General features: G+C 37.9%; 8 protein-coding genes and 1 long non-coding RNA gene across 29 annotated transcripts; 4 read left to right on the top strand and 5 right to left on the bottom strand.

Moving 5' to 3' along the window:
• The first annotated feature begins 10,656 nt into the window (after positions 1-10,656).
• Positions 10,657-14,346, top strand: LOC103436310 (pyruvate kinase isozyme A, chloroplastic-like). The gene is made up of 8 exons (XM_017332510.3): positions 10,657-11,491; positions 11,579-11,666; positions 11,759-11,949; positions 12,077-12,195; positions 12,451-12,694; positions 12,803-13,037; positions 13,389-13,699; positions 13,982-14,346. Exons 1-8 carry the CDS (start codon positions 10,967-10,969, stop codon positions 14,201-14,203), a joined length of 1,935 nt encoding a protein of 644 aa, XP_017187999.3. The 5' UTR covers positions 10,657-10,966; the 3' UTR covers positions 14,204-14,346.
• A 455-nt stretch (positions 14,347-14,801) lies between these two features.
• Positions 14,802-33,939, bottom strand: LOC103436311 (uncharacterized). Of its 11 annotated transcripts, XR_011581350.1 has the most exons (10): positions 33,569-33,924; positions 33,032-33,125; positions 32,641-32,760; positions 32,472-32,535; positions 32,244-32,276; positions 32,063-32,132; positions 31,139-31,213; positions 24,364-30,164; positions 24,183-24,280; positions 23,603-24,007 (listed from the first exon to the last, which is right to left on the bottom strand). XR_011581350.1 is itself a non-coding variant. In XM_070822382.1 (6 exons), the coding sequence occupies exons 1-5, from the start codon at positions 33,397-33,399 to the stop codon at positions 31,179-31,181; spliced, it is 489 nt and encodes a 162-aa protein (XP_070678483.1). In that variant the 5' UTR covers positions 33,400-33,927; the 3' UTR covers positions 14,802-15,037; positions 31,139-31,178. The 11 variants fall into 11 exon arrangements, 3 of the variants coding, with proteins under 3 accessions (XP_070678483.1, XP_070678482.1, XP_070678484.1); XR_011581345.1 differs by lacking the exon at positions 32,244-32,276 and having other exon boundaries at positions 33,032-33,936; XR_011581346.1 differs by lacking the exon at positions 32,472-32,535 and having other exon boundaries at positions 33,032-33,936.
• A 2,082-nt stretch (positions 33,940-36,021) lies between these two features.
• LOC103436319 (sterol 3-beta-glucosyltransferase UGT80A2-like) lies at positions 36,022-38,514 on the bottom strand. Of its 8 annotated transcripts, none has more exons than XR_003773208.2 (6): positions 38,076-38,452; positions 37,541-37,652; positions 36,877-37,198; positions 36,691-36,778; positions 36,458-36,514; positions 36,022-36,367 (listed from the first exon to the last, which is right to left on the bottom strand). XR_003773208.2 is itself a non-coding variant. In XM_029102170.2 (5 exons), the coding sequence occupies exons 1-4, from the start codon at positions 38,136-38,138 to the stop codon at positions 36,765-36,767; spliced, it is 393 nt and encodes a 130-aa protein (XP_028958003.1). In that variant the 5' UTR covers positions 38,139-38,452; the 3' UTR covers positions 36,022-36,367; positions 36,722-36,764. The 8 variants fall into 8 exon arrangements, 1 of the variants encoding a protein (XP_028958003.1); XR_003773209.2 differs by having other exon boundaries at positions 36,722-36,778; XR_003773205.2 differs by having other exon boundaries at positions 36,995-37,198.
• Positions 38,515-39,467: 953 nt separating this feature from the next.
• Positions 39,468-41,885, top strand: LOC103436318 (uncharacterized). The gene is made up of 4 exons (XM_008374741.4): positions 39,468-39,951; positions 40,449-40,672; positions 40,952-41,059; positions 41,641-41,885. Exons 1-4 carry the CDS (start codon positions 39,738-39,740, stop codon positions 41,761-41,763), a joined length of 669 nt encoding a protein of 222 aa, XP_008372963.1. The 5' UTR covers positions 39,468-39,737; the 3' UTR covers positions 41,764-41,885.
• Positions 41,886-41,979: 94 nt separating this feature from the next.
• LOC139195701 (uncharacterized) lies at positions 41,980-42,826 on the top strand. Its single transcript, XR_011580529.1, has 2 exons — positions 41,980-42,157; positions 42,213-42,826. It is a non-coding gene; the product is annotated as an uncharacterized lncRNA (long non-coding RNA).
• On the bottom strand, positions 42,314-44,878 carry LOC103436316 (tubulin alpha chain). 2 transcript variants are annotated; one of them, XM_070820969.1, is made up of 4 exons: positions 44,483-44,742; positions 43,227-43,832; positions 42,664-43,124; positions 42,314-42,581 (listed from the first exon to the last, which is right to left on the bottom strand). In XM_070820969.1, the coding sequence occupies exons 1-4, from the start codon at positions 44,573-44,575 to the stop codon at positions 42,425-42,427; spliced, it is 1,317 nt and encodes a 438-aa protein (XP_070677070.1). In that variant the 5' UTR covers positions 44,576-44,742; the 3' UTR covers positions 42,314-42,424. The 2 variants fall into 2 exon arrangements, with proteins under 2 accessions (XP_070677070.1, XP_008372961.1); XM_008374739.3 differs by having other exon boundaries at positions 42,314-43,124; positions 44,483-44,878.
• A 2,225-nt stretch (positions 44,879-47,103) lies between these two features.
• On the bottom strand, positions 47,104-55,064 carry LOC103436315 (protein SHORT HYPOCOTYL IN WHITE LIGHT 1). Of its 3 annotated transcripts, none has more exons than XR_011580528.1 (4): positions 48,535-55,064; positions 48,202-48,447; positions 48,017-48,082; positions 47,104-47,465 (listed from the first exon to the last, which is right to left on the bottom strand). XR_011580528.1 is itself a non-coding variant. In XM_008374737.4 (4 exons), exons 1-4 carry the CDS (start codon positions 48,706-48,708, stop codon positions 47,310-47,312), a joined length of 642 nt encoding a protein of 213 aa, XP_008372959.3. In that variant the 5' UTR covers positions 48,709-48,895; the 3' UTR covers positions 47,104-47,309. The 3 variants fall into 3 exon arrangements, 2 of the variants coding, with proteins under 2 accessions (XP_008372959.3, XP_008372960.3); XM_008374737.4 differs by having other exon boundaries at positions 48,535-48,895; XM_008374738.4 differs by lacking the exon at positions 48,017-48,082 and having other exon boundaries at positions 48,535-48,897.
• Positions 51,622-52,719, top strand: LOC139196137 (uncharacterized). The gene is made up of 3 exons (XM_070821798.1): positions 51,622-52,006; positions 52,100-52,320; positions 52,483-52,719. Exons 1-3 carry the CDS (start codon positions 51,622-51,624, stop codon positions 52,717-52,719), a joined length of 843 nt encoding a protein of 280 aa, XP_070677899.1.
• Positions 55,065-64,009: 8,945 nt separating the features above from the next.
• On the bottom strand, positions 64,010-65,467 carry LOC114825098 (F-box protein SKIP22-like). The gene has a single exon (XM_029103442.2). The coding sequence runs from the start codon at positions 65,465-65,467 to the stop codon at positions 64,010-64,012; it is 1,458 nt and encodes a 485-aa protein (XP_028959275.2).
• Positions 65,468-69,397: the final 3,930 nt, after the last annotated feature.

The raw sequence follows: 69,397 nt of genomic DNA, 5'->3' as shown, positions 1-69,397 counted from the left end.
AATTGTATTCTAAAATAAAATTAACAATTGCAAACTTCCAGTTATAAACAATTGCCTTAATTGACTCAGGTGCAGACTTGAATTGTATCCAAGAAGATTTAATTCCCACTAAGTATTTTCATAAATCAACATAAATTCTTAGTGCTGCAAATCAGTCACCGATGCAATTAAAATATGAAATCCCAAAAGCCCATGTTTGTCAAAACAATGTTTGCTTTAAAACTCCATTTGTTTTGACCCAATCATTCTAGGTCTACCCTTCATAGCAATCCTATATCCTTTTAAGGTACACCATAATCGTATAACCACCAGAATGTTAGAACAAAAAATCACATTTGAGTTCTGCACGGAAACACATCTCAAAAAATTAATACAATTACAAAAAGATAGCATTTCAAAAACCATCAATTTAGTTACCAAAAAATCACAAGAAATTAATTTCTTAAAAGAAGAAATTAATTACAAAAGAATTGAAGAACAATTAACAAACAAATCTTTGTTACAAAACATTGACAATTTTCAAAAGAAATTTGTTAATGAAATTTGTTCGGATATTCCCAACGCCTTTTGGCACAAAAAACAACACATTGTTAAACTTCCTTACAATAAGGAATTTAATGAAAAGAAAATACCAACAAAACCCAGACCAATCCAAATGAGTCAAGAAGTTATGGAATTCTGCAAAAAAGAAATCCAAGAACTTCTCAATAAAGGAATCATTAGAAAAAGCAAATCACCATGGTCTTTTCCTGCTTTTTATGTCCAGAAAAATGCTAAATTAGAAAGAGGAACTCTCAGGTTAGTCATTAATTACAAACCTCTTAATGAAGTCTTGGAATGGATATGGTATCCAATTCCCAACAAAAGAGATTTAATTAAGAGACTTAGTCAAGCTGTAATTTTCTCAAAATTTGACATGAAGTCTGGATTTTGGCAAATTCAAATTCACGAGGATGATAAATACAAAACAGCATTTGTCACTCCTTTTGGTCATTATGAATGGAATGTAATATCATTCGGTGTTAAGAATGCACCAAGTGAGTTTCAGAATATCATGAACGAAATATTTAATTAATACAGTCATTTTTCAATTGTTTATATTGATGATGTTATCATTTATTCCAAATCGATAGATGAGCATTGGAAACACTTAAACATGTTTGCTAGGATAATTAAGTCAAATGGATTAGTTGTCTCAGCAACCAAAATTAAGTTATTCCAAACCAAAATTAGGTTTTTAGGATACAATATCCACCAGTTAACCATTCAACCATTCAACCAATAGATAGAGTAATTCAATTTGCAGATAAGTTTCCAGATGAAATCACTGACAAAACCCAATTACAGAGATTTCTAGGATCTTTAAATTATGTTGCAGAATTTTGTCCACATCCTAGACAACAATGCAAACCCTTGTTTAATCGTCTAAAAGAAAATCCCTCATCATGGTCCAATACTCATACTTCCATAGTCAAACAAATCAAATCATATGTTAAGACTTTGCCCTGTCTTGGCATTCCAACTCCCAATTCATTCAAAATTGTTGAAATTGATGCCTCTGAAATTGGTTATGGAGGTATTCTCAAACAGTCAATTTCTTCCGGATCTCTTGAACAAATTGTTCGTTTCCATTCAGGAGTATGGAATCCAGCATAAAGTAATTATAGTACTATTAAGAAAGAAATATTATCTATAGTATTATACATTAGCAAATTTCAAGATGATTTATTAAATCAAAAGTTTTTAGTCAGAGTCGATTGCAAATCTGCATAACATGTTTTACAAAAAGATGTTCAAAAAATTGCATCAAAACAGATTTTTGCACGATGGCAAGCTAAACAGTCTTTCCACCCAATTTCCATTATTATCCTACAGAACCACATAAAATACTGAAATACCATCAAGCTATCCTTAGCGAAAATGAATACATGTCAATCAAACCTCTCTATAGCAAAACCCATAAAAACAAAATCATCTACCATTCTCTTTACATTGGAAGGTTTTTAACCAAATCAGATTGGGGAATCCGCCATTACAAAACCAAACCTCTTCATACCCAATATATCCATATTCCCAACAACCATTACAATTATTTTGATTACATTGATGCATGGACTAACATCCTTCTCCATCAAACAGAAGATTTTAGTCATTCATGATTCATTAATTTTGACAAGAGTTTCATATTGAATTTTCATGCATGGTTCCCAAAATGGTGGTCAACTCACGGCCCAACAGCCAGTCTCCTACTAAAAGAACTTATGCAGGTTCTCTCTGCTAGTTTCCAACAAAAATTTGACATAAGAAAATTCAACTACAGAATTAATGGCCAAGTACGAAGTCCCATGGATCTTGAAGTGGAATTATGAAGTCGAAACAAGTGAAATTTACAGAGCCAGATCAGTCAAGTGGTGGGATAAATTCAACCATTAGAAAACCATTAGTCAGGTCCTCATTGAATTTCCCATTACTCTACTCCCAGTCATTCCGACACAACCAGCACAGCCATCATTACCAGTTATCCCGGAACAATCATTATCAGACATTAGTCCATCTTCGTCCCTCAAATGAATTATCAAGTCTACCAAATCGTCAGGCTCAAAGAAAAATAAAGCCACTAAGCTTGAAGATTTAGCACAACAATTACTTGCAGAAGCAGAGATACTCCATACTGAAGACGAAGAAGCCTCAGACTCCGAATCTTCAGACACATCCTCACAACAACCATCCAACTCAGCAAGCCAAAAAAAACACAGTCATTTTCCATGTGAAGCATTTAGAAATTATTCTCACATTTTGACGAAGTTTGGAGTCATTCATTCATTCATCCATCCCGTGCTTTCACAATAATGGCAATAAATATTCTTCCACAACAAAAGCAACAATTATTCCAACAAATTTCACTATTCATCAATAGTGAAAGCAAGTCTTCCAAGACCTTTTTCAAGTCTTTAAGAAGTGAACTACGGATGAAAATGTTTCAAGTTTGGAATTTTCACAATTTCTCAATCAAAAGTTTCTTTGAGTTCACACTGTGCCCAAAGAAATAAAAAATTGTAAACACTTTTAATTTTAGAATGTCAAGGATGTCTGCGTGCACCAATATCTTTTTCATTAGTCATTTTCTTATTTACTGACTCAATCGTCAGTAAATCAATTGTAAGTTTCAGTGTAAATTTTGCAATAAAACTTATTTTCAAATTATATTTGCATCATTATTTTGAATTCATTATTTTCATTATGAAGAATATTTTCATAACAACTGATTTTGAATGGCATAAAATTCTTATTCACAGACAATTCATTGAGTACCTCAAGTTCAAGGTAAACACCAACCAATCATTTGTTCAATTCTTTCTTTTTGTTTATAACAGTTGGTTTCATGGCATTTTTAATCCTGGTTATCCTCCACATCAAGTTCGACATAATTCAATTAACAATTCATTTAATAGTTCTTTGAATCCTAATCATCATTGCCCTTGGTATAATTGTCCTCATTGTCATTATTATCACTAGTTCATATATATATTGCGGATCCAAAATTTTAAACTCGGGGAGTCCCAATAATAAAGGTGAAAAAATTTATAGATAAAAATAAGAAGTGTTACTTTGGGCATCTCGCTCCCCCAGTTCGTTGTAGAAAGTTTCTCTTCCCAACCACTATGTAAGAGAGGCTTGAGTGAAAAGAAAAACAAAGGTTTTCATTGTTCATATTCATTTAGTTAGGTCTAGGGTAATCACCTCAAGCCTAGGTCTTGGGAGGCACAAATCAAAGGGGCAACTCGATCTACCGTAGCCAACCTGGTGACCTCTGAGGTTCTAGACGCACAAGAAGGCTCTACGCCTTGGTTCGTGATCGTAGGAGCATGTCGAGATCCAAACTTCAACACGAGAGGTATAAACATCCCTCTACTTGATTTGTAGTCTTCCAACAATGGTATCAGAGTCACTCACACATTTCTCGAGCTCACATGATTACATAATGTATTTATGAGTATACCATGTTAGAAACGTAGAAAAACCATAGTTGCTTGCTTTTGAAAAAATTGTTTTTGGCATGCTTGTTTTTTCAGGGTGTTGATGCTTAGGTTATGTTCTTTACATTCATATGAGACTATGTTTAAATTTTGATAAATAAAAATCAAGTGGTTTAAGAGATAAGTGAAACCCTACATTCGTATTTGCATGAAAACATTTTTATACAAGGTTTTTACGAGCCTTTTTCTTGCGTTTATAGTTGTTTTTGGGATTCGCCCAAGAAGATTCAATTGTAGATGATAACTTAAGCTTTCTATCGACATGATACGCATCAAACCGATGCATATTAACAGACATATGGCATCTGCACTAGGCCTCGCCAGAATGCAAAATCTAGAAATTTCAGTTTTCTTGGAGGAAGAAGATGAACAGTTGTTTATCCTCTTCCACACTCAACTTGGGCAAGTACAGATGTACCATTAGGGTTCGAAAATGTTAGCCACACCGTTGGATTCATCTCTAGGAGTTGAATCTAACGAAGGTCACTATGATGGCAAAAGACCGCCACAAGGCGACGCATGGGTCAGGACAATTTAAATAAAAATGTTGTCACCGCTTTGGAAGGCGTGTGGGACGTGTTTTTTGGGCATGGCTGAAGCATGAATCTCAGTGGTTAACTGACCTAAGTTTGTATATATTTAGTTTTAGAAATTTGGACATTTTTAATTTATTGGAATTAAAGAAACATGTTTGCTAATTTAGATTATTCTTATCTATTTGTTTTTAAAAATTAAATATTTATCCACTATCTGCCGGGCTTTTAGGAAGGTCAATAGATTATGTCAATTTGCTCATGTCGATCTAGCATTTTAAATTAGAAAGAAATATTCTCTAGTAGAATGTTTAAATATGATTACTCTATTATTTTATTATAAATGAATGAATATTGTTATTGGGCTTGTTATGAGCATGTCCTTTAGAAAAATGATCCATGTTAAGGAGTTCATTTTTCCACATGATCTAGTTGGACCCAAAGTTAAATATTGGACTTCGGTTTACTAAGTGGTCACCTCTTAGTTGATGTGAGGTGTCAATGACAGATCTCTAAGGAGAAACCTTGGGTTTCTAAGACAGTCTGCTTTTAAAGACTTAACACCGCCGGTCCTCCCGAATATCGATCTGGCCACACTTACAAAGGTCCACTTAACCAACCCATTGTCTAAAACCCTAATTTAAATCCCAACGAAAAATCCATTACATGCATGGATGTTATATGATTGTTTGGGCCTTTACGCAATTTTTTTTGGACTTTGTTGAAAGATGCATGAAAGAAGAAGTTTAAAACGTGAGTGAGTTTTAAATAAGTTTATTTTGAAAATAATTAGAAAGTATGATCTTGACTCTTAGAGTGTCTTAATAGAATTTTTTTTATCTCAATTTATGAGAAAAAGTGAAATGTTTTCCAACGGACTTTCAAAATAAATCAATGTAAGATGTGTAAATAATAATGTCAAAAATTACTTCATCCTTGTAGAAAGAAATGGCTGCCAAAAATGTTGCTGCTGATTTGGCCAAAGGTGAAAAGTTTGTTGAAACCAACTATGATATTTGGGATAGGAAGATTCAATATCTCTTCAATGAATAAGAGCTCATGGAGCCTCTAGAGGTTTCGATGAATGAATCTGATATTAAGAGAGATGGAACCACTGCGACTCAACATATGACTAAAGTAATCTTGGTTCAAGAAAGATCAGAATGCTCGATTTACTATGTTAAGCAACATGCATGATGATTTGATTGGTGAGTATGAAGCACACTTAACTACCAAAGAGATATGGGACCAATTGAAATTTTCTTTCATGGCACCTCAACCACTAAGTTGCGAAGTCTAGTGTTGAAGTTTGAGGTGTATAAGGTGGACCCAAGCACTCTATATCTAAACATCTGAGAAAGATGTCCAGCATGATACGAAATTTGAATGTTGTTGAAGTGTCTGCACCGATGAGCAGCAAGTTCAAGTTGTGATTAGGTCCTTCCTAGACTCATGGGGTGCCCTCAAAGAGATCATGACACATACTAATCAAATTAAGAACTTCCATGACATCGCGTCATGTTGAACTAGAAGGTGAGCCCCGAGAGGTGACCCAAGTTACTGCCATTTCGACTCACATTTGAGCCACGAAATATGCTTTTTCGCCTATAGTTTTGTCGCGCAACTTGGTTTTTTACTAGTGTTGAAGTTTGAAGTGTATAAGGTGGATCCCAAGCACTCTATATCTGAACATTTGAGAACAATGTCTAGCATGATGCTGTAGTGTCTGCACCAATGAGTAGCAAGTTTAAGCTATGATTATGTCCCTCCTAAACTCATGAGGTGCCCTCAAAGAGATCATGACACATACTAATCAAATTAAGAACTTCCATGACATCGTGTCATGTTGAACTGGAAGGTGAGCCTCGAGAAGTGACCTAAGTTACTGCCATTTTGACTCACACTTGAGCGACAAATATGCTTTTTCGCCTATAATTTTGTCGCACAAGTTATTTATTTTTACTAGTGTTATGTTGAAAGAGGGAGATATATATATATATATATATATATATATATATATATATTGTGATATTTATGTTTTTCTTTAGTTGTGGATGTGTTTGGAGAGGAGAGGAGGGTGATATAATAGGGAGGTTGACAATTCATTTCATTTTCGGCCCTCTACTTTGGTGGGCTCTGGATCCGTGGCAACAAGGAAATGGATTTAGATTTCCAAAACCAAAATCCAAGAAGCCAGCTGGTAAAGTCACCTTGCTATCAAAATCCAACCCGCGTCACATGCTAAATACCCATTCGTAAGTTGGTAAACAAATTTAATCCGTTACAAGCATCTACTAAACCAGTAACGCTATTAAAATTAGGAGTTTTTAATATGGGTCTAATTTTATACGCCTCTTTTAAATGGAATCCATTAGTGTTACATCTTTATAGGTGGGACTTAGTAAGTAGACGTCAGCAACTAAAGTGTTCATGATTTTAAAAAAGATTACGTCAATTGCCATTGTAGGTTTTAACACAACTCATCCAAAAATTAAAGTGAATTAGATTTGGGAAAATTAATTTATTATTATATACCATCGTTGGGGAGAAAGGGTCTGGCGAATATGTATGTTAATCTGCTGTGGTCATCCATTTTTATTTCTTCTTTGTATTTGTGCCTTGCGGGAGGAAATGGGGTTTATAATACCTCTTGGTCAGAAGCTCCCATCATTATAACTACTGTAATTTTAGCCCTTAAAACTTAATTTTAAAACCTGACATAGGTTTTTTACTTGAATAAAACTGATTGACTAGATTCCACATCAACAAATTCATTAATTATGTTTGACTTCACACATTTAAAAATTTCGAATGCCTAAAATACCCCTATTTGAATTTTTTTTTATGGATAAACCCTATTTGGATGTTTGATATACATAATTAATGTCATGCAGATTGTAAGGAAGAATTAATGATTTTACACACAAAAAAAAAAACACTAACGTTATAAATTCATTGCCTAATATATAATAACATAAAACATGTCTAGTATATGTTATTATACATGCTTAATTAAGTCAATAAAATTATATTTTACATATTAATGTAGATAAATTATTTCACATACACATATATACATATATATATATATATATATGTGTGTGTGTGTGTGTGTGTGTGTGTATAAATGCCTGATATATGTAAAATTCATGTAAAATAATTGACGTACAAAAAATAAAAACATTTGATTCAAATAGTGCACCTACTATTAAAATTTTAAAATGTTAGATTGCTGCAAAAAACAAAATTAACCCAAGATATGTAAAATACATGAAAAATAATTTACCTACATAATAACAAACCCAATATATGCAAAATACAACCAAAATAATTTACCTACATAATAAAATGTGTCAAATATATATATATATATATATATATATGATATTGATACATACAAAATAAAATACCTACATAACAAAAGAATGCTATTTGATTCAAAATTAATTTACTTACAAAATAAAGCAAGGTTATTTGATTCAAGGTTAATTTACCTATTATTTGTACATATCTTATAATAATAAAATGTGTCAAATATATGTAATAATATATGAACAATAAGTTACCTACAAAATAAAAGAATGTTATTTGATTCATTATTAATTTACCTTCAAAATATATATTATTTGCTAATCATAAATTTACATATAAAGGTAAGACATATAGTAGTACGTATTGGTAAATTTTATATATATATTGAACTTATGGTAATACTATATACTTTTGACGTATGTGTGTCTATATATATATATATATATATATATATATATATATGTTAGGGGTAATAGTATGTGCAATAATTATTTGTTCATTATAATTAAGGTGAGTAATAACATTTATTAATTTGATTTGAATATTGTGGCACAAGTTGTAATATTTTGTAATAATAGGTCAATTACTTTTTTACTTGGTAATCTTTTTCAAATTTGGGTTTTATTTGAATGTTTAGAATTATGTGGGTTTTTATCTAGAGAACAAGATTGCAAGGGTCTATATCTAAAAAAACCTTATAGCTATTATGCTAATTAAACTTATCTTCCTGAATTGGTGGAAATTCTAGTCTAAAATTTGCTTGAATTTTACCGTTCTTTCCGTAGAAATTATTATTGATTGAGTATCTATTATTCAGGTACTTCAAATAATGAACTTGTGCGTAAAGAAGAGGAGGAAAGCGATGAGGATTGAAGAAAGAGGAAGAAGATCAACGTGCATATGGTTTAATAAAATGAAATTCAAAAGAATAATCATTTACTTTTTCATGAAATTAAAGGATTATCATAAACTTATCAGTTATAACTAATGATAAGATTAAGTGTAGCTTCGGAATGACAAAAAATGATGCAAAAAATAAAAATAAAAATAAAAAAGGAATGACAATACAGAGGTGGAATTACAATCATTGGATCTAAATAAAAAATAACTAAAAACCTGACTAATCCTAATACTAGGGTATAAAATTGGACATATTAATTTCCCCACCTCTATATTAAGAGGAGGAAGTTAGGCTTAGCCTCACAATGAACTAATAATAATATGGTTTAAATTCGCTTTTGACAAGAATCGAGCCTAATATCTCTCACTTATAAGTGAAGAAGAATACTACTAAGTGACAAATTTCCTCTTAAATATACATTATTTTTTCTCAAAAAAGATTAATATGTTCAGTAACTAAGGACTGGTTTGGTATTGATGTGCTTTGAAAAAAAAACTGTTTATGATGTACTGTGAGAATAAGCTCATTTTTACTGCTTTATGTTTTCAGTTTTTTTTTCACAAAAAACTGTGAAAATAAGTTATTTTTAAGTATTTACAAAACACATTTTTAAGCAAAATTATTTTTTTATATCCATTTTTTTATAAAAGTACATTAGTACCAAATCAGTACTAACTATTTTAAGAGCATACAATATTTTTTTCTCTACTGACTGTGAGATTCCTACTCTCTACGCCCCAGTTTGGGGTTGAGGTGATTTTAAAAAAAGCTGCTGTGAAAAATAGCTGGGAGTGTTTTTGGTGTTTGGTAAACTAAAAAAAAAGGGCTTATTTTGGAAGCTGCTATGAGAATAAGCTGAAATCAAAGGAAAAAGCTGAAGCTGCCATTTGTAGCTTTGGAAAACTGGCTTTTTTTCAAAGCACACAGAACTACGGTGCTCCTTTAATGAAAAGACCCACTATCAGACTTCTTTTTTTTCCAAAAGCACTTTTACAAAAAAGTTTACCAAACACTCTGCTGATTTATTTCACAGCCGCTTATTCTCACAGCACAGCCGCTTATTCTCACAGCAGCTTTTTTTCAAAGCACAGCAATACCAAACCAGCCCTACATCTCTCGTGCTTTAGGACCACCATGATCTAAACACAGCTGTTCTCTAATGTCTGCAAAATATGTACACATTCAAAAATTCAAAACTCACGTGTCCCCGGTTCCCCTACCCCGTCCGGAAGGGGTAGTTGACCGTTAAAATTCGGACCTACCTCCTTTCCATTCGGTCCCCACTGTTCAAACATTCAATGCCTCAAAATTCAAAACCTAAAATGAGAGAAATAAATTTAAATTGTGGACAAAAGAGATAGATTCGCATGCATTAAATATAGTGTTAGGTTTTTTTTTTTTTTTTCTTTTCTTTCTGTTTTTGTCAGAGGTGTTTGGTTTTTCTTTGACCTGAGCAAAAGCACTAGTAAGTTAGAAGTTAATTGTTAAAGGAAAAGAAAGTTGGTGAGATCGAACATGTACCAAAATGCAAAGATTTAAATGTTTTCCGTTATTATAGTAAAGCGTCATATGCAAATATAATGTTAGGTTTTGAATTTAAGGTTATTTATTTTTTGTCCAAATTTTAATTACATTATTACATTTACGTATGAGACAGTATTTTTGGTACATTAAATTTTTTTTTCACCACCACATACCGTGATGGCGACGGCTGCGGCGGTAGTAACGAGGCCACAACTACTAGCACATTTTCTTCCGACTATAGCTACCACTGCCACCACTACTGGCACATTTTCTGACGACTGTCAGTTAACAAATTTTCTTATTCTTTTAATTTTTTATTATTAGCCTATTGTGAGACTAAACTTACCTCATCGTTTGTTCCAAAAAAAACAAAAAAACACTCTATGTTTTTTTTCGTTCTCCTCTTTGTTGACGAATATTCTTACACACTGTGAAGCATTGAAGTCTAACTCCTCTGCCTCCTATTCTTCTTGTAATATCCGAACAAAGTCCAATCCTCGACGGAGTTTTCGATCCAAGAAACCCCAATATTCATCTACAAAACTTAGTTCTTTGAATACCCTTTATTCCATTACTCACAAAAATTCAGTCTTTCTTCTTATCTTGTTCTTTCTTTCTGGTATTTGATCAAGAAAGTTCACTTCAAATTCGTCGAATCCATGGCGGTCGCGGACCATTCGATCCATACGTGTTTTGGTGTCAAAGCCAATAACCCAAGTGCCAATTTACAGAAAACTGTTTTTGGTGTGCCCGTTTTGCACCATGGGGTGTCCTGTATTGGGAAGGAATTGAAAAGGAAAATTGGTGGTGGTGGAGTGCAGGCGGTGCAAGTGGGTTTGGCGGCGGCAGAGAGTTTGAAAAGTTTGAAGAGTTTGGATCTTGATGTGGTGTCGGAGAGGGAGTTGAGGGAGAAGGGGTTTTTGGGGTTGAGGAAGACCAAACTTGTGTGCACAATTGGGCCGGCGTGTTCTTCTGTGGAGGATTTGGAGAAGTTGGTTTTGGGAGGGATGAATGTGGCAAGGCTGAATATGTGTCACAACACGCGGGAGTGGCACCGCGACGTCATTAGGAAGATCAAGAGGTTGAATGAGGAGAAGGGGTTTTCTGTTTCTGTTATGATCGATACCGAAGGTACTCAGATTCATGTTGTTGATCATGGAGCTCCATCGTCTCTTAAAGTTCAGGTTAGGAGAGTTGCCCATTCATAAATTTTATCCGAAGGGAAAAAAAAAGGTTAATTTGATTGAATTGTATTTTTGTTGGATTATCAGGAGGATTCAATCTGGCTATTTACCACTGAAAAATTTGAGGGTTCGCTTCCATTCACAGTACAAGCAAATTATGAAGGTTTTTCTGATGGTAAGTGACGAAACTGCAATGTATTATTGGCAGTTTTATTGGAGTGGAAGGTGCATTTTGCATTGATGATTTCCATGTAATTTTTTTGGCAGGTATCAAAGAGGGTGATGAGCTTGTTATTGATGGAGGAATGGCATGCTTTGAAGTCATTGAAAAATTAGGAAGCGACCTGCGTTGTAAGTGCACAGACCCCGGTCTATTCCTGCCTCGAGCCAAATTCAGCTTTTGGAGAGATGGGAAGCTTGTGGAGAGGAACTATGACCTCCCAACTCTGTCTACTAAGGTCAATATCTGTACAATCTTCTTACATTTTCTTTTTTGAATTGTCTGGCTTTTCTTAGTGAAAGTAAATTTTGCTTTTAAGTTCGTCTATAATACATTTTGATGCTCATGTTCATTTTGTTTCGCAGGATTGGTCTGACATTGAATTCGGAATCTCTGAAGGCGTCAATTTTATTGCCATGTCATTTGTAAATGACGCTGAATCTGTGAAGCATTTGAAGAATTACCTCATCACCAAATCAGCCAAGTAAGGCAGTAGACAGTTATGGTTCAACATTTTATATTTCGTCGGAAATTTTATTCCTTGCATAATGTGATGGATTCTTTTAACAATATGATATTTGGCATCAGATTCTCAAGCATTTACGATTTGAGTCAAGCAGTCTTTCAATCAGATATAAATCCTTACCATGCTTTTTAGAAGCCACTAATTATATCATTACCTCTTGCTATTATCCTTTGGAACTCCAAATATGAAAACTACTGAGGTCTCCCTTTGCAGATCCACAAGAGTTTTGGCAAAGATTGAGAGTTTGGAAGCCCTTCAGAATTTGGAAGAAATTATAAAGGCTTCTGATGGAATCATGATTGCGCGAGTTGACCTTGGAGTTGAGATCCCACTTGAACAGATTCCAACAGTCCAAGAGGAAATAACCAATGTCTCCAGGCAGTTAAACAAGCCGGTAATTGTAGCTTCTCAGTTTCTTGAGTCAATGATTGAATACCCAACTCCAACGCGTGCTGAGGTACGATTAGCATCTCCTAGAACTATTGTAATTATGATGATTATTGCTGTTGCATGGGGAGCAGCAAGAGAGAAAATTAATCACATTATGATGGCTACTTCTCAAAAGGTTGCAGATGTTTCTGAAGCTGTTCGACAATATGCAGATGCATTGATGTTGGCCGGGGAATCAGCAATTGGATTATTTGGAGAGAAGGCTCTTTCTGTTCTTCAAACGACCAGTAGTAGAATGGAAACATGGAGTCGTGTGGAAAACCAGCAAGGTTCTCTCCTTCAGCGCCAACTAGGAGTCTCGTTGCCTGACCGCATTGCTGAGCAGATATGCAATTCAGCTGTTGAAATGGGTACTTTCACTTTTACCACATCCTCTTTTTTTTTCGATTTAAGTCTCTTTTGAAAATCGGCTAATGTGCGACTTAAGTTTATAATAAATTAACAGTCCTGCTGAAGAACATTGGAAGATTTTATGCTATGCTGGTTTACCTTAATAAAAACTTCATACAAACTTGTCAGAATTGTATCTGTAATTGAGTGTTGAAGCAAAGAAATAATAAGGGCAGGATCCCGGAAAAAAATACAAATGATGTTCGCTTGAATCTATGAAATTAGAAACCAATCAAAGAAATTTTCAGAGTCTAAATAGTATGTATTGTTCCCGTAAGTTACAATTAATCAACTTTTTTCTGCATGTGCAGCTAACAGCCTTGCTGTGGATGCAATCTTTATTTACACCAAGCATGGGCACATGGCATCGCTCTTGTCACGAAACAGACCAAACCCTCCCATATTTGCTTTCACAAACGATGAAAGCACCCGTATGGCTCTGAATTTGCAGTGGGGAGTGATCCCTCTTCTTGTTGATCTATCGGATGATATGGAGTCTAACATATCAAGCACCATCCATCTCATAAAATCAAAGGGATTGGTGAAACAAGGAGATTGGGTCTTGGTGGTCTCGGATGTCACTCCTTCCCGCGCTACTCCGATGGCATTCCAATCAATCCAGGTGAAGACCATTGTTTAGGAGGAAAACTGTTTCTTTGTTTAAGGTAATGTATAATCACAAACAATGTCCATAAGTACTGAACAAAACATAGGATCGGAATCTTAGGGTCCATGGAAGTACTATAAGGGAACTTTTGATGCATGGACTCCATGTTAATGAACTCCATGTTTGGTTCATACTGAGGTTGGTGTTAAATAGCCCAATCGAGTCCTAGTTTATCCATGTTAATCCTCTCTGTATCGTTCTGTGTATTTCATTTTCCTTTTATTACATCGATCTCAGGTTACCAACATGAACCAACTTGGCCAGATTACATATAAAAACACCCCGTTTCGTGACTGCCAAGCCTCCCGCCTTGCTGCTAAGTGTGTCGAGCTCTTCAAGAAGATCATTTACGTACTGCCTGGTGGGAAGAAGCTTGAGAAGGAGCTGAAATACTTGGGGAATGGCGGTTTAAGCGAATTTATTTTGATGGGTTTTACGTATATTTGTGTTCACTTTTGAATGTTATCCTAGCCCGGGGTTAGCATTTGGTTCCAAGGATGGTGACGGAACTGCGCAGACAAAAGTCATCTGAAAGTTTATAGTAAGCTTATCATTTTGCAGATTTCCCACATGGTGATAATAAATGATCTGTTGCTGTCCAACTGTCTGATAATATAAGATATTTATGTTAATGAGATACTAACGAAACCGTCGGAATGAAGAAAAACTTGCCTACACCAAGGTAGAGAGATTAGAAGAATGGGGTATACATCACGTTTAATGGAAGTCGCTCTTTTCGGAATGATTACAACGTAAGTTAGCTTACTTTAGCTACAAGAAAGAAGTGGCACCATTATTTTTGTAAGAGACTCCTAACGTATACGCGAGGACTTATGTTTCCTCCGACTGCCAATATAACATACTTGTTTCTAACCGCAGACAGCTTTCGAAGGTCATGTGCTATAAAATAAGCATATCGACTGATGGAGAAATACTTACACTCGTTTTATAAAAAAGGTCTTTCGCGTAAACTTAGGTTCTATAATAATTTTGAGGCTCGTTTAGTATGGGGATTGGATTGAAAATGATCTCTCTCTAATTTCAAGGTCTCTTGAGGTGTGAGAAATGAAAATTTATGACTAACTAGATGGTAGAAGATGGATTACACTCGAAGAAAACTCCCCCATTCCAATCCTCTCCTAAAAGTAAAAGTTTTCTTTCATGTTTAATCCTCTTCCAATCCCCCTCAAATGAAAAGTCATTCACTTTTATATTCAATATACCTTAAAAATATGGAGTTATCCATCTCAACCCAATTCTGCATATCAAACAAGAATGCGTGCGGTCATATACCTGTGAATTTGATTACCGGAGCTGAGATTAAAATATTAAATCACATCTATTTACTCTTCAATCATAATATCCAATTCAAAGTAAATGTGAAAGATTCGTGTCATGAAACGGGAAAGAAAGGATACTCTCTGTATGACAAGCAGCCCAATATGAAAGATGGGTAAATCGCCAAAATGGTTCCTGAGATTTGCATAACTCATCACTTTGGTCTATGAGATTCCAAATCAATAAAAGTGGTCTCTTGAGATTGTCCACCATCCATCCGTTAAAAACTCCGTTAAATGTTCTGGAGCTCTTGGCCGGAAGCTTGGACAATTTTCAAAGCTTCGTAACTCAATCGTTTTTATCCAGTTTTCGGCGAGTTTTCAAGTTTTCATTCGGAACAGTCAACTTTGAGGCTATTTTCCAGCCATCTCTAGCAACCATTGGGCTTTGAAATATGTATAATCTTATTTTACACTTTCCTATCTTTATTTTGATATATTATGGGTCGAATTTGATTAAGAAACGATTGAGTTACGAACCTTTGAAAATTATCCAAACTTCCTGTCAAAAGCTCCAGGACACTTAAAGGAATTTTTAACGGAATAACCAAAATGATGGAGGGTGGACAACCTCAGGGATCACTTTTATTGATTTGGAATCTCAATGATCAAAGTGATGAGTTATGCAAATCTCAATGACCATTTTAATGATTTACCCATGAAAGATTTGAAGCACCAATTTACAATTGTGACATTGACAAATGACAATACATTAGGGTTATATATATATATATATATATATATATATATATATATATATATTATGGATTTCTAATTTTTCTTCATTAGTATATTTACTTCTGAAGATATTTCGTCGAGGGACATTTTCTAAGGCTTCTATGTCTCTACAGAGTTTTTTACGATCATATTTAAAAGGTTCTTGTCTAGTTAAACTCAATAGTTGATGATGGACTGGTTCTGCCTCAAAGTCAGAAGCAGTTGGGGATGTTTGTTCTTCCTTAGTGGGAATGGATGGGGTGTGATAGGTAGGCTGGACAACTTGAGCGTTTGTCTCAAGTGATTGAAGTTTGAAATGTAAAAGGTCATTTATTAATTCTTGTTGGGTGACTGATGAGCCTGTATCTACTGATTTTAATTTCCTATTAGCTAGGGAATTGATTAATTCTTGGTCTCGACCTTGCCTATCGTTTGGCATAGATCCAGAGAAAGAATTCCTATTGGAAGTAAAGGATTTAAGAGATCGATTAGAATCACAGGATTTTCTAGCAGGACGGTCAAAATTAATTTTTACCGTACCGTCAAAGTATTGTTCTACATTGTCTAAATTAACTAGACTATTTTGGATGGCTACTGGCCGACTCTCGTTTATTAGACACCAATCTGAAGGGAGATTGATTTCTGACCACCTAATGGTTCGAGGTATCTTAATATTGGCATTCTCTTGATCGGTCTGGATCAAGAGAGTATGATCCTTCGGACTTTTGGTTAAAGCCTGAAAGTTCATATTTGTGCCAGTGACTTTATAATAAATTCTGTAAATTAAGGCCAAAGGTTGGGTTCCTTCAAGGACTTTGTATCCTGAAGTTTTGATATTTAATGTAAGTGCTTTTAACATATGTGGGTCAGATAGACTTATGGTAAGATCTGGAAAGCAGTCAAAGTGGATAGGTCCATTACAGAGGTTGGATTCAACCATTCCAAGTATGCTATCACTGAAGTCAGTGAATCTAGCATCTCGGAGACATAAGAGGATAGAGGTATTAAGGCCTCTACGTGTTAATGGTTTGGCAGCAATTTGCACTAAACCTATATGGATATAATTATGACCATCTTTCCTATGGGAATTAATTTGTTCTGGGGTGAATAGTTGACAAGTTTCATGATCTTTACTAAGAGCATAAGCTTGTTCAACCGTTTTGACATGGTGTTCTGTTTTAAAAGAGGCGAATGCCCATTTCTTTTTATAAATATTTTTGGAAGATATTTTTGGAATATTCCATTCAGCAAAATCTAGACTACTGTCTGTTTGAAATTCAAATTTTTGTTCTTCATTGACAATGTCAGGTATTGTTCCTATATTTGATCTAGAGCTAGTGCTGGCCATAGAATTAGATCTAAACAATCTACTCATACTAATAAATTCAGACAATCAAAATACAGAAACCTTAACAGAAAATCTTACTAGTGACTCTAAACACCAAGCTCTCTGGGTCATGCGCGCCGCTCAGGCCCTATCCTCCGGGACTTACTGTTTGGGTGACGCCTTACTGCTCAGACCTTATGGAGATCAGAAGACACTAAGAAGGTTAAACTGAAAAGATTAACTATAAAAAGACTGAATAAATCTAAAGGTATAAACAGAGTATTCAGATACTAATGGTATAACCAACCACTTGGCTCTGATACCAAATGGGGGCGGAAGCAGATATCCCAAATGAGACAGAGAGACTCTATATACATGATGATATAATATCTGGGATGAGGACGGAAAATAAATCCGATAGGAACAGAAAGTATAATGAATATGCATAACACGTTATGAAACATTCTTGAATTATACATAATGAAAATAATGAATTAAAATTAATGATGCTGATATTCGATTGAAAATATATTTACTGAAAATAGAAGGACTTATAAACAAACGTTTTGTCTACTGACAATTTAGGAGAGGAACATGGAGCTCGCAGGCATCCTTAGTTGATAATTAAAATTTTAAAATACAAGTGTTTGAAGTATTACAAATATGAGGACTCTGTTCAAAATGAATACGCAGAGTTTTCCTCTCTGAAAAATCCTGCCTTTCCCATGAAGCCTAAGCGTCCTTATAAGGATGAGGGAGGTGAACCTGAATCATTGAAGAATGGAAGCGGGATCCCCGCTATGCATGTGCTCCTGCTGTAAAGAGGTCGAAAGCAGAAGATGCTGTCAGGGACAGTGACTTTCACGAGGGTGAATAATGTGGAGGCAATGATGGATGAATAGTGTTTGTACCATACTTGACCAATCCCGAAACTACCGAGCACCGGCCAACGCTATACTGTCAAGGACCCAGAAGAGTTCCCCTCCGACCAGGAGGCCAATCACTACTCGACACGTGTCAAGATTAGAAGCCAATCAGAGCGCAGCACGTGTCGACATCAAGAACCAATCATAACATGACACATGTCAATGTGACAAAGCTACAAGTTTTTCTATAAATAGGGGTCATTCCCCCACAATATTGCCTAATGCCATTTTGTGTTAAATCATTCACAAGAACTCACTAAATTGAGAGCTTGATCCTTTGTACTTGTGTAAGCCCTTCACTACTAATAAGAACTCCTCTACTCCGTGGACGTAGCCAATCTGGGTGAACCACGTACATCCTGTGTTTGCTTCTCTGTCTCTATTCATTTACGTACTTATCCTCACTAGTGACTGAAGCAACCAAGCAACCAAGCGAAGGACACAAAACCTGACACTTTCTGTTGTACCAAAGTCTTCGCTGATTTTGTGCATCAACATTTGGCGCCGTCTGTGGGAAACGACACTTATTCCTACTCTCTTCAGCTGTGTCAAGCTGGTTTCTATCATTCGTACACTTTCTTTTGACCAGGCATCCCTCTCCAACATGGGAAGCGAAGGAAGCCACAGCACACAGAATGACACCCCCCTTGCACATAGTGCGAAACAACGAAAGAAGGAAGGAAAACGAGTTCTTCTTCAAGCTAAAGTCGATGAGTTGGAAGCTCAGAACAACAAGATAGCAATGAGGAATGAGGTCCTCCAGGAGCAATATGAGAAGCTCTTCGAGACACTCCACGAAGCTAGGCAAGCTCAGACACGCGAGCTTGTTGCCCCCGTGGAAGTCAACCATCAACTAGGTGCCCTCCAACATGGAGGGTCACATGCATTCGACATAGATATCCCTGATAGGGAACAGATTACCCCTCGACTTGATAATCAACATGAGGCTTCTCTTAACCCAGTTGCTTCGACCCGAACCATGAGAAGTGGAGGGAGACACCTCTTTGCTGAAGGGGAGGGAAGTATCAAAAGCCTAACTGGGATCCGATATGTTTCTACCCTGAGGAAGAAAGAGGCATCATCTACCCTCATAACGACCCATTGATCGTGGAGGCTCACATAGCCAACTTTGATGTTCGACGAATCCTCGTAGACACAGGGGCTTCGGTCAATATCATGTTTGCCGAAGCTTTCAAGGCACTCAGTGTAGCTGAACACTTGCTCGATCGCTCGATTTCTCCTCTGATAAGCTTCTCCGGTGATATCGTGCAACCCTTAGGGAGCATACATTTACCCTTTACTATTGGTACAGGCCCTTACACGGCTACCATTACCACTAACTTCCTAGTGGTTGACTGCCCAACGGCATACAATGTCATCTTTGGGCGCACAGGCATCAATGATCTCAAGGCTATGGTATCCACGCATATGCTGTTGATGAAATTTCCAACCCCCCATGGCAACGGCTACATCAGAGGAGATCAGCTTAGTGCACGATCATGTTACAACACTTCAGTTAAGCAACAACACTTGCCCGGACCCAAGGAAACCCTGTCTGTACATGACCAAGTCACAAAGACCAGCCTAGATGAAGCGAACTTGGATCTTCCTGATAGCAACAATCAACCCGATGATCCTCGAGATGACTCTTTCACCCAGCAAGCCCAACCTGCTGAAGAGTTGGAGAAGGTACCTATCTCAAGAGATTATCCAGATCGCATGGTGAAGATTGGCACCACATTGTCACCACCCCTTCGGTTAGCATTGATATCTTTTTTGAAAGAGAACACTGAAGTCTTCGCCTGGTCATACGAGGACATGCCAGGCATCTCTCCCGATGTCATCTGTCATCGTTTGAGTATTGACCCCAAGATCAAGCCGGTGAGACAGAAGCGAAGATCTTATGACGCTGAACGATACGAGGCAATGAAAGCAGAAGTTGAAAAACTCAAAGGCATAGGCTTTGTCCGCGAAGTCAATTACCCGACATGGGTAGCAAATGTGGTCCTTGTTAAGAAAAATCCGACCAAAGAAAGTCTTTTGCTTCAAAAGGTCTTGTGGAGAATGTGTGTTGACTACACCGACCTAAACAAAGGGTGTCCGAAAGATAGCTTCCCTCTTCCTCTTATTGACAGACTTATAGACTCTACGGCCGGGTGTGAACTCCTGAGCTTCATGGATGCTTACTCAGGATACAACCAAATCCTCATGAACCCTTCGGATCAAGAACACACAGCCTTCACTACCGACAGAGGACTATACTGCTATAAAGTCATGTCTTTCGGCCTAAAGAATGCAGGAGCGACTTATCCGAGACTAGTCAACTCAATGTTCGCCGAGCAGATTGGGAAGAGCATGGAAGTTTACGTTGATGATATGTTAGTCAAGAGCAAACATGCTGACCAACACATCACCAACCTATCTGAAACTTTCACTATTTTGAAGAGGTATCGAATGAGGTTAAACCCCAACAAATGTGCCTTCGGCGTAGGCTCTGGCAAATTCTTAGGTTTCATGATTAGCCAACGAGGCATTGAAGCTAATCCCGAGAAGATCAAAGCAATCCTCGACATGAAGGAACCGGTAACTTCAAAGGACATCCAGCGCCTTACTGGCAAGGTGGCAGCCTTAACCAGGTTCATCTCTAAGGCCACAGACAGATGTGCTCCTTTCTTCAAAGCACTCAAGGGAAATAAGAAGTACATTACATGGACGGAGGAATGTGCCAAGGCATTCAGGAACCTCAAAGAGTACATGAGTAAAGCCCCTCTGCTCTCCAAACCAGAAGTTGGTGACACTCTCATCATCTATCTATCGGTTTTGGCTTCAGCAGTTAGTTCTGTTCTTATTCGAATGGACAGTGGTGTCGAACGGCCCGTCTACTACGCTAGCAAGGCCCTACAAGATGCGGAGACACGATACTCCAACATTGAGAAATTAGCTCTAGCATTGGTCATGTCTGCTCGAAAACTCCGTCCTTACTTCCAAGCGCACTCCATCATCGTGCTTACCAATTATCCTCTTCGACAGATACTCCAAAGTCCTGACACTTCAGGGCGAATGATCAAATGGGCAATAGCGTTGGGTGAGTTTGACATCTCCTACCAACCAAAGCCAGCTGAGAAGGGCCAAGCAGTGGCAGACTTCATTGCCGACTTCACATATCCGGTTGACATTGCTTCTACACCCCCCGGAAGCTCAGAAGATAGAACCAACAACCCCAGCATGGAGTCTGTATGTTGATGGCTCATCCAACCAACAGGGCTGTGGAGCGGGACTAGTCTTGACTACGCCCGACAAAGTAGCAATAGATTATGCTCTTCGTTTCAAATTCAAGGCATCAAACAATGAGGCCGAGTATGAAGCCCTTCTAGCAGGATTACGTTTGGCCAAACACCTCGGGGTTAAACAAATTGATATTTTCAGTGACTCCCAATTAGTGGTCAACCAGGTTACCAACAACTTTGATGCTAAGGACAGCTCCATGGCAGCATATCTTGCGCAAACACAACTTTTGCTCAAGCACTTCCACTACCAGATCACCCAAGTTCCTCGAGCGGCAAACAGTCATGCAGACGCCCTGGCTCGCCTCGCCTCAGCTGTGGAAGACAAGATTGGAAGAAAAATTCATGTCGAACTGTTGGCAACACCAAGCACCATGGCCGCAGAAGTATGCAACTTACAACAGGGGGATAGTTGGATCACCCCGATCTATAATTTCCTTGCTCATGGCACCCTCCCAAATGATAAAGTCCAGGCTAAGCAAATTCGATACAAGTCTACCCGCTACCTGATCCTCAATGATCAACTCTATAAGCGAGGTTTTAGCCTGCCATACTTAAGGTGTCTTACGCCTGCCGAGGCGGAAATCGTCATTCGGGAAATACATGAGGGAGTCTGTGGAGATCATGCTGGATCTCGGTCCCTAGCACACAAGACTTTTCGCCAAGGATATTACTGGCCAACACTCCACCAGGATGCCATCAAAGTATCCCGCTCATGTGACAAATGTCAACGATATGCGACTATTCCTCATTCCCCTCCAGAGCCTCTTACTCTTATGATCAGCCCTTGGCCCTTCGCCCAGTGGGGACTTGATTTGATCGGCCCAATGCCGGCAGGGAAAGGCAAAGTCTGTTACGCAGTCGTTGCAGTGGACTACTTCACAAAGTGGGCCGAAGTAGAACCCTTGGCAACCATTACTGAGGCAAAGATAGAAGACTTCGTGTGGACGAACATCCTTTGTAGATTCGGCATTCCCAATGCGATAGTCACTGACAATGGGCGACAGTTCGACAACAAGAAGTTCAGGTTGTTCTGCTCTAAGTTCAACATCAACTTATGCTTTGCCTCTCCAGCTCATCCCCAGTCTAATGGACAAGTTGAGGCCATCAACAAAATAATCAAGCGCACTTTGAAAACCAGCTTGGACAAAGCTAAAGGCTGTTGGCCAGAATTTGTACCCCAAGTTCTTTGGTCATATCGCACTTCATATCGGACTTCAACAGGAGAAACTCCATTCTCACTTGCCTTTGGCACAGAGGCGGTTGTCCCTGTTGAGCTCGAGCAAGCAACATTCCGAGTCCAGAACTACATTCAAAGTGAAAATGACAAACAACTCACCCTCAACTTGGATTTAGTCGAGGAACACAGAAACCAAGCTCACTTGAGGAATGTCGCCCACAAGCAGCGCATCTCCAACTATTATGACTCTAGGGTCAAGCCTCGCTCTTTCAAAATAGGAGACTGGGTCTTAAAGAAAAGATTACTCTGCGACAGAGTCCCGAGTGAAGGCACACTTAGTCCAAACTGGGATGGACCGTATCAAGTCATTGGCATCAGTCGCCCTGGCTCTTACACACTTAGAAGCTCCGATGGCAAGACCCTTGGCCATCCATGGAACGCTGATCACTTGAAGTACTACTACAAATAGACTCACGATGTACAAGTGTTGAGCTATAGCCGTTCGGCATCCTATGTAATGAAGGCCATTTGGCAATGAATTCAATAAAGAGGTAATTTAGCCAACTCAGCCCTCACTCTTTTACATTCATAGCAAGCGATGCCGGAACCCTTCTCAATCAGAAAGCAATCCGTCTTCCACAGTCACTACAAAACAAGCAAATGAAGACCGTGTCAAGCGCCCAAAAAAAAAAAAAAAAAACAGCTTCATCCAAAAAGCTTCACCCGAAAAGCTTCACCTCCAAAACTTCACCCACAAAGCTTCACCTAAAAAGCTTCACCCAAAAAGCTTCACCCGAAAAGCTTCACCTCCAAAGCTTTACCCACAAAGCTTCACCTAAAAAGCTTCACCCACAAAGCTTCACCATCAAAGCTTCACCCAGAAAGCTTCATCTACAAAGCTTCACCATCAAAGCTTCACCTCGAAAGCTTCATCTACAAAGCTTCAACACCAAAGCTTCACCTACAAAGCTTCAACACAAAACCTTGCTCCAAATAAACAAATTTTGTTCACAAAACCCAAGATGCCCTTGAACTTGTACAAAAACACTTGGGTAAACATAAACATTTTTTGTTTTACACCCACAAGGGCCCAAAATTTTCCTTCTTATTTATTCACTTATATATGTTCCCAAACATATTATAATAGATCCAACAACAAGCCAAAGTCCCAAGTTTCATAATGGACAAAAGTACAAGCAATTCATCAATAATGAAGGTGCTACAAAAATTGGAATCTGCCCCAAAATAGAAATCCAACCCAAGAGACTTTTTCTCTCTCTCCCTCTTCCGCCTCCTTTCATCTATCAAATTTCTGCAACCTCTGCTCTTCTCCAATGGAGCTGAATTTTGGACACCCTATAGTTCTTGAGCATATGAACAACTTTCAAGAAGGAACCATTTCTGTTTGAGCGACGGAAATTAAAGTGTTGAAGCTCCAAACATGACAGTCGGATTCTTGCAGATTTCGAAGCTGCTGTGATGTTTCGAAGATCTGGAAATATTTAACCATTAGTTCATTCTGAATTTTTGATATGTTATGAAAGAGACGATGAGGAACAACTTCAATGAAGAAAGCATGCCGATCTGAACAATAGAAAATGGAGTTTCGAAGCTCACAACAAATCTGACGGGTTGACAGAAAAATAATAACCAGTCATTCATCATACCTGGATTTCTGGAGTTATACTGCTCCGAGGGATCTCAAATTTGGATATGTTGTAGTTCACGAGCTGAGGAACAACTTCAATGAAGAAAGCATACCGATCTGAACAAGAGAAAATGGAGTTTCGAAGCTCACAACAAATCTGACGGGTTGACAGAAAAATAATAACCAGTCATTCATCATACCTGGATTTCTGGAGTTATACTGCTCCGAGGGATCTCAAATTTGGATATGTTGTAGTTCACAAGCTGAGGAACAACTTCGATGAAGAAAGTATGTTGATATGAACAAGAGAAAATGGAGTTTCGAAGCTCACAACAAGTCTGACGGATTAACAGAACATTGATGAACAGTTACTCATCATACTTGAATTTCTGAAGTTGTACTACTCCGATGGATCTCAAATTTGGATATGTTGTAGTTCACAAGATAAGGAAAAACTTTCATGAAGACGACTTTGCAATCTGAGCTATAGAGAAAGGTGTTATCTTGCATCCACTCAGGCTGATTAGTGGAAACGAAAAGCAATTCCACCAAAGAAAAGATGAAAAAGAGAGAAAAGCTACTAATTGCACTTGATCTTGTCTAGTCAATAGCATGCAGCATCAAACACACAAAAGTTGGAAATATTTTTAGATAAAGCATATACGAATGTGTGACATCGAAACAAGAATTCGTTACTTTGACAAATTAGTAACACGCGAGACACCTCATTCGGCAACTCTCTTCGCCTAAAGACTTGGGGGACTCCCACCATATGCTACTGCACCTTGATACTCGGCAGTCTCACAACCACTCAGTGACTTGGATTTTTCAAGTCTCCAACCGAGAAGTTTTCCTCACTCGGGAAATTAAGGGAACACTACCTCAAACTACATGCTTCACTCACAAAGCTTCAACAATACAGGTTTCAACAAAAGCAAAAATTCAAAGAACTTTATGAAGAAGGTTTTGGTGTATTTAACACAATATGTTGAAATGAAGCAAAGCTTATTTATTAATATTTTCGATAAGCCACAAATATGTACATATACATGAGTCAAAATAAACAAACAAAAGGGAGCCTTCACAAAGGTTGCTTAGGGGAAGTCTCAGCAGTCGGTAGAGCCCCAGAAAGAGAAAGCACCGGAGGGTGGTTATCCGGAGCCTCAGTGCTTGACAAAACCCCAGAAGGAGGAGGCATTGGAGGTTCATCATTTGAGGCTTCATTACCAGGTACAGCCCCAGAGGACGAAGGCAATAAATGCCTTTGGAACAAACCCACAAACCGCTGATGATCAAGTAAAACCTTACCATCAGATTCCTTCATCTGGTCAAGCTTCCTCTTCATGTTTGTAGCATAGTCATGGGCGAGCCGGTGCAACTGCTTATTCTCATGCTTGAGCCCTCTAATCTCCTGTTTGAGACTCATCACTTCAGCAGCCAATGATTCAACTTGGCGGGTTCAAACAAATAGGCGTTGGGCCATATTAGACACAGAACCTGCACACTGAACACTAAGAGCCAGAGAGTCCTTAACAGCCAACTCATCAGACCGTTTGGAAAGTAGTCTGTTATCTTTGGGAGTGAGAAGGTTCCTGGCCACCACTGCAGCGGTCATATCATTCTTCATCACAGAATCCCCAACGGTAAGAGGACCAGTAGGGGATATGAAGGATGGGCGCCATATGTTGTCTGGAGAAGGCGTGGCTGTCTCTTCTCCAAGTTTCAGGTCAAAACGACGGTCGGAGGGTCCAGACATTTTCAAATGTGTTGAAGAAGGAAGAGGTCAAACAAATCAAGATCTTAGAAGTGCAAGAAATGAGCTTCTACTGGTAGAGATTCAAGTGTGCTGTGGAACTTAATGTCAGCCTCTATAAAAATCTGCACTCGACGGAGCTTCAGAAATCGAAGAGGCGTTTGCTTTCTCAAAAGCTGGGCTGCTCAGAGACCACGAGGGCCGATCTCAGAAATCGAAGAGGCGTTTGCTTTCTCAAAAGCTGGGCTGCTCAGAGACCACGAGGGCCGATCTCAGAAATCGAAGAAGCACCTGCTTTTTCAGCCTCGTCAGCACCTGTCACATGCACAATCAGCTTTGCGGAAATTACGGGCACCCTGTCGAAGATTTCTGGTGAAGTAGAAAGCACGTGAATCTTACTGTTCAATCACCGCTCTCCATATGCACCATCAACTCCTCGGGTACCACATATAACTTTGTCAAAGATCTCTGACAAAGTTTAGGCACGAGAATTTCGAAGTTCCAGCTACCCTACTATTACCCATAAGGGTAAAGGAACATCACCACTGCTTGACAACTGGAAAGTCCCTATGTGTGTCGACCTCCGTGTTTTGCGGCAAGACAGGTTGGCAAGAACGTCCAACCTTTACTCACATTCGAGAAAAGACTCCCAACATAATTACTTTCTCAAAAACCGGAGTAGCACCGCTTTCCGAATCTCGAGAGTCAGATCCTCGACGGGATTGCTTGTTCGAAAACCGAAGAAGCACAACTCTCAGAACTTCGAGAGCCAGATTTCCTTAGATAAAGCTTGTCTGTAATCTTCACACGTAATATCAGCTTTCCAGATACCACATACCACTTTTTCAAAGTGATCTGACAAAATTAAAACACGTGAAGCTGGCAGCTCCCACTACATTGCTGTGACCAAGAAGGGTAAAGGAATAGCATTACTACTTGTTATTGGGAAATCCCTATATACATTGACATCCCTCCTCAACGGACAGGCAAACCTGCAAAAATGCTCAACCCTTTCTCGCATTCGAAAATGCACCCTCAACATAACCTCTCGAAATATTCAGCTTTATTTCCCCCCGATAATACCTCAGCAAATAAGCCACACCAAGAACAAGAGTATCTCATATCATCAGGGTCGAAAGCAAGAGTATCCCATATCATGCTTTCTCCCTATCTTTGTCTTTGTCCTTGTCCACACCTGCAGGACAAGGAGAAAGAGAGCAGTCAGTCGGAACCTGAAATCAAACCTCCAATTTGAAACTGACTGCCTGGAGCCTTTGCCTGGTTGCTTACTTAGCATTGCTCTCGAGTACTCATCCTCAACTGCTGTCAAGGTCACGAATTCCACCGGCAAATACCTCATGACAGTTGATCAGATATTGGCTCTTTACACTGAAGCTGCCAAGCGTGGATGAGTCACTATGAAGGAATGTTCTGAAGGACCATTTAAATGCAAAGGTTGCACACCACTTCTGCCATGCAAAAGATTGAAGCAGAAGGTTCAACGGTGAGCTGAAACAGATCACTACAGCACGACACCTTTCCATACCACATTCATTATTCCGTCAACAGCAAAAGTATCCCATATCATCAAGGTCGAACGTACTCTAGATTTGATGGACTTGTTTTGACCCTCAAATTTTTGAGTTGGCCTTATACTCTGAAGGGCACCAGAAAACCCTCCAGCACAGTTCAAGAATAAGCCTGTGGAAAGTTACTTCTTCAAAAGCAAAAGTATCTCATATCATCTCTTATCCATTTGCTTCTCCTTATCCTGGCAGTTGAATGAGAGACAAGGAGAATGAGAACAATCAACCGGAAGCCGAAGTCAAACCTCTGATCCTGGGTTGCTTACTTGGAAGTTTGACTGCTTACCTTGTCTATCACCTCTTTCGGCAGATCTCCTAGCTCGGCGACTTGGGGGACTCCTACTATAGGGTTTGTATCACACTTGACTAAGCCCGAAACTACAACTAAGCTTCAAGTGAAATTGATACATTACCTTGTGCGTCAACATCAGCTAAATACACCATTCCCGGATGGAGGAAAAGTACTTCCAGAGAAGGGCAGATGAAGATCAGACCACACTTCGGTACTTAGAAGTTTCGTGATTACTCAAGGGATTGGATCTTGCAAGTCCCCAACCGAGGAGTTTCCCTCACTCGGGAACTTAGGGGAGCACTGTTTGTACCATACTTGACCAATCCCGAAACTACCGAGCACCGGCCAACGCTATACTGTCAAGGACCCAGAAGAGTTCCCCTCCGACCAGGAGGCCAATCACTACTCGACACGTGTCAAGATTAGAAGCCAATCAGAGCGCAGCACGTGTCGACATCAAGAACCAATCATAACATGACACATGTCAATGTGACAAAGCTACAAGCTTTTCTATAAATAGGGGTCATTCCCCCACAATATTGCCTAATGCCATTTTGTGTTAAATCATTCACAAGAACTCACTAAATTGAGAGCTTGATCCTTTGTACTTGTGTAAGCCCTTCACTACTAATAAGAACTCCTCTACTCCGTGGACGTAGCCAATCTGGGTGAACCACGTACATCCTGTGTTTGCTTCTCTGTCTCTATTCATTTACGTACTTATCCTCACTAGTGACTGAAGCAACCAAGCAACCAAGCGAAGGTCACAAAACCTGACACTTTCTGTTGTACCAAAGTCTTCGCTGATTTTGTGCATCAACAAATAGTAAAAGTGATTTTACTATTCATGAATAGTGCCATGTCTGCTACTGCTACTTCATGTCTGCTACTGCTGCTTTCACATGCGGCTGATATTGCTTCTTCATGATTCGAAATACAAAATACAGAATACAAATACAAAATACCATACTGGGTCTAAGTACAATGTATCGAACTGAGGCTACATTCGTACAAATTGGAAATTCCTATACATGCTATTACAGTTAAAATTCATATGGATCTTGAGAATCAGGCGGGAAAATATTTCCTTGTGTGGCTACTGCGCACTGAGATGAAGCATCTGAAGAGTTGTCGGAGTCCGAACTATCTTCATTTTCTTCTTGCAATTCCTTCATGAGGATTTTGGCTAGAGCCTTGAGCTTTGATGACTTCTTTTTCTTCGAACTGCCTGAAGATTTGGATGACTTGGCCTTGCCCTTGAGAGAGGAAGAAGGACTGATGTCCGATAATGACTCGATTTCTTCCTTGGTTGGTTCTGGTAAAGCCGTTGCTGGAGGAGCTACTACTGCAGGTACTGAGATTGGATTTGAGGGAAAATCCCTGAGAACCACATCAATGATCTTCTGATGATTGAATTTGTCCCACCATTTGATCATTCTTTGTCGAAAGACTTGATTGGATTCAATCTCGTAGTTCCAACGGAGGATCCAAGGGACCTTGTACTTAGCTATGAATAAGGCAAACAGGGGAATGCCTTCATCAAAACGGGTTCTATCGAATTTCTTCTGGAATGTACTTGATAAGATTTGTTTGAATTCATCTGGTATGAGATCGGAGATTAGACCATGATCTGACCACCATCGAGGAAACCATGCAGGGAAAATCAATTTGAAACTTCTATCAAAGGTTATAAACCATGAATGGCTAAAATCTTCTGATTGGTGTAAGAAAATGTTAGACCAGGCTTGGATGTAATCAAAATAAGTATAGTGATTTGAATGGCTAGGGAAAGTGGTACTTCTGAAGGGTTTAGGCTGAAATAAGGGTATTCCCCATTCTGATTCAATCAAGAATTTATTAATGGTAAGGGAATGATATAGGATTCTATTTTGATTACCCGGGGTTTTGTCAAAAATAGGTTTTATGGTGATGGATGCAGTCTCATTGAGAATAGTGGTATAGTATTTGAGGGTTTTGTGAAATTCACTTGGCTGAAAATGGGAGTTGGTTGGAAACATCTTTTTGGCAATGACCTCAGGTGTTTTCAGATGTTTGTAGTTGAAGGGGATGCTGAATAGGTATTCTTTGGAAGGTTTAATAACATAAGGAGATGTTTTGGTATAGCTTACAGAGGGGGATGGCGATTGCCTGTAGGTAGAGGAGAAAGGATCATACTGGTTTACTAACGTTGTTTGGTAGTTTGGTCGGATATTTCCTAGAGTTGATCCTAATGGAGTAAATCTATTGGTAATGGCTAAGGCTGAGGAACCGGGAATAGGTTCCTGTTTTGGTGGCGGTAATGAGGCAGGAAGTCTCCTTTGTTGGCTACTGCCTTGTGGAGAAGTGGTGTTTTTATTAGACATGTTTCCCCTGCAAAAATTCTCTGGTTAGGAAATCAGGAATGCAGTTATGGCTACCTTTAATGTATTCAATTTCAAAATCAAAGATTGATAATATGGCTTGCCATCGTTCAAAAATCTGTTTTGATGCAATGTTTTGAACATCTTTTTGTAAAACATGTTTTGCAGGTTTGCAATCGACTCGAATAAGAAATTTTTGATTTAATAAATCATCTTGAAATTTACTAATGCATAATACTATAGATAATATTTCTTTCTTAATAGTACTGTAATTAATTTGAGCAGGATTCCATACATCTGAATGGAAACGAACAATTTGTTCAGGTGATCCGGAGGAAATTTGCTGTTTGAGGATACCTCCATAATATATATATATATATATATATATATATATATATATATATATATATATATATATATATATATATATAGCACCTGTATGATTGAGTGGCTTCAAAGCAGAATTTAGATTCAGACCCGATTTGTCATTTCATAGAAAATAAAAGAATTTTGGGAAACAAAATGTATAACAAAAACCATGGCAAATATGGCGTGTAAGGTCATATCACGTGACTATATAAACTTCCAAAAGAAATGATACCATTAATTCTCACCTGTTGCCTTTAGTCCATACTAATAAAGGAGCCCGCGCGATGCTACGGGTTTTAAAACTATTAGGCATAACAAAAACAGTTGGTGCAAAGTTGTAATGAATAGTTTGAAACGAACAGTTTCTTGACTTGTTCATGCTTCGGTAAATAATATTCATCAGCATATGTATAAACCAAACTAAATTTATTAATTTAAAAAATTATTTGCTTCCTCTGCCCAACCCAAATTAATTCATACAAAATTTGCACAACACAAATTAAGAGATCAAACCAAATCTACACAATTCAAATAAGAGATCAAACCAAGCTAATATTTTCCTTTTGGAAAAAGCAGCATACTTTTGGGAGAAAAGTGAGGTAATTAGTAGTGTACCACTAATCAGACCCCTGTAAATCAGGTTGGCCTTAATTGATCAAACCGCACCTGCTTTCTGAAATTCTGAAATATCTATCAAAATGAAATCACACAAAATCAAATTTGAAAAACAAACCATACTAATTCAAATAAGAAATACACAGTTCCCAAATAAAGAGCATGGTTCAAGTTAGTGATTTGATTTAGGCACACAATGCAATAGCAACCTATCTATTTATATAAATTAAAAATATTTAAATATATATTTCAATAATGTTTACAGTTATTCTCTACTGTAAGCAATTATTTTTGTTTAACAAAGTTAATTATTTTGTAAGCAATTATTTGTTTACAAATTCAAAAGTGATTTATTCACTTAAGTTCCTAATCAGAATAACATAAACATTCACATTAATAAAGAACTTGGAAAATGGTATGGACCTCCAAATGTTTACATCTTCTCATCTTGTCTAAAAATAAAACACCACATATGGGTTCTTCCATTGGATGAACACTTCATTTTCTATATTCTATTGGGTTCACTTTCTTTTTATTTTTTTTCATTTTTACCATACTAATCTGTGCATCAGTATGCCTTAACCTTTGACTCCCTATATGCACCTACTTTATTACCCTCTCTCTCCAGCTTTCCTTTTAAATAGGTTATCATAAACCCATGCTCACTTTCACCCAACAACAAAAGAAACAGAGGAGAAAGGAAGACACCACATTTAATTAATTCATGATTCGGTTTAATTAGCTTTGATTGAACTGGAAAACCTAAATCCTAATCTCTATATAACAACCTGCATTTAAACTATCAAGTGATTTAAACTGCATTAGGCTAATTATTTTCAAATTTAAACTCACAACCATTACAAAGAGTTGTAAGCATCACAATGCATAATTGAAATATTAAAAGAATAATAAATCTCTCCCCACCTAAAACAGTCAGATTCTCATTTTCATCCAAGGCCCCAATGATGTTTAAATACTCTATGGCGTTTTGCACCTGTAAAAGATATCAAGAGACAAAAGGTGAGTTGCAGATGAGCAGCAAAATTTACAAATAAGCACAACATCATTTCAGGAGGAACAATTTAGGGTCAGCCTTGAGCTGCACCTGTGCAGGGTGCAACTAAACCACCATATGCCTCTACGATAACAAACAGACATTAATAAGCATATGCACTGAATGCTAAGGAATTAGCAATCTTTAGCTCTAATCAGTTTAAGAAAGTAACGTTACAATGAAAAGCAAATTACAACAATTCTCAATAAGCTTTCAGATCATTTTAGTTATGACAACTTAAATATTTCCATGTGATCTCAAATAATTGGAGAACCTCACATGATCCATCATCCATGTGATCTCACTTCTTTTTCAAATGGGTAGCCTCCAATCAATCTAATATCTACCGAGTAACACTCAAAGATCAATACTTTAAGCAAAAACATAAGGGGTTTCATTTATTTCGCAAATAAAATCAATGGTTTACATAGAAATTAGAAAAGCTGACCAGTGAGCAAAGAATTCGACTATGGCAGAGGAGGCAGGGGTGTCTCCAAGGACTGCATCGAAGCTGGTGGCGTTCAAATCGACGACGAAGTCGCAAGCTGATGTTCAAATTCCTGATTTTCTGTAATGATATAATGATGTTTGAGTGAAAAGAATAAACATTAGGCTCATTCATATCTCTATCAGTACAATTAATTTGATTAAATCGTCCATAACTTTCTTACAATAAAGCCCTATATTTCTGTTTAACCGCACTAAAAAGCCTGTTTTTCACTCAAGAATCTTGTCAATCCATCTCACCAATAATTTTTCGAAAAAATCACACACATTTTAATCTAACACCAACCAAGGAGTTGTCGAATCGGGAAAAATCAAAAAGAGAAAAAACTTACCCAAAAAATAACAGGACCGCCGGAACCGTCGGTAAATCTGAGACTGACCAAGCAAGGAACCAAACCGTAAAATATCCTCTTAGCCAGGAAAACTCTAGCACAGGAACAGAGCCAACCCAAAACCAAACGGTTACAATTCCATCCAAAATTAATCAAAACACAGAATAAAAATCAAAACACAGCAGTTAGAAAACATACCTCAGTTGTAGAAAATTAACTTCCCAGCGATGCAAAAACAACCGATGCTCAAACGGAAAACAAAATAAAAAATATATAGGACCAAAATCGGTGCAAATCAGACATAAACAAACGCAAAAAATCTCTTGTCTAGGCTTGGAAGCTACGAAATTGAAGAATCTATTCCTCATATTGATTCTACTTGATATATCATTAGTAGGATCGCTAAATCATGAAATTATCCAAAAATCCTATATCGTAGAAAATTGAAAATTACAGGTAATCAAAAGCTCAAGAATTTTACACAGAAGAACTAACTTTCAAATAATTAAATATATATAATTACGGGAGAAACGATACCTGTGTATGGAGGTGCTTCAATGGAGGGGGGAGAGAGAGAGAGAGAGTGGAAGAGAGAGAAGCTCCGAAATCGGGAGGAAGAAGCCGCGAGTAGGTTTTTTATTTTTAGTTGCTTCGGCGAACGAAGAGGTGGAAGAAAAGAAGAAGAAAGAGAGAAACGAAAGATGCTTCCAGCATCTTACGGAACCCAAGGAGGTGAACCCCTTTGATTTTCTTTTGCTAAGCGGGAGAAATGGAGGGTGAATCGGTATTGTAGTTGGTTGCGAGATAGTGACAGAGAAGTCGATGGAAAAGAAGAGTCCAGAAAAGGAAAAGAAGAGCAAGGAAGCAGGTGGAACACCCCAGATTTTTCAGCCTGCTTCCATTTCACCGATGACAAACACGTGTAAAACATGGTGTAATTGAAATTAAACAGACTAAGAAGGGGGCAATTTCGTCAGATCACTGTTACTTTCACTGTTCATCAACAGTGTTCCACAGAATTTTTTTTTAAATTATTATTATTAATAGTAGATGGAGAATTCGAAACTAGTTAACATAATAATTTAGGAAAGATATGTGAGTTTTAAATCTAGGACGTATGGATGGAAATCCAATACATCATCTCGTAGCGATTTTGTCTTTCACCATTGTTATATATGAATTTCCGACATCCAGTATGTCTCTATATTCAACACCACATTTATATCGAATTTCCGGCATCAGATTTCGTCCTTCACCATTGTTAGATCTGGATTTCTTCTATGTTTATCATTTGTCGAATCTATAGTAATGTCCAAGGATTAATTAGTAAGATGTTACTTTATTAAGCATGTTAAAAGATAATGTGACATAGAAGATGTAGATATTGTGTTGATACAGGAGTGATGCGTTGTGTATATAGTTTGTTGACGGTGTTAATACAGCATCGAAACATTGATGTTTCATTGTGATATAATGTTGATATTGCATAAATAATATAGTTGTTATATATATTTTTCCAATATGAGTTAGATATTGTATCTAGACATCTAGATAATTGTGATACCATGTCATTACAATGTGATCCATTGATATGGACATGTTTGATTGATGATGATTATTCCCATTTTTTTATAAAGACAAATTGCAAACCATCTTAAGCAACATAATCCAATCAAAATCAAACGAGCAATATGAACGAAGATATAATCAACTAGCTCTTAGTGTAATAGTACATGTTAAAGAAAGGTCCTAAAACCTTTCTACTAATGTATGTCCCACTTTAGTTATAGCTTGATACAAGATACTTCTCCTCACGTCATCCGTATATATTATTTGGACGTGATACGATTCGTTTTTCCATGTCAAGATCATTTTTCTTTTATCAACGAGCAAAAGGGATTCAAATGTTAGTCATCTTCCGAATTCAAGAAGAGAAATACCGCTAGCACAATAACGGCTGATCATATCAAAATCATATACCTCTAATGAGGTGATAGGACTAGTGCCAAATTGCCTAATAGTTTTGTGAGAGTTTTTGTGCATAATAAGACTCCTGCAAACATAGAAATCATCAAATCGGGGATTAAACTAAACAAACTAGATTGTCACTAACACAACAATTTAGTAATATTTTTTCGTTAATGATTAGTATGTGGTTTAAATATATAGTTGTATTTCAAAACCAAACAAGAAATAAACAAATTAAATTAAGATTTTATACGAAAAAGAAAATTAGAATCACTGTTAAAACGTCATTGCTTTTGTTTTTACTAGGAAGTAACAAATATATTAAGACAAATTAACAGAGAAAATATCATTATATTTTTTCCAATAGTGTGAATAAATAAATACTCCGATTCACAAAAAAAAAAAAACAAAACAAAAAAAAAAGTAATTCTTACTTTGTAACCCTCAAGTATCATGAAATTTGTACTTTGCTATCCTTAATTTTTTAGGAAAATTAATGAAAATGGCTTGAAAACTTTGAGTTTTAATCAAAATAACAAAAATGTGTTGTAAGTAAATAGTACCATGAGTGACTTTTTAGAATAAAAATATTTTTTTTGTTAAAAGTAAACAGTATCCGAAGTGTTTCGTTAAAATCTCCTAATTTTTTTTCGCCTCAATTTATATCTAAATTTTGATTTTTGTGATACTTTAATACTTCATTGAGGCTTTCCATCAAGTTCTTTATTAAGTAATAACGTGTCATAACTTTTTTTTTAACAACGATATTATATACACTAAGAGGGAGAGGGTGAGCTTTAGGGCTGGGTTCGGTTCTTATCGGTTCGGTTTTTTGCCAAAACCAAAACCAAACCGAAATTTCGGTTCGGTTCGGTTTGGCCCATATTTTTTTCGGTTTTTTTCGGTTCGGTTTTTTTTTCGGTTTGGTTTTTTCGGTTCGGGTTCGGTTTTTTTTCGGTTTTTTTTTTTTTTTTTCCTCCAAGAAAGTCTTGGAAATCAACATAAGCACAAGAACTAACAAATTAGAATCAAGGCAGATATGGATTATTTTACGTCAATGGGACAATCCCATTCAAATATGCAACTAAAAGAAGAAAAAGTTTGAAGTGTCCGAATAGAATATTGGGCTCAACAACTGTAAAACCCACAGAAGCAGCTTCTGCATCATTAACATATCTATCTTAACAATGGCATTATTCAAAACTTCAGCTGCTTTTCTCACACATTGCAGGGAGGCCAACTTACAACCACACCAAGGAAAGGCCAAGAGCATCTAAGAGAGGCAAGAGTATGCCAAAGCTTTCTCCTCACTGAGCTCCTCTGCAGTTGCATCCAACTTCTTCCTCGAGAACTCGTCAATAGAGAGTCCTATACAATTGTGAAACAAATGTGTATTAGAACTTTGAATGTTCACATTCTATTCAATTGTTAAGAAATGCAGAGACTACAGACTCTTACCTTGAACAATCTTCCACCAATTGAACTATTTTCATATCCACCAACTTAAGCTTTTATCTGCCATCTTAACTAGTTATACATCATTGCTTTACATCACCATTTAAATGCTACAAAATTTCGCAAAGTTTATTTTCTTTTCAAACTGACTTCTACTCATTTATTTACTATCGAAATGATTTAAACTATGCATGTCAATCTCTAACAAAAGCTATTGAAGAAAAACAGATCTCAACCTCATGGCTTGTCTTTAAAACAGTAATGTACCCAAAATTTGAGGAGCTTTTCTTTCTCAAACTCGTACTCTATCTTATGGTTGTCCAACTGCACAATTGAATGAGAAATTACAGTCAGTTACATAAGAAAACTCAGAGAAGAAAAAATTTGCATGTAATGGAAAGTGAAGAAAAACAGATCTCAACCTCATGGCTTGTCTTTAATTCCACATAAAACCTCCTTCCATCATCAGTTGAATCACAGCAATCCATTTCAGCACCCACCAGAAAATTCACGAGAGAAATTACGGAGAGGAGTCAATACCTGGAGGACTTTGGGGCCGAGGAGGTGAGAGGACTTTCGGAGGGTATGCGGGTCGGGCAAGGACCTGGAGGAGATGGATTTGAGGTCCATGTTGGTGAGCTCCACTTGGATCAGGATCATCGCCTTCACTTGTTCGAGGTCGCCGAAGCACACGGCGAATTTCCGAAGGTCCTGATGGCAAAAAACCTTTATTCTTGACCATATCTGTAAAAAACAAAAGCACTACATCAATACAAATCCAATAAATAAGACAGGCATGTTCACATATGTGTGTTTTTTAAGGAACACACAGACAAATGGGCCAGAATCTTCAATGTTAAATTTCCAAGATTATTTCCTAACGATTCAAGCAAGCAGAATAAGGTACATGAAAATTAAAACTTCAATGCTAAAATAAGTTTGAAACGTGGAACAAGGTAGCGGTTACATTAACTAAACTTTATGCAAAGTAATAATTTCAGAAATTAACAAATGATGGAATAAACAGACCAAAGACTCATCATTATTGTATGCAGGGCATGAAAAAGAAACAAATTCTGAACTTACAACCAGCAAGAACCTTTGGATCTCCACCTAAAGGATAGAACTCCAACCCAGCAGTAAGGACAAAATCTTTGAAATTTGCATGAGTTGCTAGCCTAACCCTATGGCCATATTCCTGCAAGTAAACACATTCGTCAATTCACATAAAGTCCGGGATAAGCTTCCCAAGAAGAGCTATATTTTATTTTCACTCATCGCCTCTAAAATTTCCATCACAAAAGGTAAAATTCTCAATGTACTCTGATTGAATTATATCTTTATGCATAAATACACGCACACAAAGAGCGTTAGAAGTAAAATGGATGTGACTAACAGGCACAAACAAAGCAACTAAAATTTCACCGAAACAAAATCAATTTTTGTCATAAAATTAATCACCAGCAGAGAACACTAAGCAAAACCGAGCACGAGCATATATCCAGCGAAAGATAAACAATTATCTCACAATTGATGTCAACATTCCCAATCAGTTACACACAAAATTATGAAGCATTTCACTGTTAAGTTCTATATAGCTAAAAGCACATAAATGCGAGACCTGCAATCGCTTTCCAATGGCAACAAACGGCTGCACATCTCCTCGTGTGCCGACGATAAGCATTACAATTTGCAGAGGAGGTATATCTTGAACTTCAGTTTCCGTCTCGCTGCCAGCTTCTCCACCAGAAGCTGCTTCACTGTGAGAGATTGAGAGTGAGAAGGGTCGCGCCGTCGCGGGTCGCCTGGGATTCAAGACCAAGAGAGACAGAGAGTTTGAGAAAGACAGAGAGGAGGCTCGGCTGCGCGAGAATGTTACTGGGTTAGTTAGGGTTACACTGGAGGCAGGGAAGGGAACGAGAGAGAGAAGAGGGGAATGAATAAAAGGTGTGGCTGCTAGGGTTAACTTAAAGGGGATTTCTCAAAAAAATTAAAAAACGTTTCTGAAATGTTGGAGGCATGAGGGTTCGAACCCTTGCGCTGCAACTTGAAAATTTTCCCTGAAACCAACTTGGGAACAGGTTTTGTTTTGTTATGATTGTATGAATAAACTATTTATAATATTGAAAAAAATAATTAAATATATATAATTCGGTTCGGTTCGGTTTGGTTCGGTTTTCGAACCTCAAAAACCGAAACCGAACTGACCAGATTCGGTTCGGTTCGGTTTGACAGTTTCGGTTCGGTTTTTTTTCGGTTCGGTTTTTTTCGGCCTCGGTCCGGTTTGGTTTTCGGTTTTTTTCGGTTTTCGGTTTTTTGAACCCACCCCTAGTGAGCTTAGCCTCACAATGAGCTGACAATAATATGGTTCAAATTCTACTTTGGTAAGAATCGAACCTAAGACCTCTTACTTACAAGTGGAGAGGAATACCACTAGACTGTAGTAATAAGTGACATAACTTTGGCCCACTAAATTCCTCACGTATAGGAGAGATTCACTTGTAAATCTAAGTCAGTGTGTCTAGTGCTAATTCTTGACACATGTGGTGGGCCAAAATTATACACGTAATCACTTAATAGAGAACTTAACGAAAAGCCCTATGCAATTTTTAAAGTAGCAGACAAATCAAAATTTATGTTGAAACTGAGACAAAAAAAAAAGTAAGGCAGAGAAGTGTGTATTTCATAAGACTTAAAAAGTAGTAAAGGGGCAAAAAACTGTGAAAATAATAACGTCAGTCTCTCTGAGTAAGATTCTTTATCTTCTAAATTCTCGTCATTCCCCTCCATTTCTCTTTCATTTTACTTTTTTCTCTTTGTAAAAAAAAGTCACACAAAATGTTTACGTGACTTAATTATAATCGTTTTAAGAAGAATGAATTGGAGGGAAGGAGAGATACACGGATTAATACATTACGTATCATTAAATAAATGATAAAATAATTGTTTTAAAAAATTAACAACTTAAAAAATGAAATATTGATCCAGTTATATGTGGTGTACACGTGTTCCGGACATAAAAAATTCCAGAATCTTACTCTACCTCTCTGACCGCAAGTCTCAGCCACAAGAAGCAGACCACGCCATCTCCCGCGCAAGATAGCCGCCAACACCTCTCTGCCGCTAAAATACACCCGCACACCTTGTCGCCACTTGCTTCTTCACCTCTGATTCTCTGAACAAAGCCTTCGCTCTCAGAAAAAAAAGAAAAAAAAAAAAATCTCTTATTTTTCTTCTTTGTTTTAGCTATCGGCAGCGAAATGAGATTATTTTTCCATTGAGAATGGCGTCTGTTCAAATGTTGAAGTGCTCTCTCTCTCCAATCCCAGTTTCCCAGTCGAATTTTCCCGGAAAATCCAGCTGGGCTTTCCCGGAATTTCAGTCGAGGACAAGTTTAATCAGGTTGTCAGGATACAGAGCGTATGGATATCACTTGAGAAATAGGAGGAGGTTTGGCGTCTGCTGCAAAGCTCAAGAATCTGACAGCAAAAGCAATGGTGAGCTCTTCAAAATTCTCTCTCTCTCTCTCTCTCTCTCTCTCTCTCGCTTTTCGAAATTATTTTCTGGTTCTTATTTAGCAAGTAAAAGTTGGGGTTAATCAGTTGTTTTGTTGAGATTTTGGGAATTTGTTTTGATACGAGCGATATTCTACTTTAAATTAATCTAAACTCCGAGGAGGGGGATTCGAACTCGGTTGCATGCAAGGAGTTGTTTTGAAATATTGGTTTAATTAGTTTGTGTGATGAAATTTATATTGTCTATATATTTGGTCACTTTAATTCTACTTAGAAAAAGGGTTTGTTAATTACTGGGTGGTTAAATCTGAAAGAATAATTTTTTTTTGTAAATTGAGCGCAAAGATTGAATTTTAATAGTATTTGTGGGCAGATAACAATGGAGTTAATTGGATTTAATGGGTCAGTTGATTGAAATTAAAGGATGTCAAGGGAATGGTAGAATCTGTATGTTGCTGAGTTGTAAGTTTATGTTTCAGGTGAAGAACCTCCGGAGTCGTTGTTTATGAAGGAATTAAGGAGGAGGGGTATGAATCCCACTTCTTTGCTTGAGGAAAAAGAGAGGACTGAGTATGGAATGAATGAGGAGATGAGAAACAAAGATAGAGGTTTCTCGGCTAGAAATGCAGTCTCAACCGAAATTGAGAAAAGCCTTGCAAATCAAAGGGAGCGGTCCATGCAGTTGAACAGCGAAGGCCTTGAGGTTGTATCACTTTTATTTCGTTATTGGTTTTGTTGTGTTAGATGATTGTAAAATCAATCTAATCTGAGCTTTTGGCGCACCATATCCTACGTTTACAGTAACCGTTAGTTTAATAGTTTTCATGAAATAAGTAGTACGAGCAACGTTTTGTTGTTTCAAAACTATATATTTAGCTTCAGCACAATTCACTGCCCTATTTACTTGAATGGTGTTGCTTTGTACATGTGGCAATAGACTTGCAGAAGCTCAAGGAATGTTCATAACTTCATTTGTTTTCAGGGGTTAATCCCTCGGGCCAGACTCTTGCTGACAATCGGAGGGACATTCTTCTTGGGGTTTTGGCCATTGATCCTCATAACTGTAGCACTCTTCTCTGCTCTCTACTTGGTAAACTCTCTTCCTTGGCCTTAAGTTTGTTCATAATTTTAATCTTGCTTGCCGTCCTGACACGTTGGCCTGTGTATTATGACAAGTGCCGTCCTGACACGTTTGCTTCATTATTATTAAGTTTTTGTTAGTGTATTAACCCCTAAAACTTAAGTTGTTAGGATGTGAGGGAGCCTGTCCTTATCACTGGAAGAGCTCAACTCCTTTTCGATACTACGTTAAAGTTTTCCTAATTTACCACTATTCTCAAAAGTTTAACCTGTAAAGATGTAGGACAACAATGATTGTCTGATATGTTATTCACCCGTCGTTTGTTAATTTAAACATGGTTGGAATATAGTCAGGAACTGCTCTTATAATGATGGTAAGGTTTCTTCAAGGTAGATGCACGTTCGGTGAAATCATTACTATGTTGTAAATAGGAAAGCGTATTTCAACGATGTATATATAATTGATTGGATTAGGAGAGTTAATGAGAGAAATTTTGTGATTGTTTGACCTTTAGGCGGTAGAGAGAGAGGTTAGTGACTGTTTTCATTGTATTAAGTGTAAGACACTGATCCTTCAATCTCCTTGGGCAGTACTTTGGATCGACTTTTGTCCATGACGGAAGCAGTTCGCCGATGTCACCACCCCAATACATTGATCCGTATGAACTTCTGGAAGACGAAAGGATTTCTCAAATAGCACCACGTGTAAAGTGAAGCACAAGTCCTTCTCATAACTTAGAATCCAAATACAGGTTCCGGCCAACTATTTTCTAGGCTCTTGTTTATTCCTTCTCTGTATAAATCTCAAACTTATCAATAACTTTGTTATCTTTTTATTTCTGTCTCCAATCTTATGCTCAAATGCAATGCGATGCTGTTCTGGCTAGTGCCCTTGAACAATGTCGAGTTAAATTTTTATGATTTATAATAAAAACCAACTTGATGAAGTTCCATTATGCACGTTTTGTGAACAAATTCAGTGCTGTTGTGCTATTGAGAGCTCCATTCAAGACTAAGAAAACAAGCGGGGAAAAGCCCCAAAACAGGTACCGGATCGTTTCAAACTTCAGTCATCTCTGTGACGCTAAGCGACTCTTCGGGTTATAAAGTGGTTTGTTTAGGTCATTGGAATGATGGTGAAGTTTCTTGCTTCATTCCTACAGCCTACACGGTACAACTTCAAGTCCCCATATTCCCAACTTTCAGGTTCAAAAAACCCAAATTTTAGTTTCAAGTTTAGTTCCAGTTCTTTGTCAAATGGAAATGCGGAATATCATATATAACATTGCAAATTAAGTACGCAACAACTCCACCAGAAGTTCACAAACACACATCAACCAGATGACACACAAGGCATCATCATACGCATAACATATTACTCAAATAACAAAACACGCGATAGAAACTTCAGTTCAAGGCACTTAGTACTCGTCCTCTCCATCATCCTCGCCCTCAGCAGACTCTGCGCCAACTTCTTCATAATCTTTCTCAAGGGCAGCAAGATCCTCACGGGCTTCAGAGAACTCTCCTTCCTCCATACCCTCACCCACATACCAGTGCACAAAGGCACGCTTGGCATACATGAGATCAAACTTGTGGTCAATTCGGGAGAACACCTCAGCGACACTGGTCGAGTTAGAGATCATGCACACAGCCCTCTGGACCTTGGCAAGGTCGCCTCCTGGAACCACAGTGGGTGGCTGATAGTTGATACCGCACTTGAATCCGGTGGGGCACCAGTCCACAAACTGAATGGTGCGCTTGGTTTTTATGGTGGCGACAGCAGCATTCACATCCTTGGGCACAACATCACCACGGTACATCAGACAGCAAGCCATGTATTTGCCGTGACGGGGGTCACACTTTGCCATCATGGATGAGGGCTCAAAGGCACTGTTGGTGATTTCAGCCACTGAGAGTTGCTCATGGTACGCCTTTTCCGCAGAGATGACAGGTGCATATGAGGAAAGCATAAAGTGGATTCTGGGGTATGGAACCAAGTTGGTCTGGAATTCAGTCACATCCACATTAAGGGCACCATCGAACCTCAGAGAAGCAGTCAAGGAGGAAATGACCTGAAAACCAAATAGAAACAAAATTTAGTAACAATCACTTCGTAAAAAACAATGTGATCTAAATTCTGTACTCAAAACTATAAACCAGATAGTTTTCTGCACCTGAGACACAAGACGGTTGAGGTTGGTGTAGGTGGGTCGCTCAATGTCAAGAGAGCGCCTGCAGATATCGTAGATAGCCTCGTTGTCAAGGAGCACTGCAACATCGGTGTGTTCCAGGAGGGAGTGGGTTGAGAGGACACTGTTGTAGGGCTCAACCACAGATGTAGAGACCTGTGGAGATGGATACACAGTGAACCCAAGCTTTGACTTCTTTCCATAATCAACAGACAGACGTTCCAAAAGAAGCGAACCAAGACCAGAGCCAGTCCCTCCACCAACAGCATTGAAAACAAGGAAACCTTGAAGCCCAGTGCAGTTGTCAGCAAGTTTCCGGATGCGGTCCAAGCAGAGATCAACAATTTCCTTGCCAATGGTGTAGTGACCACGGGCAAAGTTGTTGGCAGCATCTTCCTTGCCGCTAATGAGTTGCTCAGGGTGGAAGAGCTGGCGGTAGGTACCAGTCCTCACTTCATCAATCACAGTGGGCTCAAGATCAACAAACACAGCGCGAGGCACATGCTTGCCAGCTCCAGTTTCACTGAAGAATGTGTTGAAGGCATCATCACCTCCACCAACAGTCTTGTCACCGGGCATTTGGCCATCAGGCTGTACAATAACACAGAGAATTAGCAACTAATCTGCCGATCCAATTAAAAAAATACACTACAAATTTACGTATATACAAACGACAATGAATTACAAAGCTTCAAAGGATGGAGGAAGGATAAAAGCAGCACAAGCCCTCAAGACCGGCAAAAGGCTAAAGCTGCAAATGTTCTTGAGAAACAAGCCTTTAATCTATTGTGATTGACGATTTCATCCTCACATTCCATAGGGAAACAAAATATACCGAATAACATCACAAATAATCGAAGAACAAAATCCGTTGAATTAACGAATAATTACAATCCAAATTTGAAATTTACTGAGAATATAATTTGACTGTCAATAACACACTAAATCATAGATCCAAGGAAAATCGAATGATTTGAAAACAATAGTAATGTTAATTTTGATTAATTTTCAAATACAAATCAAAATTAACATTTATATGTGTATCCGATTCTCAAAAAACACGGATCTGATTGATAACCGAGCCAAATAGAGATAAAATCAGAGATCCATACAAATCACGACGAATCGGAGCGCAAAAGCCACAGATCTAAAAGAAACCGAACAAATCACGGATACAAAACGCAAATGTGCATACGAACAAAATCAATAGAGAAATGTAGGTAGAAAGATTGAGAGGATACCTGAAGGCCATGCTCAAGGCAGTAAAGCTCCCAGCAGGCATTGCCGACCTGGATACCGGCCTGACCGATGTGGACCGAAATGCACTCCCTCATCTTTCCCGATTGAAACCGCGAAACGAAACAAAAGAGATCGAAGAACGAGAGGCTCGCAGGAACAAGGAGACGAAGAGTCGAAGGCGTTTATTAAGACGCCCTCTGTGAAATCCTCTGTGTTTTCTGATGAGATCTAATAGGGGGGATTTGGGGAGTGATTTATAGGTGGAAATGCGGGAGAGGATATGCGAAATTTAACCAGAGGTGGGGTTAGGGTTTGGTTAAGGATTGGGTGGGAACGGACGGCCAGGATTGAGTGGTGGGCTGTCTTTGATGCGATGCTGGTCTGGCGTTACCACCCTCTTTTAACCGCGGTTGTCCTTTCTCTCTCTTATATTTTGATTTTTGAAAATTAAATTTTGCCGCCCGAAGGGAGTCTGTCGTTGAAATTGGACCCCGATCATTGAATGACTTATAACTCCCAAGGCCCAAGGCCCATTAGTTTTCAAAGGGTAAAATCCTCTCCATACTTTTCTCTTTTATTTAATTTATTGTTTTATTTTTTAATAGGAATTATTATTGATACTCTAAAATTTCATTTGACACTCTAAATTTTTTATAATTAATAAAAAAAATACATTTATGAGGACTGTCATGATAAGATTTTTGGAGTGTTTATATCAATTTTCCCTTTTGAATCCATAAATGGATTTAACAGTGAGAACTCACATGGTTAAAAGTATTTACCTCTACATTCGAGGTATTATATCGGATTTCCCATCCTCCAGTAGTTGCTTGTGTAAAAGAAATGAGTAATTATACACTTATCATATTTTTACAATCTCTAATAGAAGTAGGGCCCACCAACATATGTGAGTCTCATCCCTACGATACAAATAAATGGTAAAAATAGTTTTTTTTTTTTAAAAGAAATACTAGGGTAAAACATTGAGAGGTTCAACCAAACTTCGCTTGTACGTAACTTAATTTTCAATCTTTTCATGGATGGGACTAGAAAAAAATTATGATTTGAGCTCGGTTCAATCAATTTAGGCAATCTCATCAACCATCGTGAAAAAGATTGAGTTTTGATTAGCCTCTCAATTTGCCTAACTGCTACACTGAGAACCCTAACCATTAGGATTAAATTAAATATCAAATACGCGTAATCATTCATAAACCAAAATTTTCAAACAAATTAAGTTTTTATAATTTCACCAAAGTAAAATTGTATGAATTTACATATTAATTTTTATATTTTCATCAAAGTGATTAAAAATGTATCTGAAATTGGAAAATTGAGATGGCCTTGGCCTTATACATTGGATGTGACACAAAAACAAGGACGGTGAATGATGATGGGAAAAGTGCGGGAGGGACAAATGGCGTTGCCATGTTTCATGTGCAAACTAAAGCAATCCCGGGACCCAATCCAACCACCCAGATACAAGTCTCTCTCACTGACAACTAGTGAATACCTTTTCCCTTGGGATTGATAAATAATTTTCCCACGTCATTTTCCTTTCTTTTTACATATCACTGTTATATTATTCATTCTCGCCCCTACTGAAAATTATGGGTGTGCAAAGATAGAAAATGAGATTTTCGCTACCAATCAGTGTAAACTAGTCAAATCTAAATGCGTAAAAATTAAAATACAATTATTTGGTCCAACAACACTCAATCTCCAATTTGCTAGAGGAAATCCCAACTAGGGGTGGGCATAAAGTTCCAAGAATCGAAACCAAACCCGGACCGAACCGGAAAAATTCGGTCGGTTCTGTTTTTTCGACTTGTTGGGTATGGTACAAGATAGGCTCGGTTTTGTGATTATTTTGTTTCGGTTCCAAAGTTGATACCGAAACGAATTGAATCGATTTTTATTTTATTTTTTATTAAAATCGTCATCCATGTGACTTGGTTCCATTGGTTATCCGAGTTCACATGGACTCGGTCACACTTGATGTATTCCCCCCTCAGGCCTCAACTCTCCCCACTCGATCTCTGTCTCTCAGGGCTGGTTTGGAATTGCTGTGCTTTGAAAAAAAACTGCTGTGAGAATAAACGGCTATGAAATAAATCAGCAGAGTGTTTGGTAAACTTTTTTGTAAAAGTGCTTTTGGAAAAAAAAAAAAAAAAGTCTAATAGTGGGTTTTTTCATTAAAGAAGCACTGTAGCTCCGTGTGCTTTGAAAAAAAGCCAGTTTTCCAAAGCTGCAAATAGCAGCTTCAGCTTTTTCCTTTGATTTCAGCTTATTCTCACAGCAGCTTCCAAAATAAGCCCTTTTTTTTTCAGTTTACCAAACACCTAAAACCCTCACAGCTTTTTTTCATGGGTTTTTTTTTTTTAAGCACCTCACTCCCAAACTAGGTCTCAGACTCACTCATCTCTATCACTTCTCACCCAGACAACGAACACTCTCCCTCTCCCTATCCAATCTCTTTCACCACCGTTCTCTCCCAATCTCCACCACCATCGTTCTCTTCTCCAGTCTTCTCACTTCTCAGTCTCAAAGCCGAAGTTGATCGGAAGTTCTCCCGACTCCTAAGTTCAAATCTCATTGACGAAATTTTGACAGAATACCTGTGTACAATAACAAACCTTTGTTTATCTATTAAGGCAGGAAGTTGCATCATATTTAAAACTCCATGAAGGCCAGAACAATGATTACGCTCAAACACATTTTAATGCCATCTTCCCATCATCCTTGATTTCTCAAGTGTTCCTCCTTTATTGTGTACTCCTATCTGGTGTGAAATTATAATTCAGCAGATCTCTCCTCTGAATGGTAGTATCAGGTTGCGGGCTGTGCGCCCGCCCATGGACGGTTGTCATCTTCAAAATTGCGGGGTTTCTGATTGCGGTTATCTTGATAATAGGCTACTCCAGTCCATATCCCACGAATGAGTAAGATGCTTACGAACACCAGACTTCCAAGGGTGCAAACTACCTGGATTTAACACGAGCACAATGAAAGTTCAAGATTTTATTAGGAAATCATTCAGGTAGCGCATAAAAATCATCACTAAAAACAAATATACTCATCGCCAATGCAAACACTAATACAAGAATTTGATTGCTGTTTTTTTATGTAATTTTAAGTATGACATCTCACGCGAGAGCCCTCAATAAGAACACCATCTATAACAACAGGATGATTCGAAAAGCTTAAACCTAAACAACTATCGAAATCCTAAATTTTCTCTCTATCTTGACGGTTTAATAACTGTATAGTTTTCAATCTGTTGAAGGCCTTCTAAACAGAGAAAATTCAGTGCCTTGGCAAAAGATCAAGCTTTTGAAAAAGGCATTGTTCTTGAGCTTATTATCAGAAAACGCTGCATAAGAAACTGCAGGCTGCAGCTCGGGCCACTTTGAGTTAGTGTGAATGTTGGTATGCCCATGAATTGCGGGCCACTTTCCCTATGACACCTTACCTACTGAGTTTTCCTTTCAGATGAATGCAAAATTACACAATGTATACATATATATACATATTACCTCAAGAAATGCCTTCAAGACCCACAAGAATGCTAGCATTAGCACCCCATTAACAGAAAATCCCACCTATATATATGAAAGCCAAACCGACAACAAAAAACAATTTAACAATTCAGCTTTAAAAATCCAATCTTTCTGAATGAATATTAAGGTAGTAGGAGCCAAATTTATGATCAAATGATTACCAACTTGGTGGGAATTGAGACGGGGAGAACTGATCGGACGGCCCTCCTCGCACGCCTGGACACCTTTTTGAACACATTCTGAACAAACCTCACCAACAAATCCAAACTCCGGTCTTCTTCTTCGTCGTCCTCGTCATCTTCATCGTCTTCGTCGTCGTCTTCAAAATCGTAGCGCAGATCGACTTCGGAATTGATCGAACGGCCCCAACTGCGGGGGTCGTCGGCGAGATTATCGGCACCGCCGCCCTGTGAAATGCAGTCCGAATGGTTAATTGATTAGAATTGCAGAGGGAGAGAGTGGGGGAGAGAGAGTAAGAGAGAGGGAGGGAGGACCTGAGGGTAATTAGGGGATCGTCTTGAGGCTTGGGGGGATTGAAATTGAAGGGTGAGTGTTTTGGGTTTGAGATGGGGATGGAGAGTGTGAAGGAGATGGAGTTGTGGTTGGTGGTGTTGTGTTTGGGGGAAGTAAGAGAGAGAGGGAGGAGAGAGAGTGGCCGACAACGGCATGGCGGAGAGAGGAGGAGGAGGAGGAGATGCAGTGACTGGTTAGTTAGAGATTAGGTTTACTGAAGGGGGAACACCGCTCATACCCAGCTACAAGCTAATTACACGTCTCACGTTGTTGCAAACCCTGAAGTCCAATTACCCTCCAATAGGTGCGAGACCGAGACTCTTTAAATTCTGACTACGGTTTCGATATTAAATTATTATGGTTGGTTGGTTTATTGTGTGGTTTGTTTGTCAAAAAAAACAAACGAATGTTTGGGATATTATATTTTTATATCACATTTATAAATCATGTGATGTATCATTAGCGAGAAATAAACGCTTTACGGTTGGTTGGTTCATTTGTTACTTCCTAGTCTCCCATTTTACAACCAACCTAAACCTCTAGCTTAGTCGCGGTTCCTTCTCCTATGCTACTCATTCCCAAACTCCTCAGCATACTTTTTCTTCAACACCGCATCATTATTAGCAAGATTTAGCAGCTCCTTACAAACACAATTATTCGATTCAGTTCGATTTTGTTGGACTTGAGCACTAGCTTTGGACCTTCAGTTTTGCAAGTTAATGTTTTTGTCAGAGCTTCCGCCTTCAGCCACCGCCTTTCTGGCCAATTCTCTCCTTTTGGCAGCGCTCTTCTGTATTTCTTCCCCTCTCTTTCCCTCCATTACTTCATTTACGCAATGTTCTATTACTTCTTGTCTCACAACCCCTTTCTCATCAGTTGGAGCTTTAATGTACTTGGCATTCGTACGTTGGTCCATCCATTGCGGCAATGCCACCATTGGAACCCCCAAACTCAGTGCCTCCAAGTTTGAGTTCCAACCGCAATGTGTGATGAAGCATCCAACTGCCTCATGAGCTAAAACCTCCATTTGGGGGCACCACGAAACCATTAAACCCTTCTCGGATGTCTCCTCCATGAACCCTTTTGGGACCTTTGCCGCTTCTTTTTCTCTAACCACCCACAAGAAAGTACATTTGCTCCTCTTCAGGCCCCAAGCAAGCTCCTCCATTTGCTCAACTGCGAGTGCCACTACACTGCCAAACGATACATAAGCAACAGACCCTTTTGGCCTTCCGTTTAGCCATTTTATGCTGGCATCATTGTTTGGTAAGAGATTCACACCATATTCTTTGCGGTCAAGTCGCTTGTCCAAGTACTTGGACGGTATAGTTGGTCCTACGGTCCTCAATCTCCAAAGCTTAGCCATCCAATCCACCACATAAGCAGAAAATTAGTATGCAGTTAGTTTAATTTACTGAGAGAGAGAGAGAGAGAGAGAGAGAGAGAGGGACTTGTTCTTCCAACTCATAAAATGTGTTGCAGAGGACCCAATCAGCTTTGTCAACATTGGAGAACTGTCCCACAACCAGTTCATAGAAAGCGACCCCAAGTCGTAAACAAACGAAGGGAAGTCCAAAGGATCAAGTGGTGGCAACCCAGGAAGAGAAATTTGAGACTGATCATCTGCAAGAGGAAGCTTCAAAAGCCAATTTTATATAAGAATGAGTGCGATTTTCTAGTATGCCCGAGTAACCATACTCCGAAATTTTTGGTCGTTAAATCCTTGGTCAAAGATCAATGACAAGATATAACGATTAAAAAGGCCCGAGTATAAGATACGTCGGAATATAATAGAATTTTGAGAATGAAGATGAAATGCATAATCCGTCCACGAAACAGTAGATGTTGGAGCCTTGTTAGGCAATTCATCTTTACACGTTGGGATCATGTGGAGTATGCCATTTTAGAACAAAGTAACTTCGATACGTCTCATTGTTGCATGCTCTGAAAAGAGAAATGGTTCTTGGAAACTTGTACAAATCTAGGAAATTAAAAATTTTGTACTTCTTGCTCTAAATAATTAAATAAAAAACCCTCTGTTTTAACGTGGACTTGGGTTTGGGTATGCTGCTACATAGCCTCTGTTTTCCTTGATCTGTTTGGGTGGTGCGTATCTTTGTGAAGATTTTCAGTTATCTTACTAGAAATTTATGCCCGCGAGTTGCTGCAAGATTGAAAATTGTATAAAAAATTACGTTTGAATGATATAAAAGATTGGGTTGCAAAACGGTAATGCAATATACAAAAGATAAAAGTATATAGCAATCTACTTGACAACGTTAAGTGGATTGTTAAACAGAGGATGTTATTGCTTTCCTCTTACACATATGTTGAGTGCAAAACGATATAACAATGATGATAAAAACATTATTATATCTCCCATGGACTAGAACTGAGAGATCCAAAACTTGAAAAGCCCCATTCAAAGAGAAAATGTAGTTAATTTCTTTTCAATCACAATCCCATCAGAGATAAAACAACGATTAAAGAATAGGCTTAGAAATACGACAAAATTCAATTACATTAATGTAAGGACTGAATTGCAAACTGTAGCATTGCCATGTAATAGGTAGAAAAATTCGTACTCAGTTCATCCAATTCAATTGCAATCAGCTCCACATCAACCCTTTTGAACAACGGTTTCACCACAGTTGAGTACCTTCAAACCCAATTTTCAAAACAACTAATTCTATTTTCGAAAAATTTGAACTCATTTCTGCCACACAAAAATCCAGCACTAGTCCTAGTTGAAACAAAACAACCTGCAAAGCTTTAAACCTGATCATATTTCACCAAAAACTTCTCCACAAATGCAAATTTTCCCCCAAGACAAACAGAAACCAGAAACATTCTATGAAAGTAAAGTAAGGATACTGGAACAAGTTAAATTCAAGGATACTGGAAAAAAACAAGAAACTGTTAAAAGTACAGCAGGAGGAAAAGGTCGGCTAGCGTATCAGTCAAACGTGAGGCACAAAATCGAACTACCAAATTCATGTCAAATATGAAAGTTTCTTTGGTTCCACTGAAAAGGTCTTTATTTCATGAAATGAATACTGGGAAAGTCAATGTTATCAAGCTTGTGGGTGGAAACAAGGGAGACAAGAAAATTCAAAGGGGCATTGTCAGATTTAATGAAGATAATTAGCTGGAATGTTAGAGGCTTGGGAAGTAGGCAGAAGTGGTTGATTTTGAAACAGCAGTTCCAGTGCTTAAAGCCAGATATCATTATCTTACATGAAACAAAGAAAGCATCAATTGACAGGAGGCTTATGGCTAGTGTTTGGGGAAGCAAATTTAAAGAGTGGATTTATGCTCCTGCTCAAGGAAGATTTGGGGGTATAGCTGTGATTTGGAACACCAAACACATCTCAGTTATTGAATCTTTGGTTGGAGCTTTCTCGGTTTCCATAAAAATTAAGGCCCTCAATGGGTTGGAATGGTGGTTATCAGGTGTTTATGGTCCCTGCAAAAATAGAGAGTGAAGGGAGTTTTGGGAAGAATTGGCTGGCCTTTACGGCCTTTGCTGACCAAGATGGTGTGTAGGAGGAGATTTTAACGTGATGAGATTTGTAAATGAGAAATCAAATGGGGGAAGGATGACTACAAGCATGAGGGATTTTAATGATTTCATCCAAGATACAAAACTCAAGGATCTGGAGCTGCTCAATGCTCAATTTACTCGGTCAAACTTCAGAGAAGAACCTGTGTGTCGGAAGTTAGACAAATTTTTGTTCTCTGTAGGTTGTGAAGAGATTTTTCCAGAGGTAAGACAATTGGCTTTGGCAATGGTCCTTTCTGATCATTGTCCAATCCAGCTAGATACTAACAAAGTGAAATGGGGGCCAAGTCCTTTCAGATTCGAAAACATGTAGCTACAACACCCAAATTTCAAGAACAATTTCAAACAATGGTGGCAATCTGAGCAGGTGGAGGGTTATAAATTTTTGAGCAAGTTAAAAACTATCAAAAGAAAGTTGCAAAGATGGAGTAAGGAGATTTTCGATGATATCGAGAAAGACATTAAGGAAGCTGAGGCTAGCATAGAGGATTTAGATAGGAGAGAAGGGATGGAAGGGCTAGATGTTGTTGCTAAAAGAAAGAGGGAAGAGTTACTTTTCCTTGTGGAAGATCTGGCTTATAAGGAAGAAGTGAAGTGGAGGTAGAGAGGTAAAGTGGAATGGGCTAAAAAAGGGGACGGTAATACTAAATTTTTCCATAGAAAAGCAAGTGGGAGAAGGAAGAGAAACTATATAGAAAGGTTGGAAGCGGATGACGGGGGAGTGGTAGAGGATGCATAAGAGATAGAAAAACATATCGTTAACTTTTTCAAGTCCCTGTTTAGTAGCAACAAAGAGGCATGTTGGGGCTTGGAAGGCATCAATTGGGCCTCAATAAGTGAATTTGAGGCAGCTTGGCTTGAGAGGCCTTTTGAGTTTCAACATTGTTGGGAAATCTTGAAATTGGATATTTTGAGTAGATTAATGGAGAAGGCTCAAGAAAATCACCTGATCAAGGGTTTATGCATTGGGCAAGAAAGGGTGGAGATTACTCATCTTCAATTTGCTGATGACACCATTTTGTTCCTGGCGGAAGATGAGGAAGTTTGGAACAATTTATTAGAGGTGCTCAATTTATTTTGTACTGTTTCAGGGTTGAAAATCAACAAAGCAAAGTGTTCTTTGGCCGGAATAAACTCAGATTGTGAGAAATTAAAAAGGATGGCAGATTATTGGGGTTGCGAGGTGGGTAGTTGGCCAATAAAGTACTTGGGTCTCCCTCTTAGGGGTAGGCCAAGAGCACTTATGTTTTGGGATCCAGTGGTAGAAAAAATGGAAAAAAAGACTTCAAAGTTGGAAGAAGGCCTTCTTATCCAGAAGAGGTATATTAACTTTGATTCAATCTGTTTTGGGAAGCTTGCCAATCTATTACATGTCCTTGTTCAAAATTCCTTGCGGGGTGATTGGACGCCTAGAAAAACTAATGAAAGGGTTTCTTTGGGAAGGGGTGGAGGAAGGAAAGAAAAACCACCTAGTGGAGGAAAGGGGTTTAGGTGTGGGGAATTTGAGGAAACGGAATGAAGCGTTACTGGCTAAGTGGTTGTGGAGATTCCCAAGGGAACCAAATTCTCTCTAGCATAAGGTGATAAGAAGCAAGTATGGGCTGCAGGATAATGGGTGGAATGAAAACCCTCCGCTGCGGGTTTCAAGTCGCAGCCCCTGGAAAGATATTTCGTGTGGTTACCAATTGTTTCTACAATGCTCCAAGTTTGAGGTGGGCAACGGGGAGAGGGTGAGGTTTTGGGAGGATGGTTGGTTGGAAGGGGGACCATTGAAAGAGCAATATCCTAGATTATTCTTGCTATCGAGAATGCACAATCAGAACATCTCAAGTTTTGTGGATCATTCTATCAATTCTTTGAGTTGGAATTTTGATTTCAGGAGAAATTTGAATGAGGTGGAGATAGAAGAGGCGGCTAGATTATTACAAAAAGTGGAAAATATTTGCTTGTCTTAATCAAGAGCGGATAACAGAAGGTGGAAACTGGACTTATCAGGATTGTTCTCTTGCAAATCCCATCGCTATGTCTTGAGCAACAATGGGATTGTGCAACATTTTTCATCCTCTTCTCAGATTTGGAAATCAAAAGTTCCTCCGAAGGTCAAAGTTCTTGTGTGGCTAATGGCTAATGGGAAGCGCAATACTTGTGATCAAATTCAAAGGAGAAGCCCTTTTATTTGTTTATATCCCCATTGGTGCAGTTTGTGTAAAGCTAAGGAGGAGAGTGTTAACCACATTTTTCTCCACTGTTCTTACACGATCCAATTGTGGTGGAAATTGTTTCAGGAGGTTTAGAGTTAGTTGGGTCATTCCAAAGGGTTGTTTTGAGTTTCTAAGCACCAATTTTAAGGCTCTAGGAGTTGGGAGGAAAGCTAAAGCTTTGTGGGGTTGTCTGGTGTTGGCAGTTTTTTGGAACATTTGGTTGGAGTGTAACAAAAGAATTTTTTAGGATTATACTGGTGTGGGGGTAGTAGATCTATGGGGAAGAGTAAGATATTGGGCAGTCCTCTGGGCTCCGAGCTCCAGTTTCGAATGATTTTAAGAATTACCCTCTTTCTCACATACTGTGGGATATGTTAGCAGCTGTAAAGTGATTTTGGTTAAGGTTTTGCTACTTGTAATCAAATCCTCTTGAGAGATTTTCTTGATTTGTTCTTGGTGGATTTCTTATCCACTTCTGTATAATTTCACCTTTCTTTTTTAATAAAATGTTTCAGTTTCTTCTCAAAAAAAAAAAAAAAATGTAACTTGGAACCCTCCTTTTTTATTTAATTTTTTTTTCTTTTAACTATCCCAAATTTTCCTAAAAATAGAAAGAAAACAGAAACCAATTTGCCTTTCGGTGGAGGATTCCAAGTAGGCAAAAGGTTGAGTCAAATCAAATAAAAAAATAAGAAACATTTAGATTGCAGCCATTATATAATTGAAACATAAACCAAAAGACAAAAGGAAAATACCCATTTTTTTCTTCTTCTTTTTCTTCTTTTTTCTAAAAATCCATCAGCATGAGCTACTACTGTCAACCCTTAACGCCATAAGATTCATTCTGTCCAACATCTCCCCACGGTTTAGAGAAATTTAATGAAGCTGTATTAAAAAGGAGTTCTCAAAAGTACACAATCTTAAGGCTAGCCGACATTCACCTCTCCCAGACCCTGCGTAAAGCGGGAGCCTTATGCACTGAGTATGACTAAGGGTAGCGAATTTGTTGAAAAGCTACAATATATTTTAACCTGCCATTCAAGTTCTTTGGAACATGATGCGATGCCTAACACATTAAGGGCTTAAATCATTTGTTGAAACAAAACATTGTTCAATATGTTTTTGAAAAAAATTAAAAAAGACACTCACACATTGACATGCTAAAAAACAACACTAAAGAAAATATATTTCACAGGACTAATAATAGCATGAAATATTGATAAAGTTAAATCATACCTGACCGTACTTTTTCCATCCCCGGCCAAAAACCTTCACATCCTCATCATGAAACAGAAAAAAGTCAGATAAGTTTAATTGCAATTATCTTCTAAACTCATATTACAATATAGATAATGTAACATCTCTATTCATGGTTGGTTGATTAAAACCCATACCTTTACCCTAAATCTTCATCGAGAAAACAAAGTAACTGAAATTCTCTTTGTAACTTGCAAATCACAATTCTAACAAAATTAATGGAACCATAAAATGAAATTACAATTTAATAATTCCCAGATTTGTCAAAAGTATTGATGAAATTAGTTTTGGAAAAGCCTCATCCTCGTTATCCTTTTGTCTCGACTGGAGTGCATCCTCGTTATCATTTTGTCTTGACTGGAGTGCCTTATGGAGAGTCTAATGGACGACCATCAAAATTAATTTCTTCCGCTGCTTCTAAATCAAAAGATCAATTTAAGCAACTAAGAATAAAACTTATTGAAAAAAGTGCAACACAGGAACAAACTTTTTTAGTTCTTGATAAGAAGTTGAGGAACAAAAGCTGCAAGAAGAAAACATAAGGCAAAAGAGAAAAAGAGGTTGGATACCTGAGATAATCGAAGAAGAACCCTAATTTATTTTTCCACAGAGAGAGTAGTTCGCAGTTTCGTGGCAGGAACGAAAAGTGTGCAGTTGAATTCTCATTCCAGTTAACGAATCGCCACTAACTTCTACAATTCCCAAATCAAAAAATTCCAGTAAGATGGACGAAACCATTGAACAAAAAAACCTCGATTTTTAAAATTAAAGTCAACAAAAATTTGAACAAAGAAAAGAGAACTCAAAAACCAAACCCGAAAAAAATAAGTCAGAGAACTCACCAGGAAACCCAAAGTTTATGCAGGATTGGCAATTTCCTGAAAACCAAGCTTTTGTAGGTTTAAAATTTCTTCCCTAGGGCAACATATCCAACATTCTCAACTTTAGCTATTTCAGCTACATAACAGAATTTTTTTTTTCAAAATTAACTATAATTAACTAATCTGATTTAAGATTGACACGGCCCGATCCCGATATTTCTCAAATACCAGGATAGCCACGTGTTGGCCGACATCCGAGGGTGACGAAAGTCATTTATTGAGTGCAAATGCTGAGAATAAAGGATGGATAAGACTTATAAATATAAAAGAATAAATAATAAGCATTTAAGGAACGTGTTCAGAGCATACAACTAGCTAGAATACTAAAAGAAATAATATAAAATTGAATAAAACAAAGGATGGATCCTACACTGAGAGGACTCGAAGATGCCGATGCGGAAGTGCCTGGATGCCGGGATTGTATGCCTAGATTCTAAGTCTTGAAGGGGGCACAAAACAAACACGAGTGGACCAAGTTGATATATATATATAATAAAACAGTTATCAACATATTAACCCACAGGTTTATGAAAACCCATATATCATGATCAAAATAGGTTTTTCGAAACCTAGCATGTCGTGCAATGTCTCAAATCATAACTCATATATAATAATCACTAGTGAATTGTCCAATAACCTCCAGGCCCTATGCCGGCTCCTTGTCTCTGAGCAGACAGTCAAAGGAAAATACACTCCAGGCCCTATGCCGGCTCCCCATCCCTGTGCTAAATAACCAGAGGAAACACACTCCAAACCCTATGCCAACACCATACCGTCGCCTGGGACGGACCAGAATCTATCCCTACGTTCCATAGCGGAATGGACCACTAGGTAAGTACAAACCATTGAACATATATATATAGAAAATCAACTTCATAGTATAAAGTCATCCATCATCTATACTATAAAGAAGTGTTCTAATCATGTTCTAAATATCATATCGTCATCTATCAGATATTCTATAAGAACACGGGTTATAGGAAAAATAGTAATAATTCAAAATAGTCTCAGTAAACATGTTATCTCAAAGCGTCTCACAAAACATAATTGTTAAATCATGCTTTTCATGTATGCATTTCTACTATCAAAACATGCATTTTAGAAGGGGTCCACTCACAAATACTTAGCCGCCGAAGAGCCACGCAAACTAGCGAAGATGGAAACGCCACAATAATTGCCCCTAAGCACATAAAGACTCAAATTAATAAAACTCTATTATAACAATTGAATTTGGGAAAACGAACGTTGGAAATGGATTCAAGACGTCGAATTACCCTGAGAAGAGTCCCGGATAAATTCCGTAAAAGTCAACAGGGGAATATTCTAGAGAATATTCCACCGGATAGGACTTGGGTCTTAAGGGTGTTGGGTTAAGCCTAGGGGATTTAGGGTTTAGAGGGCACGGGCCTAAGGCCCTAAGGAACATGACCTGAAAGCCTTAGGGTTTTTGAAATCAATTTAATAAACAAAAATAATTAAAAAGGTTGGGGTTGGGCTTAGGGCCTCCAACAACTACAGCCCAAAGGCCTTAAGCCTAAGGGCTTTTGGGTTCTGAAGAGGATGGGCCTATGGCCCTAAATAAAACGGTCCAAAGGCCTTTTTATTTAAAATTAAAACAAAATAAATAAATAAAAGAAATGGGTTTGGGTTGGGCTCGGCAGGAAAGGCCCGATGGGCGTTTGATGGGTCGCCAAACCCAAGGAAGAAGAAGACCGGAATTCGGCCAGAAACTTCCCTAACTTTAAACACTCATAACTTTGTCAATACTTAATGAAATCGAGTGATTCAAAAACGGAAATCATATCCCTCGAAGAGATGAAGAGCATGATACCTCGCACGATGTCTAACTCACCGTGGTTTGGCCAGAAAATGCCTCGAAGGCCTCGAAGGTCGCCGGAAACTGGGTAAGATTCAAATGGATATAACTTCTTCAATATTCAACGAAATTGGGTGAAATAAAAAGGAAAGTTGTAGTACTCAGCGAGACGAAGAGATTACTACCTTGCAAACCGGCCAACTCGCTGTGGTTTGGCTGGAAATTGCCTCAAAATGGGCGGTGCTGCTCGTCGAAAAACGTGGAGAAATTCCTGAGGTGGTTTCTTCGTGGTTTGACGTCTAAAACATGTACAAAAGTTTAGTCAACAACTATAGACAAGAGAAGGATTAATTCAAAGGTCTAGAATCTTACTCTCATGCTGGGGAATCGATAACCGATGTCGAACAAGGCGGCTCAGCCACGGTGATGCAGTTGCAGAGTTAAGAGATTGAAGTAAGAGAGTCTAAGAGAGATTAGGGACATCCCACAAGTGAGGGTGGCATCTGGTGGTCGTCTCCAAAGCACCATCTCGGTGCTAGCTATGGAAGGAGAGAACTGTGAGGGAGAAGGATAAAAATGAGACAGAAAGGGAGTTCGGGGAGAAGGAGAGCAGAGAGAGAAAGATAATGAATGCCACGTGGTACACAGGCAAGAGGAAACCGGGGACAACAAAACAGGGGTGGACCCCTTGGGCACATCATTTAAGGGTCTAAAACCATTTTTAAAAGGAAAAATATCCCAAACTTAGTAAAAATATAAAATTACCTTTTCTGTTTCGTAAATCTCGGGACGGGTTGTTACAAAGATTAATCGAAAAGTTTGAAAATTTCAGATTTAAAATCATATCTCAGGCTGCAAATCGAATAAAAAACGTAAAATTTTAAAACTGCTCACCTTAAATACAGAGGCCTTCGCAGGCTACAAAGAAACGCCAAAAACCCAAAAAACTGGATCTCCTGAATCCAAAAACAAAACCAAATCAACCACCATCACCCAGAATTTGAAGCCACAAACAAAATCCCCAAAATCAAAACCAAAAAATGTAAACAAAACACCCATTTATAAATCCAAATTGACACTCCCAAGTGCAAGACTCTAAACTCCAATTGTACTTTCTCAACTTTAGCTATTTCAGCTGCATAACATTAAAAATAATAACAATAATAATTTAACTATAATTAACTAATCTGATTTAAGATTAATAAAAAAGCATGGAACTTTCAGCTTTAAAATCACATCTCAAACTGCAAGTCGAATCAAAAGCGTAGAATTTCAAAACTGGTCACCTTAAATACAAAGGCATTCGTAAGCTGCAAAGAAACATCAGAAACCAGAAAAACCGGATCTCTTGAAACAAAAAGCAAAACCAAATTTACCACCATCACCCAGAATCTGAAGCCATAAACAAAATCCCCAAAATCACAACCAAAATATTTAAACAAAAAACCCATTTATAAATCCAAATTTACACTCCCAATCATATAACATTCAAAGCAAAGAATTACCTTCACTAAATCGGTAGCAGGCAACGCGATCCTTTATGGGCTCCAAATATTTGGCAAATCGAGACCAATTGACTATTTGTCAGTGAGAGAACGATGTAGTCTGCAACCCCCAACAAAACGATCTAAACAAATTTTACTAACTTAACCGTTTTCTGCAAAAAATCGAGACACATAGAGAACTTGAAATCGGAAAGCGAGGCAAGGAAAGGTCTGAGAGAAACAAAAGGGTTTGTGAGACAGAGACGGAAATGGAAAGAAGAGTTCAGAAAAAAGAGAGGTTGTGGTCCATGAAGAAGAGATACCCCTTCTGAAATCATCGATGACAAACGCGTGACACCTTTTAACCATGCAAGCAACGAAAAACACGCCTGGGAACAAACCAAATCGAGGGCATTTTCGCCACTCCACTGTCCGTGAACAGTACGTGTTGGTTTGAGTTTTAGTATAGAAAAATAATGTTGGTTTTGGGCGCTAGCTTTCATGAAATTCTTAGGTCCTCTCAGAGAAACATGTCACCGTACGCCCATGAAATACAATTAAACAAGAACCGGAATGATGTAGTCCTCTTATGGGACACAAGAATTTCTCTTAGCACCCAATTCGTCCAAAGAATGTCTTGCTGAAGAAGAATAAATACCAAACAAGTTGGTAGTTCACGAGAACCGCAAAGTCGATCATATGAAATTAGGATTGTCCCTGACGAAATGCGTCGGGGAGACTTATACAATTGAGATTTCAATAGGAAGCCCGAATAAAATTGAAGATGAGTTAATCTCCATGTAAAGGAGTTGGTTCTTGCATTGCATGAACCACATGGATTGTCTTGTACATTGAATGAAATATGGAAGCGATAGTCGGTTTTTGCAGTCTTTAATCTTTTTGCTAAGGTTTTGAGATACTACAACAACAACAAAGCCTTTTCCCATTAAGTGGGGTCGGCTATATGAATCCTAGAACACCATTGCATTCGGTTTTGCGTCACGTCTTCCGTTAGATCCAAGTACTCTTAAGTCTTTTCTTAGAATCTCTTCCAAAGTCTTCCTAGGTCTTCCTCTACCCCTTCAACCCTGAACTTATGTCCCGTAATCTCATCTTCTAACCGGAGCGTCAGTAGGCCTTCATTTCACATGTCCAAACCCCTGTAACCGATTTTCTCTCATCTTTCCTTCAATTTCGGCTACTCCTACTTTACCACGGATATCCTCATTCCAAATCTTATCATTTCTCATGTGCCCACACATCCAACGAAGCATTCTCATCTCCGTTACACCCATTTTATCTACGTGTTGATGCTTCACCGTCCAACATTTCGTGCCATAATGACACGCTGGACCTTGATATTCTCCAAACACTAGGGTAGACACGTGCTGGCCGACACCCGAAGGTGACAAATTAGGATGCATGAGAACTAGAAACAATTAACCGACATAACTAAAACTTGTAAATTTAATTATAATGAATATGCATTTATGGAACGTGTTCAGAGCATACAACTAATCCGAGACAAAAAAATAGAATAATATAAAAATGAATGAACAAAGAGATGGGTCCTACACCAAGAGAACTCGAAGATGCCAATGCGAGAGTGCCTTGACGCCACGATTGTACGCCTCGAATCTAAATTCTGAGGGGGCGCAAAACAAAACACGAGTGGACAAAGTTTATATATAAGTAATATTGAAACAGTTATTCATCAACATACTAACCCCCAAAGTTTAGGAAAACTCAATAGTATAATATGTAATAGGTTTCCGAAAACCCTAGCATGCCATAAAACCTTCGCGTAAAACATATATCGTATATAATATGCTTAGTAGTGTTATCATAATCGGAGCTCAGTAACTAAAATATCATATTGTAAAACCACGTTCATAAGTAGGTATATAGTCATCAATCATATATACCACAAAGAACATAAAATCGATAAAGCATGATAATATAACATAAAGTGTAAATCCAATTTACTCATAAACATTTCATGTATGCATTTCTAATAGTAAAATATGCATTTTATAAGGGGTCCACTCATAGATACTTCGTCTTCGAAGAGCCATGTAAATAAGAGGGGATGAAAACGTCATACACAATTGCACCTAAGCACATAAAGGTGCCAATTAATAAAACTATACTAAAACGGTTGAATTTCGGGAAATGAATGTCATAAATGGATTCAGGACGTTGAAAAAAATAAAGAGGGACTTCGGATACTCCCATGCGCCGATTTGGGTCGTCGGAAAGTTAGTTGGAAAAGTCGCCGACGCCACTGTGAATGGGCGGTGGAGAACAGTACCTCGGTGGAGGCGCGTGTGCTTAAAGCGTCGGCCAAGACAGACACCCACGCGCGCCATGTGCAAGCCCACACACAGACTGGGTTCTGGGTTTTGAGCTTGGGTTATTTAGGTTTGGGCCTAAAGTTTGGGCTGGGTTCCATGGCCCAAATGCCTGGTTTGAGTTTTAGGGTTAATGGGTTTGGGCTACCAGGTCAGGTCCACCATATTTTTAGATCGGTTCTCACAGAGACAAAAACCGGAGCTTCCCAAGCTCCAGTCAACCTCGATTCTCTACCATAACCTACGATCTACCCACCAAATTGAAGGCAAACAAGAATAGATTAGGATTATACCTTTGGTTTCCCAAGTAGTGATCGGAGTTGGGTGGAGAAGGACTTGGAATTCATGGCATTCTCGTTGGAAATCTGGGGAAGTCTTATTGAGTAGTTTTTTGTCACAAACATCGCCAAAACAACTCAAAATCGTCCCAAACTCACATAAAAACACTATCCAAGAGATTCTAGTGGCAGCGCCAAGGTGCCACAAGACACGGGAAGGTTTGAGTGTTCTTCTATTGCTCCAGTGTTCGTGGAGCTCGCAAGGCTAAAGGGTAAAGGTGGCGAGTGGTGCAAGGGGGAAGGAAATGATGTAGCGATGGAGAAAGAGAGGTCTGAGAAGGAGAGAGACATAAACGGAATGGAGAGAGAGAAAGAGATGACCTTACCAGGAGAGATATTTTAAGGAGGGGTTGTGCCACGTGGCAGACAAGGGGGGAGAGAGGCCGGGGGACCAAAAAGCAAGTGGGCCACACTCGGCTCACCATTTAAGACCTAAGCAAACCCATTTCAAAATAAATATCCCAATCTTAGTGAAGTTACAAAAATGCCCTTTCATTCCGTAAATTTCGAGACGGGTTGTTACACATAAAGCATTGCCGGCCTTATTGCCGTCCTATAAAATTTTCCCTTGAGTTTCAATGACATACGACAATCACACAACATGACGGATGCACTCTTCCACTTCATCCATCCAACTTGTATTCTATGGTTGAGGTCTCCATCCAACTCTCCGTTCTTTTGCAAGATAGATCCTAGGTAGCGAAAGCAGTTGCTCTTTGGTACTTCCTGATTTCCAATCCTCACCCCTAACTCATTTGAGCCTCTGTTTGCAGTGAACTTGCACTCCATATACTCTGTCTTTGACTGACTTAGGCGAAGACCTCGAGATACTAAGGAGAGAATTTTTGAGTTTCAGTTTTTTGTGTGTTTCTTCACTCTCTCTGTCAAATATAAAGCTCTTTTGGTGTTTAAGGGTTGCTAGCAAGAAATAAATAGTTAGAGCTCTTTCCTCCTTACACAGCTCAAGTTTGCGGTTTGAAGTTAGGGTAGAGGAGATGAGGAATTTTTCAATCTTAAAGGGTACCGAGACTCGAATTTATGCATTTGTTGAGAGCTTATTCCTTGAGAACAACAGACTATAGCACTTAAGACTAAAGCAACACTAGGGGAATGTTCAACTTGTCTTTTGAATTTGATTTGTGGATGTCGTCATAACGACTATTCAAAACTGTGGTTCAATTCAGTCAACAGAATGTTACCTAGAAGTTTATAACCAAGCAAATTTAACCAAACAAGAAGCTGCTCGTGTGCACTCAGCACCGGCAGAAATAAATAAAAATTTGGAAAATAATGCAGCAGAGCAGCTTATATGCACATCAAAAGCAGAGACCAACACCAAAACACCAAAACTTTAACATCAAATCATATCCAAAATCCAACTGTAATCAACATAAGCAACAACGATGTACACAGTTCACATCAACAAGAAGAAAAAAAAAACAGCTAAAATTTACAATAACTTGGTCTTAATACTAGCTGGAGATTAAACAAGATGCTTATTATATATACTATGCATACGAAACATGAACCTGCAGCTTCAGTTCCAGCAACTTCCAAGCGACCAGATCAGATATTGAACCCTCCCAGATCGCAATTGGGTGAAAAATTACGCCGCATACCAGATCTTCGGGGTTGTTGTAGAAGAGGGTGTGCTTGTCCAGTAGGATCAATTGCACCAAAGAGTGGAAATCGGTCATAATCTCCACCAATTATTCCACCAATCCTTGGAGGTACAAATGGGTTAGGGTCCCTCCTGATACGGTTGAAATAAGGCCTCTCAAATGATCTCCACCTCACTACTGCTTTCATTTGTTGCTTCCTAGTCTCCCAATTTCCAACAAATCTAAACTTCCAGTTAGTCACTGTTCCTTCACCTCCAGTTCCTTCTCCTCCACTACCATTACCGAACTCCTCAGTGTACTTCTGCTTCCACAACTCATCATTATTACCAAGATTTTGCAGCTCCTTACTAACACAACCCACCTTGGCAATGTCAACACCAGCCAGTGGCTCCAGAATCTTCATTTTGAGCTCCGGTGGAAGGCGCATAAGGCTCGGTGGTGCAGGCAAACCAGCCTTTGCGCAAAGATCAATCAGCAATGGGAATGTGATCCCATCTTTCACAATCTTCGATAACTCTAAAACGAACCCATCTCTGTCATTGACATTTTGGGTTCCATAAACGAATTCAATCGTTGGGGCAAATCTGTTTTTGTCCAAACAGACCTGATAGGGCGAAGAACCGCCATTTGCCAAAGACCCATAAACATTCACAAAATGCCCCAAATTCTGAAACTTCAACACAACCCTTTCAACCTCTTTACCAGTATTGCCCCGATTTCGCAATATCTCAGGCAGAGTATACGAAAGCGAAATCGTTGAACCCGTCCTTTGATCGGCCAGCATACCCGAAATCGAATCGAAGCCAACGAAACCAGACTCTAAGAGCACAGCATGTACAGCAATCACCAATAGCTTGTGATTGCTATGGTCGTCTCCCAACTCTTCCCTCAGTACCCTCTTCAAGAAAAATGGAACCGAGTATTTCTTCAACCCTAGCCCATCAGACGGGTCATCAATATCCATACATTCGGCACCAGAAACCACTAGGGTTTCAGAATTCGAACCTCCAGACCTCTGTTCTTCAGCAATTAAATCGGCCAAAACAGCCCCTTCGTCAATTAGGGTTTCGGAGTTTAGGAAATTCGAACACTGGGGCTCAGTTCGATTTGGGGATTCTGCGGACGAATGCGAAATTGGATGGAGAGGCGAAGCCAGGGCTTGGGAGGAGGGGTCGAGAGTGTAGAAGACAAGGTCGCCGGAGGTGATGCCGAGGGAGCGGAGGGGGTCGTGAGGGGATGGCGCATGGAGCTCGTTGCGGCGGTTGAGGGAGAGGCGGAGGGAGGAAGGAGCGGCGGAGATTAGTTGGGAGACGGTTTGTTTGAGGTGGTGGAGAGAGCAGAGATCGGGGACCTCCACTCGGATGGTCTCTTTGGTTTCTATCAATCGCAATCTCAGTTTCATGCTTTCTTTCTGGTTTTTGATTTTTTTTTGGGTAAACGTGAAATGCAAGTGTTGGATTTTATGTATGAAAACTAACCAAAACACCCATAAAACTTTCTTTTTAATCATCAGGACAAAACTTAACAAAAATACCAATCATGCCCTTCACACATGCATACAAGATTGCTCAACAATGAAGGTGACACTTTCAGAAAAAATTTGCTTGGCAAAGTTAAGGTGGCAAACATTGCAGCAACCAAGACAATATGGATTCATGTGGCCTTCAACAGTTTTCAGAAATAGTGCTGACATCTTTCAGAAACAATGTGTTGTCACTATCCAAAAAGTTGTAAATATTGAAAAGTTATTTTGTTTTTTTAGGAATAAGCTTTTGTATATAAGGGAGCATTTCCTCCTATGCAAGACACACGAAAAAAAAACACAGCTCAACACCTGGACATCCCACTCTCATACTCACACCATCTTCATACTCTTAAGCATCCTTAGTCTTCATAGCATCCTTGTAAACACTTTCTTGTAAACAACTATCTTTGTAAACTTTCCATATATCAATAAAAGTTGAAGTGTACATATTCAAGCAATCTCCAAGTCTTAAGTAAGTTTTTTTTTCTTTCTTTAGTGTGTTTGTTTAATTAGACTTCTAGTCCAAAACAGAAAAACATTATTGTAGTTATATTATTAACCTGCTAAACTGACTATCATACTTTGTTCAAGCACTATGTTATAGTTGAATGCTTGCCATACAAATAATTGGACATTAACCAGGGTACTTCTGAGTTCAGCCGTTAAGGCCTTATACTTGTACTGTGAATGGTCGTCATGCTAAAACATGTCGAGATCCATGTGCAAGGTTTTATGTCTAGTTGTTATAATGGTCATACGACTATTTAACTGAGCTTGCTTTACGAATTCGATATCAGAGCCAAGTTTAACATTTTAATAATATAATTATAATAGTAAAGTACCTTGAGGATAGAAGTCATTGATACAACTAATATCATAATTGTTTATTGTGTATGAACAACAAATATTATTGTCCCTGTAGACCCTGTCAACCACAATTACCAGGTATTTATTATCCCAGACATCCAACTATAAATAGCATAAAGAGAAGATTAGCATATATATCCAAAAGAATTATCAGCATTTTGAAGAAGCAAAAGTTTTATCTTGGTTATCTTGAACATCCTTCATTTATTAGTAAATATAATAACATAGAAGTACAACATAAAGTTTTAGAAGCAAAAAGAGCAACATATCAAGTTTTAGAAACCTTGAGAGAAGAAAGAGAGTTTCTAAGAAACCGGTTAGCCGTAACTCTAGAGAAAGGTAGACTATAGTTTATGATAGATTATTTTAATCTAAAAATTAGTAAACCTCAAAAAAGAAAAGTAACCTTAGACCAAAATAGTTTAGTTTGTTATTTTCCATCAAGAAAGCATAATCATATTTTGCATAGTGAAGAAAATTCACAAGCCAATAGTATTGTAGATCTTATTATTAGTCAAGCAGAAAATATAAAATTAGAAAATAATAAGCATAATCATTTGTTAAACCAGTTGTTAGAGCATTTTCAGAAAAATTCCATAAAAATAATTAGACAAAATTTAGTATATATTACATCTCAATTAGAAGATAATAATAAAAATATTCAAAGGTTTCCTAGCAAAAGAGAGATAAAAGAGCTTGTTGATCTTATAGATAGTAAGCCGAAGCAAGTAGAACTTAGATCATTAGAAATAGTTGAGTAGCTAAAATTAGAAGTTCAAAAAATTCAATTAGTACACAAAGAGTTAAGTGAACAAGTAGATAAGTTGCATAATAAAATAGATAAATTATTAGTTTAATGACCGACTCTAGAAGTAGCAGAAAATATATTCAAGCTTTGAAAGAAATTAGTAAGTTAGATAAAGAACCAATAGGTTTAACACACAAGTATCCTCCCATTAGGCAAAATAATTTGATTATTCAATTAGTTTTAAGTTTGGCTGAAAAATTAGATCAAGTTGAAGAATAAATAGCAGAAATAAATCAAGTTTTACATAACGCATCTTCATCACTTCCACCATCCTTGCTAGATAAATTAGAAAATATAACTATGAGTGCAAATAATAATAGAAGACCTAAGCTAAATCTTTTTGATAATAGAAAATGAAACTTTTTAGAAAAAAGGAAAATAAGTAGTTAGAGCTGAAGATATTTATCCAAATGAAGAAGAAGCACAAGAATTTATTCGAAGAGGTTTTGAGAGAACACAGAAAAATAAATATAACTTGTATCAATTAGGTTTATTTGAAAACAGAAGTAGAATTGTAAGTAGCATCATTCAACATGAAGTTAGCTGTATTGATAAAGAAGTCACACTTAATCTAATTAGTAAAGAAGTAGTTACTTATTTGAGAAAATCACATTTTAGTTAGATTCATATAGGAAAAATATTAATTGGAATAGCAGGATTAACTAGAGCACAAGTAGGTACAAAAGCTTTAGTATATATATATGATGATAGATGTGATAATCACTAACAAGCAGCAATAGCAACAGCTGAAGTAGACTTAAGTTCAAACTTAGCAGTCATAGGTTGTATTCCAAATTACGTTATGACGATTAATGAATTTGGTAAATATATTAAAGTGAGCATAAGAACAAAAAATTATAATATGAAAGGAGAGTATAAAAATTTGTGTATTAGCTTAATGTATATAGGTCAAATGTCTGATAGATATAATCATAAGTTTAATTTAGAGTTTCAAAATTTAGTTCAAATATTTGGCAATAAACATGTAAATATGATAGAAGCAAAACCCGTAGATAATAGCTTTTTAGAAGGAACTCAGTGGACATTGCCTAATTTACAAGTAGCACTAAATAGACAACCAGATAAAGTACAAATATATGAAACTAGTACATGTCAAGCAACAATTAGGTTTAGTAATTATAAGCAACTAGAAAAAATAGAAGAGGATGAGAGTGAGATTGAAAATGAGAGTATACATATGGCTTTTGATAATTTAGATATTAATTTAGTTGAACAAAATTTTGATCATATTGTAGATAAACTTATAGAAGATATTGATCATTTAGATGAAGAACAATATTTGGAAAAATATAAGACATATGATTTGGGACTACATAAAATTTCAGACAAAGAAATGAAAATTTAATCTTAGAAATAGGAGTAGAACATATTTTAGGATCAAAAGAATACAATACTTTATTAGAATTGAAAGCAGAATGTAATCCAGTAGAAGAAAGTGGTACATCAGGAGTAGAAAATCTAGGACACGCAAGTAGAACTGATCAACAATTTTTGAGACCAACAAATGAACAATATAATGAAAATGCAAAAGTAGACTATATGGAAGAAAGTATGATAAATCCTAGAAAAAATAGGATCCCATATTTGAGAGGGTTAGAACAAATTAATATAGCTGGTAATATATTAAATTTAAATAATGTAGATCCACAAGTTTGAGAAAGAACGATTGAGAGATGAGAAAAAGGCTGCGTACATGCAGCATTAATGTTAGATTTTAGTAATTCATAAATAAAAAACCTTGCAAACTTTTCAAAAAGTTTAAACCTAAAATAAATGGATATGATCCTACTGGTGAAACAAATGTTAATGGTAAATTAAATTGTTGTTTTTCTACTTTAATAAACTCATTATTTATACAATGTGTTAAGTAAACTGGTCTCTCATCAAATTGTGTTATTCTTACTGGTTTTGCTAATTTTTGTTTATATTTTTCTTGTACTAACTCTTCTCTTATGACACTCTTTGTACTTCCTGTATCTACATATAATATAAGGAAATATTGTTCATAGTATAGAAAAACAAAAAAATAGTTCTTTAATTACCATAAATTGCGAAATAGAATTAGCAAAAGAACATAAGATACAAACGATAGTTATGATAGATACAAGGAG

The sequence above is a fragment of the Malus domestica genome, chromosome 05 (genome assembly GCF_042453785.1).
Source record: "Malus domestica chromosome 05, GDT2T_hap1".
Taxonomy (NCBI): domain Eukaryota; kingdom Viridiplantae; phylum Streptophyta; class Magnoliopsida; order Rosales; family Rosaceae; genus Malus; species Malus domestica.
The sequence above is the reverse complement of the archived record's forward strand: the minus strand, read 5'-3'. Positions and strand labels throughout refer to the sequence as shown.

Coding starts and splice junctions, on each gene's coding strand:
- LOC103436310 (XM_017332510.3), top strand. CDS start 10,967: ATGGCGGTCGCGGACCATTCGATCCATACGTGTTTTGGTGTCAAAGCC. Junction 11,950..12,076: donor TCCCAACTCTGTCTACTAAG/GTCAATATCTGT, acceptor TTTGTTTCGCAG/GATTGGTCTGACATTGAATT. Junction 13,700..13,981: donor TGGCATTCCAATCAATCCAG/GTGAAGACCATT, acceptor CATCGATCTCAG/GTTACCAACATGAACCAACT.
- LOC103436311 (XM_070822382.1), bottom strand. CDS start 33,399: ATGAGGAATAGATTCTTCAATTTCGTAGCTTCCAAGCCTAGACAAGAG. Junction 32,761..33,031: donor GCGGTCCTGTTATTTTTTGG/GTAAGTTTTTTC, acceptor ATATCATTACAG/AAAATCAGGAATTTGAACAT. Junction 32,133..32,640: donor GTCGAATTCTTTGCTCACTG/GTCAGCTTTTCT, acceptor TATCTTTTACAG/GTGCAAAACGCCATAGAGTA.
- LOC103436319 (XM_029102170.2), bottom strand. CDS start 38,138: ATGCTTATCGTCGGCACACGAGGAGATGTGCAGCCGTTTGTTGCCATT. Junction 37,653..38,075: donor CCATTGGAAAGCGATTGCAG/GTCTCGCATTTA, acceptor GTTTACTTGCAG/GAATATGGCCATAGGGTTAG. Junction 37,199..37,540: donor TCCAAAGGTTCTTGCTGGTT/GTAAGTTCAGAA, acceptor TGTTTTTTACAG/ATATGGTCAAGAATAAAGGT.
- LOC103436318 (XM_008374741.4), top strand. CDS start 39,738: ATGGCGTCTGTTCAAATGTTGAAGTGCTCTCTCTCTCCAATCCCAGTT. Junction 39,952..40,448: donor ATCTGACAGCAAAAGCAATG/GTGAGCTCTTCA, acceptor TTTATGTTTCAG/GTGAAGAACCTCCGGAGTCG. Junction 40,673..40,951: donor TGAACAGCGAAGGCCTTGAG/GTTGTATCACTT, acceptor ATTTGTTTTCAG/GGGTTAATCCCTCGGGCCAG.
- LOC103436316 (XM_008374739.3), bottom strand. CDS start 44,575: ATGAGGGAGTGCATTTCGGTCCACATCGGTCAGGCCGGTATCCAGGTC. Junction 43,833..44,482: donor GCCTTGAGCATGGCCTTCAG/GTATCCTCTCAA, acceptor GTTATTGTACAG/CCTGATGGCCAAATGCCCGG. Junction 43,125..43,226: donor TCAACCGTCTTGTGTCTCAG/GTGCAGAAAACT, acceptor TTTGGTTTTCAG/GTCATTTCCTCCTTGACTGC.
- LOC103436315 (XM_008374737.4), bottom strand. CDS start 48,708: ATGCCGTTGTCGGCCACTCTCTCTCCTCCCTCTCTCTCTTACTTCCCC. Junction 48,448..48,534: donor GATCCCCTAATTACCCTCAG/GTCCTCCCTCCC, acceptor TGCATTTCACAG/GGCGGCGGTGCCGATAATCT. Junction 48,083..48,201: donor TCTCAATTCCCACCAAGTTG/GTAATCATTTGA, acceptor TCATATATATAG/GTGGGATTTTCTGTTAATGG.
- LOC139196137 (XM_070821798.1), top strand. CDS start 51,622: ATGTTATCAAGCTTGTGGGTGGAAACAAGGGAGACAAGAAAATTCAAA. Junction 52,007..52,099: donor GTTGGAATGGTGGTTATCAG/GTGTTTATGGTC, acceptor GATGGTGTGTAG/GAGGAGATTTTAACGTGATG. Junction 52,321..52,482: donor GTGAAGAGATTTTTCCAGAG/GTAAGACAATTG, acceptor CAATCTGAGCAG/GTGGAGGGTTATAAATTTTT.
- LOC114825098 (XM_029103442.2), bottom strand. CDS start 65,467: ATGAAACTGAGATTGCGATTGATAGAAACCAAAGAGACCATCCGAGTG.